Source organism: Aquila chrysaetos, chromosome 7, assembly GCF_900496995.4.
Source record: "Aquila chrysaetos chrysaetos chromosome 7, bAquChr1.4, whole genome shotgun sequence".
Taxonomy (NCBI): Eukaryota; Metazoa; Chordata; class Aves; order Accipitriformes; family Accipitridae; genus Aquila; species Aquila chrysaetos.
In genome coordinates this window covers 19,058,476-19,130,564 of record NC_044010.1, presented here as the reverse complement: position 1 = coordinate 19,130,564, position 72,089 = coordinate 19,058,476, and the positions used below count along the sequence as shown (strand labels likewise).

The window sequence follows — 72,089 nt, the reverse complement described above, 5'->3', positions numbered from 1 at the left end:
TAGATTACTTCAGACAGGTGCTTTAGAAAGATGCCTTAATCTATCTGCAGATAAAAGCTATGAAGTTACCCAGCTGAAATAGGCCAAGATTTCCTCAGAAACTTACTTTTTTTTTTTTTCACCCCCACCCACACCCTCCAAGAGCAAACTCAAAGAAATCTAAAACAATTATTGTAGTCACACCATTTAAAAGAAAGAAAAAGAGAAAATTATAAAATATTTAATGTGAACATTTTAAAATACACTGAATCAGTTGTTTCAAATATGACATTTTGTTTCAAGTTATACCTAAATATCACATTCTTAGAGTTTAAAGTTCCTAGAAAATTTGTTTTTTCAAGTATAAAACATTTTTCTCTTCCCAAAACAATTTACCTTTCACAGTAAATAGGAAGATAAAATTGTTTCCCAATTGATCCAAAGCAATTTTCCTGACTTTGTTGTTGTTCAACCAGTACAGAAACAAGCACAAAAATCGTTTTTTCCTCACAGTTTCACTTCTTAATGCTTTTTTTATTCCAATACGATGATGAAATTTTCTTTTGATACAACACATTTTGTGGCATCACTTCTTTGGTTGTGTAGTAGTTTGATTTTCTCAGTACAGAACTGGTTACAGATCTTATAGAAGCAGCTCCACATAATCTCTGCATCTGCTTTTCTCTAGGGTTTCTTGAACTGCTCATCTGCAGCCAACATGGTTTGTTTATAAGCTTTACCAATATCAGTACTCAAAACTCACCAAGACATTAGGTACACATAAAGAAGAAATGAACATTTATGTTTACTTGGTAGGAAAGGGATCTCATTTTCTTTTCAAAGCTAATGTTTTCAGAAACAAACAAAAAAGCTTCCTTCTGAATGTTTCCTTGGCTTTTGTCACCCACTTGGCAACTCTTTCATCCCTCTCATGGAGACTCTTAGCAACTGCAGCAAGCAGGAAATGCTGCCATTCTTAGATATGGACTCCTTAGAGTAAATAGAAAAGATGAAGAAAGACTGGGAGTGATCTGTCGCCCACATATTTCCAAAATCATAGAATCACAGAATGGTTTGTGTTGGAAGGGACCTTTAAAGATCGTCTAGTCCAACCTCTCTGCTGTGGGAGGGATTTGTTGTTTCTTAAATGTTCCCATAAATAAAACCAATCAAACCATATACACGGCAGACATAACATGAAGCACAGGTAAAGACATCTAAATAGGACACTGGAGTTTTCTGAGCTGAGAGAGGATCAAACCAGGCTCTCGCTCAGAGAGATCAGAAAGGCCATTAGACAAAGTAAGAAGAACAAAAAGTCAGTAACTTGCTCAGTCACCAACACTCACAAAGCTAATCAATTGGGTAAGGATCAGATACGAGTATTAAAGACCTAAGAAAACAGCTCATGAAAAACACAACCTGTAAAGGGACCTTACCTTAACTGCAGTGCACATAGATCTAAATTCTTATGTCAGGTACTTTGTGAATAACATAAGCCAGAACTTAAAAAGGAAGAGGTGTTGTGCTCCAAGGTTCAAAAGAAACAGCAGAGCCATGATGATCAGTATGTTCTTGCTGGAGCTCCAACAGTGGTAAGGTTACCTCATGAAATACTGGAAACATTTCTGAATCTTTGAACCAAGTCCATCAAGCATTGGTATTTTGAGAAGCCTTGTGCAAACACGCGGAAACTTGTCTGCAAGTTTCAGTGTTCCCTTCTTGATATATGTAATTGCTCTATATGTTGTACTGTAGGGTGGGAATGATTTAAGAGCTCCGTTTTCTTTATTCTGGCACTAGTGTTCAAAATGGTCAGCAAGACATTCCACTTACTTCAGCGAAGCACCAACGAAGTTGCAAACATTGACAGACAGTTAAGCAGACGAGCAGCTCTAGCACCTCTGATTAAGGGTTAAGTCTTTGCAAACTGAAATTATCCTGTCTTTATGGTAATGATCAGACCTTTTTATCACTGTTTCTGAATGCATTGGAAAATGTTGCTGCATAGAAGAGTTTGAACAAGAACGGTGTGTGGACAAACTCTTGCATGCTGCTGAGCAAAAGTCTCCTTGCTACCATGCTATCATGAATTAGACCTATATTCACTAACTTCACTGGCCTGTCAAATTTGGCCAAAGCATTCAGACTCCTCAGTAGCTGAGATTACCTAAGGCTCTGGTTATGTCTTTCTATCAGCTACTCTAGTCTCTTGAACAGGTGTCCCTGGCAACAAGAAGATTCTTATATTTTAGTTTCCAATGTCTTCCAGAGGCAATTCAAAAGTTAGTTGAATTTTGCTAACATCTACAGAAGAGTTGGAATGACTAAGCTGAAGGAAGAGGTGTTGTCCACCTCTTACAGATCACATCAGTCTTTGGATGTATATTAAAACTTCTTACATTCTTTTTCCTTTGTATGTCGTCAGCTGGCCATGGATGACCAACTGCATGTAAATACAGCAGGCAGTTTTAAGAAGATTTTTCTGTCTTCTCTGAGGTATGCACAGTGGCTCCTTGTTGAAGCTGATCAGACACTAAGAAAGCTTAAATACCATTGCCATATCAAACCAAGTGCAAATACCTTAGCTTCTCCATGTTGATGTTAATGACTAAGAAACTTCCAGCAGCAATATCTGTATGTTTCTGTCATGCTTCCTCATGACCTCAAGACAAGGAATAGTCAAAGATGGACAAAGAAAATACTAAATAAAAATCTGTAGGAATAACTGATTGTAACATGAAGGGTTTGTACTGTTCCAGCCCGAGTTCTTGCAGGAGCTCATGAATTTGATTCAGTGAGCAACTTATGACTCACTTGAACGTGCACAGCAAAGTCTCTCTGTCCAGACTTGGTAGTAATTCTTCCATACACCCAAATGCACCCTTTAGCTCTCAGATTTTATTTATTTATTTTAAAACAACATCACTTCAAATAAGTGCTAAAACTTATGGACTGCTGCTTCTGAAATTACAGATGGGGTAGAGGCTATTAGAAGGTCATTGAACACATCAGTCACAATGCAATGCTACTATTACATTGTACTCCAGTGTAATTGGCCTTGAATTTCCTTTTAGAAAGGGTGTAATCCATTCCTTTGCAAAGGGCTTTCCTAAGATCCATGCATCATTATACCTTAATAGCATATGGAAAGTAAAGGGCATACTCGAGCACAACCACCAAAGTTGACACTATAGCCTTGCAAAGGTAAATATATACTTGTTTTTGTTTTAGAATTTGTACTTCATTCAGCCTTCAAGTTGACACTTCTCTATCATTTTTAATTTAAAAGTTAAATTCAAAAATAATTATGTCTCTCTAAATGTTTTTATTTTCTTTTCTCATTCCAGAAAAGCAGAAATTACCATTTTGAAAACTTCAATTCCAGCCAAGTTCTCAGTTAACCCAACAGAACTTTCTTACACTTCTTGTTATGAAGAGAAATTCTGTTCTTGTTTGAGGCAAGTGGTTCATCCCAATGTACCAAATGCCCAACAGTCCCTGAGTGATGGAATCACAAGATACCAGTTCTGCAACATTTCACATCAAGACACACAGCACAAGTTAGCTCTTGAGTTGGGCTAAGGAGATATACAAGTATTTAGATATCTATTGTTCCCAGAGGAAAAGGAACTTTGATGCAGCCATCAGCTTGAGGGGAAGAGCTACTGCTGCTGGAGACATGCTATACAGCATGTTACAAGAGCAACACAAGTCTTGAAAGCCCAGGTCTTCGATGCCTTCAAGAAAACATTTATGCAATGACAAGTGCCCTTCTCTACTCCTCAGTATGTGTTATTTCTTAAATGTTCCCATAAGGTCAATTCAGTGGAGCTGATGAGGAATATTTCAAGAAAGGTTTTCTATGTTGGAAAATACACTTTCAAATATTTTTCTATGATACTTTTCAGAAGGAGGCCTGTAAGGAGGAGTCCTAGATTCAGAATACTGATGTCATAAATATTTAAGGTACTGATTTTGGAGTTAGAATACATAACCATGTTGCCCATCTGATTTGGAACAGATGCTCGAAACTAGATCTCCCACAGCAGTGCAAGTGGCTGCTCCTGCATCAGTAGGTGTTCTAGATTATATCCATCACTTTTTTTACTGTTCTTTCCTTCCACACACTCCTAATGGTTTTGGGTTTTTTGGTTTTTGTTTTGTTTTTTTTTTTTTTTTTTTCTCTCCTCTCTAAAGCAGAACAAAAAAAATTTAAAAATTGGATATTTTTTTGCCAGTACTGTTCATGTCTTGCCCCTACACTGGTGAAGGATTTTCCTTATACTATCTGTCTATGGTAGTCTAAGCAAAGGATATTGGAACTTTGAGCAGTGCTTCCCTGTTTTTTCCCAGCAAATGTAAAGAAAGCTCTCCTGACTCCACAGCGGTCAGGAAAAATAACCCGATATATAGTTTTACTCCTGTCTCCCTTTGACCGTGGCAACAAGCACTCTCAGTTTTGTTACTTCTTTCCTCAGATTAACATCTGAGACATTGTTTACAACAATATATATATCTAATTCAACACCACCAGATTTGATTTCTATATTTTTGAGAGCTAATGTTCACAAACATATTTCATGTGACAGTTTTGAGCAAAGCTCATTTAAAATCGTTACCAGAAAATCCTTGAACTGCTATAAACCAGCATTATCACCAAATATCTAGGCTAGACAAAAATAACCACAAAAATAACCACAAAAATAACCACAAAAATAACCACAAAACACAACCCAAACCCAAGACCAAGAGTAAGCAGAATTCTGTTGGGTTTCAATATCTTTGGAGCGGGACTAGGCATCGCACTTGCAACTGATAGAACTTTCTATCAGTCATCATACAGCACCAGCTGTTAAAGTGGAAAATAAAGTTTCCAAAGGAGCTATAATAAGATACAATAGCTAATGTTTTCATACATGGAAACACCAAGCCGTGCTACTATTACAGAAGCATTTCCAGAAATGCTTAATAACAAAACCATAGAACCAGGGCATCGCTGCTCTGAGTTTAGCTTTTCAAAACTCCAGCATGTAACTCCTAAGTTCACATATTAATTGTTAAGTCATTAAACAATAATGCATGTTACTTTCAATACTGGAAGTGACACAGGAACCTACAGGTTTTCTTCTTGATGTGCTCAGAAGCACTTACCACTTGAGGAGGCTGAGCAGCTCAGCAGATTTCTCACATCTAAGCCCCACTGACATGCATGAATGAGACACACCTTTGACTCTTTTTCCTGTCTGCTATATAGTCTGGATATAGCTTGTGCTCCAATCCTAGTTCTTATAAGTATTTTACACAGTGATTGGTTAACATAGAACAAACAAAAAGTACTCAGAGCACAGTTGAAAGAGGATTTTCCTCTTCAAGCGGGATGACCCAAACACTTCCCTACAGACTTGATCTCCAGTTTCTTATGTCTCTCTGGCTCACTGAATATTATGGAAAATAAACAGCTTCCAACATACCTGCAGATTACCACAGCTGAAAAGCCATCCATTGTCTGAGAGGCAGACCATCTCTCCGGGCCAAGGGAGGTAGACATTTGGAGCTCACACGGATGAAGGGAACTGAATTCAGAACTTTGATGTCCTTGATGACTCTCTCACCGCTACTGCATCAGTGGGAGTGGGCAAGGGGAGAGTCATCTTCTGTAAGCTCCTCCTCCTCCTGAAGTGAGACTTAATTAATTAATTAAGGAACACCTGTTTCCATTTGGAAGGGCCTGCTTGCAAGAGAGAATTCAGGGCAGAGAATTCCCCAAACAGGGGGAGCTACTCCCTGGTAGTGGCAAAGTGGCACCAAAGCCCCCGAGAGAGCAGGGTGTGATTTAAATCTGACTGTGTCCTCAGTGAATTGTTTTGGTTATCTCAAAAAACTCCTCATTCTGAGATGTCTAACATCTCTTGAATATCCCCAGAGGGCAGCACAACTCCCAGATTCAGCTCAGAGGCCAATGCCATTTTGGTTTCAAAACCTCATTTTGTAGGTTCAGACTAAAGGCTAAATTACTTCAAAATACAAAGTGATTCTAATGCAGACTGTGCTCCTAAATCAAAGAAGCAAAACACCCACAAAAGATATATAGAAACTTCTCTCACATCCCAGACTGCCAACATGGACCAGAGACATTTAAAAATCCTTTTCTAATTCAAAGATCTTAAGAGGTGATATATTTCTCAGAAGTACTGACTACCAGTCACTTAATACAGAAAAGCTTTGCTGCTTAGATGGATCACTTTAGAAAACTTTTTAAGGGGAAACTTGAGCCTTATGCAATTATTTTCCATGAATGCACAGAAACATGTTTTGCATTCACAGATTTTACGTATATTCAGGGTGGGATTAGGCTTCAAAAAAGCAATTTCTTGTGAAGCAGAGACAGAAAGTGGCTAATAAGAGCTCAAATAAGAGGTACTTTCTTGTGGAAAATATAGAATACCCATTCTCACATACACAAATAAATTACATCGGTGTTTGTAGAGCTTATGGAAAATAGATTCAGTAGTAATGATTATTTTCATGTAATACAAACACTTTTTTATTTAATCTCACTGCTACTCTTTTTAAATGATGTAGTTTTACGTAAGTGTTTCCTGTATATTTTCCTCTTCCTTTGAATTCACTCAATTGTATTATCTGGTCTATATCAAACGAATTCATCTAAATCAAATATAGAAGTCAGCATTTAGTTTGACAAGTGTCAGTTTTATTTTCTTATCTCTTATCCTAGTTTCAATGCATCTTTAAACATATAAGCAAATCCTTTACTCTTCACACACAATAGTTTGAATGTCTATTACTACTCTGTATTACCATCACTGTTCTTCAAAATTACCATCCTTGGAATGGTATTTTTTAAAAATGCATTTTAGTCAGCATTTAATGGATAATAAATATATACTTTGAAATTCATATTACATAATTAAACATATTCAATTTGATAATGTTTCAAGATAGCTACTTTCCCTTCACATAGAACATATTCACACTAAATAAAACATGTTTACACTATATTGTTTACACTATATACACAATGTTCTATATTGGTTACACTATACTATAGTCATATTCACACTAATAAAACATATTTACACTAAAATCAACCAGATGCAGCAAATCTGAAAATGGTGCTTTTTTACGAAGAGATATGTAACACTCTTTGCTAAATCAGAATACATATGGGGCTGCTTCCAAAGTAAATTTCTGTGAATTGTCATTGGATTGGCAGATACCTCATAAAACCAAACTTTGTACTTTTGCCCAAGTTGCGGTTCTGAACTGAAATCAACAGAGGTTTGGGCTGAGAAATGACTGCAGGATTGGTACATTTAGCCTGTTGATAGACATTTTACTTTGTAGTTAAAACTATCGTAACAAAGAAAAAATCACAGATATATCACAGTCTACCCTTGAGGTTTGTTCCAGTTTTTCTCCCTTATTTGACTGAGCATGCCCTGTCTGGCCATCTGTGCGTTCCATAGAAAGATTTCACTGTTATTTAAGAAAAAGTAAGTAAATTCAGTGGGAAGGTTTTCTTGGGGGGGGGGGGGGGGGGCATGGGTAGGAGAATGAGTGAAATCACTGCTTCTGATTTTACCCTGGAAACAGAAGTTTCTTGTTACAGTCATAATAACATGGTGAATTTGTTTGCTAATTCTTGATTTTCAAAGGTGTATTTTGGTCTTGGAAGTACTATTTACTAGTAACTGATTCTGTCAGCTTCTCTTTTTCTTGTTTCTTTCCACACGCATGATTAGTTTAAAGATACACTATGAATTTGGTCTTCTGCTTGGTGAGGACTTCTTAAGTCTTTATTGTGAGGCCATAGATCATATGATATATGGTCACACCATATATATGGTTATTTTGACCAGTATTTTGTTCACAAATCAGATATCATTGACACATTTTGGTTTGGTCTTGTATTTCAAAATAAAATACGTTAGCTTTTCTAGGTAAAGCAATCTGTCCTATGAAGTTTTCCCTCACATTAAATTGTTTAGTTCAGCGAAAGGAAAGAAAGGATTTTCTATGGGGTCATTTTTACCCCTGCCTTTTCTTCCAAAAACAAGTCTTAAATGAAAAGCAAAGACGATATTGGATTAGTTTGATGTTTGCTTAAGCAAAATCTCCAATGTTGGAAAAAAGCTGCATAAATTAGGAACTCAAATCCCATCACCTTTCAATGGGATTTAAGCTTCTAGGTGAGGAAGATGCTTTGGAGATTGTTATGACCTGCAGAGAAAAAATGACAGGACAATTTTCAGAATGAGCAAATAATTGGCCAGATTGTTCCTGGCTTTATAAAAGATTCTTCTATGGGCAAAAGCTTAATGACTTTACCTCTTCCTTTTTCTTTCTGCTGCCAAAGAGAGCAGATTTCTCTTCTTCCTGAGAGCACACATTTCTGTTCTGGGGGAAGATCATTGAATGAAAAGTCTATTACCTAACATTTTCACACCAGCTTGGAGAGCGGGACCAACACAGCACGGGAAGACAAGTACTTTCCACAAAAGGGACTGTCTGTGGGGATAACCTATAGCTATGTGGGAAAGGTATTTTCTCCCCTCTTGGTATAATATCTTCCACTGCTAGGATAGAGACAATGCAGCTCTGCATCTTCTCTCGTAGTTACTCTGGTAAAATGAAATAACAGAGCCCAGAATAAATCGATAGAGTTTTTTGTCGTCGTTGTTGTTTGGGTTTTTTTCCAAGCAAAGGGAAATTAAAGTGAAATAACTTTGCCTTTAGATACATAGGGACACAGGAAACGACATGAAGTCTAGATAGCAGAATGCCCAAGCACACTTGCTGATTTCTTCTAATCTGGATACAAAAATCCGTCATAAAAATCCCTTATCAGTGTTAGGCTGTGATGTTAGAAACAGAAGTAATTGTCTCAATGCTGACAAGTTGCTTTCCTTGTTTACCTTGCCTGTGCTTTCAGGGGGAAAGGGTGATAAGCAGATTCTATCTTGTTCTTTTCAGACTACCCCAGAAAGAGGCTGGGATTAAGACCCTTGGAGAGAAAATCTATTAGAAATTCAGTGTACAGTCTACTTTAGATAATGCAGCAGTTTGGACTGTTCCTCTCATTTCTTCCTGAATCTTTCATAACTTGGAGATAATACAATACCAACTCAATCAAAAGTTTGAAAATATACGTCGTAATGAAAAGTGTGAATCTTGGCATTAGGGCTCATCAGAAATATTTATTTATTTCAGATTCCAATTTGTTTCAGAGATTCAAATCTGAAAAGATCTTTATAAGAAATTGAGAACTATTTTCCTCTAATGTTAAGCAGATTAATTGTTTAGGAAGCAAGGTATGGCAATAATGCTTCCTCTTCAAACTTTAATTTGGATTTATTATCTGCTTGGAGACAGAATATACTCAAAAAGTAAGTAAGTTATTATTTAGGATTGGCCTGGCTGACAAAATTTGACCTGTGTAAAAGCTTTTTTACAATCATTTCCACACTAAAAGTTGCAACTTTATGTCATGGTATTCTTTCAAGTTAGATATGGCTATGAGCCAACATATTCCCATTATCACCCAAACTTCACTATGACCCCAGAGTGGTTGACTACTCTTGTGTCTAGCCTCAATCAGCAGCCAATAATGATCTACATTCATTAATCCCAGTTATAGCATTATGTTAAGTAAGGCTATTAATTTAAAGTTTATCTAAAATTCTGAGTTTGCAGCATAAAAAGGCTTCATGCATAATTTTTTCTTCCTACGTGGGTGGAAAACTGTTTCACTTCTCACCTCTGCCCATCAGATAAAGTCTGGCAAAATTTTCTTATTACCACCTAGAAGCCACAGCATATGATCTGCCAAAAATATTTGCATCTTCTGAGAGCTGAAGGGAAGTAGAAGAATCTTTTTAGGAGGTGAATCTGGACTGAAGTCCCAGGACAGCCTGAAAAATAAATTGATTATGAAAGTAAGAATGTTGCGAGGAGACTTTCTAGTGCGACCTGAGCTGTGAGGTAGGCAAGTGGATTTAGTCTCCGACTGCATGGAGGTGGTAAGTATCTCTATGAGGTATCTTGAGGCAGAACAGACAGACCTTTTGGAGCTGAGGATGCTTTCCTTTCATTCTTAAATTTTGCAGCTCTCTGTTACTCTTGAAATGGCTGTTGCCTTATACTGGCTTGAATTAAGGTTGATTTCAAGATGGCTGAATCACATCAGTACATTTCACAGTATTACTTTTTTTTAAGTACATAGGAGTCTGGGCTGTTTCTGAAGGACTGAGCATGCCAGCCCAATCCATCAGTGTTCCCAGGGGTGAAAACTGCTGTTCCAGCCCAGGGCCCTTCCAGGAGCTTCCTGGCTGCACAACAGACCAGCACAAAGTTAAATTGTGTGAGGGCAACTGGCCCCTTTGGCTTCCTGTTGCACATGACTGTCACAATCAGAGCGACACCCACAAGGCTTTCATCCTAGTCCCCATCTGCTGAGCCTCCATCCACCAGCTCTTCGGGAGCCCCAGGGCAGGTGGGCACGGCACCAGCCACTGCCAGAGCAGCCGTGGGCTGCGGCACACGGTGCAGCCTCAGAGCAGGGCTGCTTTTGGATGCCACATCAGGGCAGGGCGCTGCAGCACACCAGCTCCCTGTACGGCTGAGAGTGACCAGGCGTAGCTGCAGTCCCAGCTCCAGGGATTAAACGCAGCAGTGGGAGCATGGTCAGGAGAGCCACACTTCAAGCACTGCAGCAAATAAAACTTGTGCCTCTTCCTATCACTGCCCCTGTGGATCCCTCTCACCCCACTCACCCTGTTTGCGGAGAGCAGCCCAGTGGTGGTTCTGGTGTAGGCAGAAAATCCCTGTGCAGACATTTCTGAAAGACGTTTCCTATGTTCTGGGCTGGTTTTGGTTTCTCCCCCTCCTTTCCCTCCCATCTGGAACTGACAAGCGGTGATGGGTATGGTCTGTCCTCCCCCACCCAGAGACAAGCTGTGCTCCACAGCATGCTTCCCAGGTGGCAGCCCTGGTGCCTTGTTAGTCACAGCCAGGCCTCACGGCATGGAGGCATGAGCTGAAATGGGAGTGTCCCCTCGGCAGTGCCAGCCCTGACCTCCATGGGATTTGTTTCTGACTCTCGTCAGGTGGTACAAGATCACCGTATTCCTGGAGGTAGACACCTAGCAATGATGGTCCTGCCACTGAGAGGCCATCCCTGAGGGTTACGTGGCCCAGGTCCTCAGAGAAAAGCTGTGACAAGCTATGGAGACTGTGCACAACCTGTAGAGGTGGTGGAGGTCACCTGCTATTGGAGGCAGCACGGCGAGTGTCTCAGGGAGGGCCGATCCCACAGCAGGCTGAAAAACTATCTCAGATGCTAATGATTCAGCCAGAAATCAAAAGTTTGTCTGCCTTCTTTCATCTATCCGCTGTACAGCCTACATACAAATTCCTATTCAAATATCATTAAAGCTCAAATATTGAATTATTCAGTGTAAGCAGCTTTATGAAACACAAACTTCATGGTTGATTACATATTGCCTACTCCTGACTCATAGAAAGAATTTAACTCCGTGAGTTCTTGTACCAAACCACACATGAAACTGAGTTTCATATGCCACATGATAAAAACAGCGTTAAAATGTTTTTCCTCCACTTTCCACACACAGTAAAGTGAGAAAATAAACAAAAGTTTAGTACTATGTAACAAAGTTTTAAATAATACTGGAAAGACAAACATTTAGAAGCAGTTGTAAGACAGCACTGAAAATCATGTAGAGAATATCTGGTGGGCAAAAACAATGAATGACTATAAATGGTGCCTTTAGGGAGGGAAAATGTGTTCTTACAAGGAAAAAGCACTCAAGTTATCTGAATTTCCAAACAATATAGTCATGCACACACACACAGAAAAAAGTACTTCCCTAATAAAAATCTATGATACAGTGTAAGAAAAAAAGACAAACACCCATTTCTCAAAGCTCCTGCAGAAATGTATGTTTAAAAATACTCAAATCAACTGTAGTGACTCTTATATTAATATTATAAAGGCTTGTATACTTGTGAATGCTATCACTGTGTCCTTATCTTGATTGCAGTGGATTAAATATTTATGTGGGGTAGCCAAACTTTGTTTTATTTCTTTTACATTGAGTTCAGAGTATACCTACGTGAACCAGAGCTTAGCAGAGTTACAGTTGTAAATCAAAGATAAGCATCCACAACACCCTTCATCTAGATTATGTAGATAGTCTTCTATGAACCAGTACAACAACAGCAAATCTTTATTTTATTCTACTTGGATTTCTATTGCCATCCAAAAATTGAGAGACAATATCTGTTAGAACCCAGATACTATATCTGAAAGCAGAAAATACTCCATTTTATTATGCATTCTTATCCTAGAGTTACTTTTTATTTCTACAGTTGTTTCCTAGTAAGTTGAAATACTACAGGTGTAATTAATTCTTATAAAGCAGTACCAGTATAATTAAAGTATTTCCTGTCAGGTAAATTCAACGTTATTGAGCCATACCTTATCTCAGAGCATATTCAAATGCAGGACCTAGATTTGTTAATTTATAGACTAGATCTCCTTTCTCTTAACTGATAATAAAATATGCATACACATTTTCTCATAATATACACCAGCTTACTGTATTAGAATGTGGATCTAGTGACCAACAGTTGGCAAATGGTATCCTGTTTCATACAGACATGTATTTTCTTTAAATGGATATTTAATATCCTATCTAGTCAGTGCTACTTGTAAGTGGTGTTCTAATCAGATATTCTTTTATTGGGAAATAACTTGCCTGCTGAGTAAGAGAAAGAATTGCCAGTATTCACTATTCTGCAGTTAAGAAGTGTTAACACTACTCTAACAACATCCATTTTTCTTTTGTTAGCTAACTGGAAACAACAAAAATTACACAAGAAGAAAATAACTTGGCATGTGATTCATGCCATAACTTGGAAATGATGCAAACTCTAAAAAGGTGCAGTTCAATATGAAGAAGTTTGAGTGCTTCTGAGGACCCCCTTCACAAGTCCCCTGATACTCAGAAGATCAGTCTCAGAGCTTCACATCAAAACCTATAGGCCACCCAAAAAGCTGAGCCCCATTCTGTTAGGCATAGCCCATGCAGTATGATGCTAGCTTGGTCAGTTCACAAAACAGTTTCTGTCACAGGGTCTTAAAAAACACAGGCCAGCAGACACCTCTCAGCCAGCAATACCTATGGAATAAGCAGGACTCTACGCCAGACAAAGAGCGGACAGGCAAAGCTTTGTCAGCTTAGTTTACATCATTCAGAGAAAAGGGATACCAGCCTTTTTGATAGACTGCCGTTGACCCACACTTGTTTTTGCCCATAAGGGACCTTAGTGAACAATTCACATTTTAGCTTTAATATCTCCCAGTCATATACTGTGCAAGGCATGGCTTGCTTAATCTTTGGATCAATCTGTGATGGAATAAAGCTATATCCTTAACTCCTTCTAGCTGTTATATATATACATATATATAAATTTATTCATTCTGATTGATTAATATTCTCTCTGATCAGAGTGTTAAAACTGACATCCCACAGTAATATGATTATTGATGTAAGGCAAGGAAAACGTCTATGGCCAGAGTATGTGTGGCTTGTGGATCCCTGGGTAGGATCAGGAGGACTGAAGGTACCTCAATTGGTAGGAGCTTACAGCTGTAATAAAGCGGTCTCATTTGCGTGAAGAAGTGATCCCACTACAGAACATCTCAGGCAAGTCACTAAATAGGTTTAGCTTTTGTTTACCTATATACAAAATAAGCACAATAATAGTTACCTCTTGAGCATTTTATCTTGCCTTGCAGCGTAACTTTTTAACCTTTTAGGTTGCAGGCTCTGTGAATACATATTAAAAAGAGGGACCCTGAGCAAAACAGATAAAAAGTGACAGAGACTGGAATAACACATTATTTCCACTGCTTTTTTTTTTTTTTTTAACCTTGTGGAATATCTCATTCTCTCTCTGTACAAAGCATTTCCATGGAAGGAATGACAGTCTTGACTTAATCATGAATGGGATCAGTCCTGAGACACCTAGAACCTTGATGGTTGGTCAGAATGAGAATAGCGAAGAACTCACTACTGTTATTCAAAAACTCAATAACTTCCTGTGCCCAGGGAGAATTTCACGGAAGTCAACAGCCAAATTAAAAGTGAGAAAAATGAAACAGCAATATATAAATTAAAAATACACATTGATGCATTCCAGTAAATGTTGAAAGGTGTAGGAATGAGTTTACAATATTCTGAGAAATAACTTATTTACAAGGAAGAAATATCATTAGAACACTTTGTTAAGAATTAACAAGGAGATTGGCAGATCCACCTGCTTACTTTACCAAAGTTTTATCTTTCCAATATCCTAAGTGGTAAGGGGTGACACAGATTGTAGTTCCCTATCCTGTATAAAGACATAGAACTATTCTTAGGGTGAAAAACTTACATCAGAAATATAGATGTTTATTTTCTAGACTACTGTTTTGAACAAACACAGAAGGCTTAATTTAGTACCACTGGAGGAACTTGAGAAAGTAATACATTCTCAAGAACCAGTCCTGAAAAAGGCTGAGTACTTTAAAGTCAAGAAGGATAAAGAATTTTTACTAGTATACTGGACTCACTCAGCAGTTGGTTGCTGAGAGAATTAATTTTAGCTCTTTCAATGCCTTTGGCCATTTTAAGGATATTTTATATATTATTTTGATCGGGTTTTTATTGACTATTTCTCTGTGTAGCTGGCTGGTGCAAGAAGTTGTTACCAAGATACATTACCATTGTAAAAGAAGTTCAAAAAAGTATGTTGACAGGACTGCTAAGTAGCTCTAGAATAGCAGATGTGTATGTTAACACCCAGGGGTTTTGATCTAGGTGCTAGGTGTGATGCAGTGAAATTAAATTGACAGTAAACATTGACTGATATGTCCAGTTATCCAATAGGTCAGCTTATGCAATTTCTAGTATGTCAAGTCATCCCCTGAGTTAAAAAGAAATTGTGATGCTGCATCAGTAATTCAAAAACACAATCAAGAATGAAGAAATTTCTATATATAAGATCTTTCTTGTCGACTTTTGCTGTTTGGATAGAGTCCTTTCTGTATGCCTTATAAGGGGTTTAAAACCTGAAGTTCAAATTTCAACAACTTTCCTCATGCTAATAGCCTATCTGACTCCCCATGGGCTACTTATGTACATAAGCAATGTGGTGTCAGGCCTTGAGTACAAAATACACAGAACTCCTTTTACTCACCATATACGTGCATGTGCACTTACAGTGAAGTACATGGTGGTATTTAAGGGGCGAAGACAACAGATGTTTAGTCTTACAGAACGCCTTTACGGTTCCTCACTCAGGTAAGAACTTGATCAGAGTTTGCTCATGGTAGCAGGCTTCCATTTGATCAATTTGCTTTATTATGAACTAACCAGCTATGGACATATGCTTGCCATTGCTTTAAATAAAAGCAAATGCCCCCCTATTTAATTAGGAGAAAAGAAACGAAGGGGACCATATTTTCAAACAAGCTGCTTGAGCCAGCCCATTTGTGTGCCATGTCTGAAGAAAGTATGTATTTACTTGAAATGCTAAAACAAGGAGAAACATAAAAATAAAGGAAGTAGGTAGAAGGGGAATATGAGGAGGTAACAATGGGGTACAGAAAACGACAACCAGATGCAAAATGGTTGCTTTAATGAGGGAAAAAAAAGTTCTCATATGTGTTCCTGCCTGTTCATTTCATCAGCACTCATCTGGGAAGAAAGAAAAGGGTAGGCAATATAAAAGAAAAATAAGCCTATTTCCTATACGTCTAGCTAGAAACATGCATGAATTTCTACACTGAGAGAAATCCAAAGCATTCTGAAGCTCATCTTCTGTATTAGAAATTACAAATTATCCAAGAGCAGCTTAATTTTAATTCATATTTAAATAATTTCCTACTAATTTAAAAATTCAAGTAAACCCATACTAATTATGAGAAAATATAGATGAAGGTGTCCTACTAACACAGAAAAAGCTTTGTTTCAGAGCCAATAAATTTATGTCAAATTATACATGCATTGATAACTTTGAGTTTGAATAGCTTAGATTTTCACCTGTAATTTTTCTTTTGAATAGCAGAAAGATAATGAATAAAATAACTTAGAAATTATGAAAAATATCCCTGGCAAATTTGGGGCCTTCTACACTTTTCTGATGAATTTTAAGCAGTATGCTCTTGTCAGTCCAGGATGTTTAACTGAATAAGAAGACAAACAAGCTCAATTATCTCATCAAAATATGTTACCATTTAGACTTTAGGAGAACTATTTAGTAGCAAGCATATTTAAGCAACCAGGTTGTACATTATTAATTCAGGAGGAGGGTCAATTATCTTAATAAAGACTAGAGGTGACATAGCACTTTGTGATTTTAATCTGCAATAGGTTATTTTGAAATTGCCTAAGGGTGAACATAATCAATTCGGAGCATCTAAGCAACATTTACTTTGTACTAAAACTGACAAACAACCTCAGGAAATTCACCAGTGCAGTCAAACAGAACAGTAACACTCAGAACAATAAAGGTACTATTCTTCAGAGATGGATGAAAGAATGACACTTGGTGTAAGATATCTACAGAAGTTTTTGCATGTGTTATCATATACTATCCTATACTGCATTCAGTTCCATGAAGAGAAGAAATTGAATTTACCACCACCTAACCCAAAAATAAGTGTCCAAAGGTTTACGAAAAGAAGGAAAAATAATACTTCCAAAATTTAGAACTCAATATAAAACATCAACCTGTTCATTTAGAGCACATATGGCAATGTAGTATAAAAGTATTCAGACATATTATTTATTAAACTCCTATGCTGAGTGTCTGCAAGTCCTTATTCTTACGGATAAATTATGTATTACTCAACACCACTTAAAGAAGCTGCTGAGAGGTCATTTCTCTGAATTTCTTACGTCTGACAGAAAGAAATTCACATCATTAAAATGCAAGAAAGTATGCACAGCACAAAGCTGCCTCTTTGCTCATTTGGTGTAGATGGATAATTGACAAAAGTATCTTGGTTATATTTGCATGCTCTGACTTTTCAAACAGAGAGGAAAATATATTTTAATATATTGGGCCTACCCAGAAAGAATTAATATTGTAACTTGACCTTTATGTCTACATTGTTCAAATATATTCTAAATTGTTCTGAACATTGACTCACAGAAACCTAAGATCTCAGAGTGTGTAATTAGCTTGGTTTGTAGCCGTCAAACCATACTGGAGTTTCTCGTCATTAAAGGTGCCAGTGAAGAAAGGCATGTCATGCATCTCGTAAGAGAAAAAAAAAAGAGAGGTTTTTTTCATGTTGTTCTTTGATTTTCATCATGAAAAACAGATAGATTGGCCTTTTTTTTCTCCCCTTCAGCACAGAATCAATAAATTGAGCAAAGTTGTGAACATTGGCAGAATTACTAGTATCAATGTATCTCCTGTAATGACCCAAGCCAGTCTCATTCCCAAAGATGCATCTCTGTGGTTATTTTATAGCTATTAGTACAGCATATCTTTAATAAGAAATATTTCATAAATTCTGCCTCTGTTCACAGAGAGATGGCACATTGTTTATCCCAATAATGAAACAATTAGAACACTTAGCAGGTATAAGAAGGATATGCTCTAAGTATCTTCCAAATCTGTCACTCTCTGTTGGACTCCTGCAGACTTTCCAATCTGCAGCAAAGAATTACAAAAAACTTTTTATTTCGTTTATCTTCTCTAAATGAAAATGTTTATTTACTTGATCTCAGAGTAATCCCACTGTAAGCACTCTTTAGAGCAATGAAATAAAAAGGCAGGGAGAGGACTATCATATCACCCTGCCTATCAGCCTGCTGGAGGAAAGTAAAAAAATGGATTCTAGGGTTTGAAGAAGTCTATTTCTATAATGAATGGAAACTAATTTCAAGAAAAATCTACTTTTATCCTGACCCATACTCACCTATGGATTCAAACCAGGAGAACATCAGCATAAATGAAAGAGCACTCAGGTGGGATTGATGAGATGGGAATCTTCAGTGAAAAAAGCAGAACTAAAACATCATTGCCACTGACATAAATAAAGTGTTTGGGTTGAAATATTTGAGCAATAAATTTAATTCTTGTATGATTACAAAGATTTGTACAACACTGTGAATGAATATGATGAATGTGAGCTTGAGAATGACAGTGGTAGCAGTGTTGCTAGGATAACACAGAAGACATATCTATAGAGCACATTAAACTCTAGGCACTTCAAGCCTAAATGCAAGCATTCAACAGCAAACCTTTACCCACATTAACATGTCCTTGCTGTTTCTGCACTGACATGTATGAGTTGGGTCCTTTCTGTGTAAAAGTCTCTAGAACTCTTGTCTGTCCATCAAAGGAGGACACGTCCACCCCCCCCACAGCACTTGTGCAGAAAATTTGAGTGAACTTGTATGCAAATTCAGTGCCTTTTAAAGAACCCTTTTAACTCCTTTCCTCCCTCTTTCCTTCCCCATTTGCACAAGCAAACATAGAATCAAAACACAGGAAAAAATACATTAAAATATTGTGGGTGCAAACCACATAGGTGTGTCAAAAATCACATATTGGATTACAGAGTTAGATTACCATGTAGACAGTCCTTGAGAAGGTCTGTAAGAATGAACCATTAGAGGATAAATCAGTAGATAAGTATCATAAAGCACTAAGGAGAAACAGAAATTAAGGAAAACATTACCTGAAAAATCTAAGTGAAAAATGAACTTTTATGGCAAGGACACCAAGATGTAGAACAAATGGGAATCGTCATGTGAATGCACAATACATGAGAACAGTAGCTGTAGTCTGAGAACAAGTAAACAGAAAGACTGCATTATGCAAAGCATCCTATAAGCATTTTGAGGCAGGTAAACTCACTCAGAGTCAAACTGAGCATATTCTTAAAAAATCATCCCATCAGTGTAAAAATGGAAGTGAATTTGGGTTGCATACAAAAACCCTGAATCATAACCCCTAAATAGATCTTGTAGGATCTGTAGAGTCTAAAATCTGATGTCTCAGGTGTACCACAACAGATAAAGCAGATAAAGAAATCAACGGGAATGTGTCATGGTAGTCAAAATTAGCAGTCACAGTCATTGAGCTTTAGACTGGAAAGAAGAGAAGAAAATGAAGGTCCTGTTCTGAGCATACAGTGAAGAAAAAAATCAAGAACTACTTTTGTAAAGCAAGAACTGAGAAAAAATTTGCAAGTCGGAATTTATTGAATGTCAGAATACAATTGGATAGAGGATTTTCACATTCCTTTTCTCTGTTTTAAGTATGGGCAATTTATCTTTTGCTTTGTGACCTTTCACTATCTCCTTCCCCTTTTATTTCTGAATAGGTTTCCAGATCGTCTCCCATCCAAGAAATTTCTTCATTACTCAAAATAGGCAGGGTTCTATTTTTACCAAAATACAGTGGACTAGGTTCTTATGTTTTATGCCATTGTAACAACTAAGCTAAACACCACATCATAAATATTTAAGCAGTTAATATTCATGTCATCCAATTGTTCTTTAACAACACAATGAAAACACCCTAACAACAACAATCCAAGTATGGAGAAATTACCAGGACTAAATGAAATTAGTCAATTTACTCTTAAGTGAATTCACTTTGACAGTTTATAATTTGAAGTTAATTGTGTAATTTTCATTGGGTTAAAATTCATGCAATATTGAAGAAAGGCTGCCAATTAAAATAAATTTCTGCCTGAAAACAGTTTACTTGCAATTGCTGCAAGGAACCACTGAAACTACACTAACTATAAGAGATTTAATGATAATTCTTTTCTATTTTTTTTCCCATTTGTTTGACATTTTTGAATTTGGCAGTACACTATGTATTGACAAAGTAACTGTTTCCAATATACACTCAATTTGTTAGTCAATTCATGTATTGCTGGCATGGATCTTTCACACAGCAACAGAGAAGCAAAATTTGAAAATGCCCAGAAATATATGAATGCAAGCCCATAAAGTTTGGCAGAATTATGAAGCAGGCCTAGTGTATGAAATAGATTTGATTTTGTAGGCAAATAGATTTCAGTTTTGGTTTGTGGTATTTTTTTTTGGCTTTGCTCTTCCTTACAAACTATTTTTAGAAGATTTCCATCCAGACCTTTAAACAACATTAAATATAAACCTGTTTGGCTGTTTTCCAAGTAGAAGCAGATTTTCACTGAAAAATGTGAAATTATGAAAATTATGAAAACAGGCTCAACAAACTTGTGATAAAAGGCAAGCAAGTGGTGGTTCCAGCGGCCCACCCTTGTCATGCCAGACCAGTGGAGAATGGAGGGCTCAGACAGTCAGGTGGCTCTAAGGACTCCCAGGCTTCTGTTTCTGGAGCAACCCTGTCCCAGAGCCTGACATTTCAAGTTTTCCCTGAGCTGTATCTCAAGAACACTCTTATTCTATGGACTGTCCCAGGACTTGAGACTTCAAGGTTTCTTGTCACAAAGCCTGAAAACCTGGAGCTGAAAATCTGTGGGAGTCCCAGCTGCAGTCGGGGCTCTCTAGGGTAGTTAAGGTAACAACTTTTAGGCTTCTGCACTTCCTGATGAAGAACTGCCTCCCGTGCTTATGAGATGCTGGATAACTCTTGGATTCCTCTAAGGGTTTTGTTTCTCAGCTCCCTAGTGACTAGAGAAGTAACAGGAAACTGAAACACAGAAATTCTGAGAAACCCCAAACTCTCCAAATTTCACTTGAAATTTTTTAAAATAGACTATTTAAAGATTGAGAACATATTTGTTTATATTTTCCTTTTCCTGGTTATTATTTTTATATAAAAATGCAGCTTTAAAAAGCAAAAGGAATTTTCCAAGGAATAGATAATCTTTTTCCCATACCCAGTAAGAAACATTTGTCTCTTCATACTATAAAATATACGTTGAACAACTTATGCTAGAGAACAGATGGTAAACAACCCAAAGAGCAGAAAACAGAGTGCTACAAAAACATACACTTTTTATCTTTTTGATTGTTGCAGACTGCAGATGTAAATATTCTGACCATGGAGAGTCTTTCACAAGAGGTTAGCATTTCTGAGTCGTCCCATTGACAGCTGTGAAACTACTCATGAAACATGCACAGCTACAGGGATAGAATCATGAAATAGTAAGTCTGTAAAGTACCTTAAGAAGTCTAGTCTGGCACCTTGCCTCACACAAGTTCAATTTTATCTTTGTCATTCCTGGCTGATGTTTATCAAAACTATTAATAAAGGTGTCCCATGATGGCAGGTACAGTTTTCCCCAGCAATTCTGTTGCTTTCAATACCTTTATCATCAAAATGTGCTTCATAATATCTAATCCAAGTTCTTTCATGCTGGAATCTAATCTAATTAACTTCTCATTCTATTCATCATGGACATGTGAGCAAGTTATTTTCTTCCTTTTTGCAAAAGCTTTTTCCATACCAGAAGGTTTGCGAATATGTGTTAAAGACTGGGGACAATGTTTCTTCAATTTATTTAGCAGTAATAAGCCAGAGTTGATAAAAAACTAGGTTTGGACATAAAATTTAAAACTTAGCAAAATAGTAGCTATAAGAAAACTATAGGAAACAATGTTGACATATGCCAAAAGCTCATCAACTAAGAGTTTAGTGTCTCTGCATGTTGCTAAACAAAGAGAATGGGAGGAGGTGGGAAGTTGTCTTTTGGGGATTTTGTTTGTTTGTCTGTTTTTAAAAGCCAATCTTTTGATTGAAAGACAGCAAAACAGCAATCTTGGGCCCTAGAATATTTAGTCAAAAATGGTTTTCTGTTGGAAATTACTTTCAATAGAACATTTTTGACCAGCCATATTACAAAGATTCATAAAAGAATGTCCCTGTCCATCTTCATCAATTCCTGAAATTTTTTTACATCTTCCTCCAGCAACATAACAATAAACTTGAATTTTAGATGAGAACTTCACCATGTATTTTAACTACCTGCATGAAACACTAAAACTTTAGTGATTAGAGCTATTTTTTTGAAACAGTCTTGGAAATTTCAGATTGTGCCTCTGCTTACAGCTGTCTACTTAGCTAGTTTTTCATGAAGGGAGATGATAGCACACCTATTAGATGGTCTGCAGTGATTTATATTTCATTCAGGGACACACTGAAAGCACACGTGTTTGAACAGAAAAAAATCTTAACTTACTTCAGAACATGCAACCCAGAAAAGTAGGTAAAAATTCATATAAAATAAAATGGGGGGGGGGGGGCAACCAAACCAAAAAAAACAAACCAAAAAACCCGTGAAGAAAACTCTCAGGTAAACATTTTGTCCTTGCCTCCATCTATACAGCTCCCTTGTTGCAGCTTTCTAAATTTGATCACTTAGAAACAACTATCATAAATCTCAAAAAAAACCCCAAACTATCATAAATCTCAAAATTGATAAGAATTAAAAAATCATAGCATAGTTTCGCTAAATTCTACACATAAAGCTTGTCCTAAAAATATATGTATGAATCATGATGTTTATAAGTTTTAAAATAACAGTGAAGTTAAAATATGAAATTTATGTGCATTGTAAACTAAAAATTAAGGCACCGTAACAACTATATGTATTTTAGGCACTTGTCTTCTACAGCTAAACAAAGTGTCAGACTGCCTCACCTGCAGTGCTAGCAGAATTTTATCCAGAGAGCACTCAGAACATCTCTATTGGGTTTGTGTGGTGTAGTTTTGGTAGCAGGGGAAGAGCTGCAGGGGTGGCTCCTGTGAGAAGCTGCTAGAAGCTTTCCCGGCTTCAAGTCAGACCCACTGTCCTAGTTTCAGCTGGGATAGAGTTAATTGTCTTCCTAGTAGCTGGTACAGTGCTATGTTTTGAGTTCAGTATGTGAAGAATGTTGATAACACTGATGTTTTCAGTTGTTGCTAAGTAGTGTTTAGTCTAAAGTCAAGGATTTTTCAGCTTCTGATGCCCAGCCAGCGAGAAAGCTGGAGGGGCACAAGAAGTTGGCACAGGACACAGCCAGTGCACCTGACCCAAACTGGCCAACGGCGTATTCCATACCATTTGACAACCCATCTAGTATAGGAACTGGAGGGAGTGGGAGCAGGGAATCACCTCTCGGGGACTAGCTGGGTGTTGGTCGGCAGGCGAGCAATTGCACTGCGCGTCGTTTGTACATTCCAATCCTTTCATTATTGCTGTTGTCATTTTATTAGTGTCATCATTATCATTATTCGTTTCTTCTTTTCTGTTCTATTAAACTGTTCTTATCTCAACCCGTGGGTTTTGCTTCTTTTTCCTGATTTTCTCCCCCATCCCACTGGGGGGGGGGGGAGTGAGTGAGCGGCTGCGTGGTGCTTAGTTGCTGGCTGGGGTTAAACCACGACACCCACCTCTGGCCAAGGCCAACCCAATCAGCAATGGTGGTAGCACCTCTGGGAGAACGTATTTAAGAAGGTGAAACCTGCAGCGGGGGAGGAGATTGGAACGCGAGAGAAACCCCTCTGCAGATACCAAGGTCAGTGAGGAAGGAGGGGAGGAGGTGCGCCGGAGGAGGGGATGCCCCTGCAGCCCGTGGTGGGACGGCAGGCTGTCCCCCCCCAGCCCATGGAGGGGAGCAGGGGAGCAGATGCCCACCTGCAGCCCGGGCAGGAGCCCACGCCGGAGCAGGGGAATGCCCCCGAAGATGGCCGTGACCCCATGGGAAAGCCCCCGCTGGAGCAGCCTGTGACTGAAGGACTGCAGCCCGTGAAAAGGACCCACACTGGAGCAGTTCATGAAGAACTGCAGCCTGTGGGAAGGACCCACGTTGGAGAAGTTCATGGAGGACTGTCTCTTGTGGGAGGGACCCCATGCTGGAGCAGGGAACGAGTGAGGAGTCCTCCCCCTGAGGAGGAAGGAGCGGCACAGACAACATGTGATGAACTGACCCCAACCCCCATTCTCCATCCCCCTGTGCTGCTGGGCAGGGAGGAGGTAGAGAAAATGGGGAGCGGACTTGAACCGGGGAGATGGCGGGGGGAAGGTGTTTTGAGATTTGATTTTACTTCTTATTATCCTGTTTTGATTTGATTGGCAACAAATTAAACTGATTTTGTTTTTTTTCCCCAAGTCAAGTCTGGTTTTTGCCTGTGACCATAAGTGGTGAATGATTCCTCCCTGTCCCTGTCTCAACATGAGCTTTTTTTTATATTTTCTCCTCCCCATCCCACCGGCGGGGGAGGAGTGATCGAGCAGCCTCGTGGTGCTTTGTTGCCGGCCGGGCTTAAACCACAACAACATCTACGTTAGTATAGTATGAATATACTCTATAGCCTTTGTTTCCCCTGCTCTGATAAGCTAGTGAACGTTGCCTCTTAGTACCTTGCTGAGCTCTGGACATTCTTAGTACCTTCTAAAGATATTATCGCAACACACACAGAAAATGTGCCCAACATCAGTGTGTAGAAGAGCTCACTCATGCCCTATTTATAATCTTTTCTTACTTACAGGATGAATCTCAAACTAGAGAAACCCAAGGACTGCTTTATTGCAAATTAACTTTCATTAGCTATAAAGGCCTGAAAACACTAACAGTGCTCTTACTAGATACTGTCCTTTTTGTTACAGAAAGAAGCAGAGGAGCCACTTTGTCTTTACCTCACTAAAAAACCCAGCAAACCAAAATCCCCACATTCTAACACTAGCATAATCAAGTTAAACACCTTTGGGACACCTTAAACAGGGGTTATGTCACAAGTGACTTCACTGGACAGAGGGATTTGGAGAATGAATGCCAGGAGAAACTGAGACAGCCATTAGCTTTATTGTCAGTATTAACCTTTCAACATTTTAAGCCACAAATGTTCTCCTGAATCATCATATAGAAGATCTGTATTTTTAATGACTTCCACTCTTGATAGGCCAGTCTTATAAGCACTGAACAAGCGTCTTACAAGTCTGTGTTCTTCTTACCACTCTTTATAGACATTATAGAAAAGTTTTAAATGTCATATTTGATTTGTATTTTATTTGAAATGGAAATAAGCAGCTCACACAAGTTTAATAATTTATTTCATATTTGGTTTGAAACATTAGGGCACATGGCTTGGATGTCAAAATACCCTCTTTGGAACAGAACTGTTTAGTAAGTCTTAAATGCAGCTATTCCAATAGTCATTCTAAAGCAAATTGTTTTTTCACCTAGCCTTTGATTGCTATGGGACAATTCCAAATTTGATCTTGTTGCTGGACTCCCTTGATTATTTTTGTTGCACTCTTTGCATAAATCTAAAATAAAGAATGTGAAAAAGTGATTATTTCCCTTCCAGCCACTGCATTATTTCCTAATGAAAGATTGCAGCATTCTTTTGGTGCTGAGTGTTGCTTTAAACAGTTAGACAAATATACCAGGTCTCCAACTTACCTTCCCAAAGCAAGTACATAGTTTGCTAGATAGATAACCACAGCTGAATTTAGTCCCGATCAGATTCCACTGTCAAACTGCAGAACCTGTAGAAAGAAGTAGAATTACTCTAATTGTGCCGAGTAATTAGAAAAGAACACAAGTAGCTGGGAGAAAATTGCTAAGGAGGGAAACAATTTAACATAGAAAAGAAAGTGTGTTAGCAGACTCAGAAATGAGCAAAACCAAACCAGCACGAAAACAGCAGGGCATGCTGTCTTCCCAGACGCTGCAGTCACAAGGTTGAGTCGGGAGCACTTCTCCCACATGAGAGCATGATGGAAGCTTTCCAGATACCGTAAAGGTGACTTTGTTGTCTGTGGGAGATATATCACGGCATACTTGGTTGTAGCATTCGCAGCAGAACCTGCTGTAAGCTTCGCCATAGTTCAGCAGAAGGGTCAGTCTGAAGGAGCCTTTTGCCCTGCTATTCTATCCTGAGAACAAAGGTTTAGTGCTAAACACTACAAGCAGCAGAAACAGATCCTGATGCCAGGGGAATTTAAATGATCCTGGGTAAAGCTGCAAACAGTGCTCTATAAATCACAGTGTAAAGGTTATAAAAAATAATTCAGATCATTCTTTCCCCAATCCCAAACCCAGTCATCAAGTAATAAAGTACAGCAGCTATTTCCTAGAAACAGTTTTTGCCATTTGGGGTTTTTTTTGACACAATCACCTACTTAGTGGCTAAAGGGAATGCAATATACATATGTGGAGTCTAGTAAAGTGCTCGATGTGATACCTTGCAGAATTGTACTGAAAATTATTTCCCAATGACTTGCAGAAGAGCATTGTCACGTGGATTGAGATTTGACTGTAAAATAAAGGCTCAAAGTATTAAATTTGGAGTGTAGGGGGGGAATATTTAATAGCATTCTGTAGAGTTTCATTCAGTTTAACGTCTTTATTAATAATGTGGATGTGGGAGTAAAAATACGTTAATGAAATATGCAAGTGAGAATAAATTAGAACTTGAGGTGAACACCAGAGAGCACAAAGGCATAATACAAATGGGACCAAGTGAGATTAAGGAATCAGGTAGAAAATTACAAAATGAGATTCAAATAGGAAAAATACAAACTAATATCTTTGAGGAAAATAATGTAAAATACAGATATTCAAATAGTCTGAAAATCTGGGTTGAAGTGTAATGCTGAAAGAAGACCTTATCGTAGTAGTTTACTGAAAATTGAGTAAAAGCTTACGGTGTAGCATGGATCAGATCATTTTAGTTCTCTTCAAGGCTTCCTTCTTCAGACGGTGAAGAAACTGTAGCAGCTCTGACTTTGGTACTGCAGCCAACACTCATCGGACTCAGGAACACTGGACCTATTTAAAAGTAAAAAAAAAATAATTATCAGTATTCAGTTCCCATAACTGAAAAGATGGTGACAAATGAGTGTATTTAATTCTATCTTGGCAGTGACATAACTATAACCAAAACCAACAACGAAGTACCACACATCAAGATGATCTAAGGACCCAGACCTGAGAAATGGAAGGGAAGAGATCCACCGCAAGCAAGCCATGGTTTGATTCATTTGTGTAACCAGACTGCTTTTCTTCTCTGGTCCTTTGGGTGAAGAAGTGATTGTGTGATTTTAGGTTAGATGCTGATTATATCACAGTGATTATATCACTATGGCTATATCATGTGATTTTAGATTATACTGAATACTAGAGAGTATATTTGATTCAGATCTCATCTGAGCCTGTTCCCTGACATGGCAGAAATCTGGAACTCTACACATAGCTTTTTCAAGACCAGAAGGAAAAAATGCTTTGGGGAAATTATCAGAAGGTGTTGGAATGTGTCAGACCAAGTGTGCACGGGACAATAGAAAAGCCACTTTTCTTCCTTGAAAAATACATAGAAAACAAAGTATCTCATACCTTGTAGAACTAGCAAACATTTGGGTCAGTAATTTATTTTAACAATAGTTGCTTTATTCAGCAAGTTTCCCTTCCTTTTTTTTTTTTATTCCCCACATTAAATTGGTATCAATTCTTATCCTCTGTCCTGCATCTAAATTAATAATTCTGAATCAGAATGAGATATTTTCTCACGTATAATCATTAGCACTTGTTAAAGGCCTTCAGATGCTCTAAGCTCTGTCTCGTTGAGATTATTAAATGAATCTTTCACTTACCTTCTGGTTATTTTTCAATTTGTTTGAAGATAGCTGCAATTAAATCTCTTTCATAAAAGACGAATTTCCCTAACAAGGAACAGTTTGCAGCTCAGAGCTCCAAATATGCTCTCCATGATCCCGAAGCAGCTTGTGTCACACAAGCTGTAGCAAGGAAAGAGTTTCTATTCTGCTTTTTTCCCCACAGTGCTCACAAGCCTTCAATGCTTTTGCCTTCATGAACTCTTCAGTTTAATTTCAAATTCCTACAGATCTTTCTGTCGCTGTCTGAGAGTTGTTCACACCTAAACATATTTATTTTGGTTGCTCACTGTAAACAAGACTATGCGATAAGGGGGACAAAAGTTCTTTAAGTATGGCCTATCCATTCTTTTGTCCTCTGCACTCAGACAAAGGGTACCATGAAAACTGCTTGGAAGCCAACTAGTTCAGACTTAGGGTACACTGCTTAGCAAGTTGACAGCGGAAATCGTGGCATGCTGGTTGAGAAAGTATTAAACTGATGGGGATGCAAAATAGAACAGTGACAAGGAAAAACAGCCGAGATAAGAAAATTAGTGCATGTGTTTGGGGTTTTTTTTAGGGGGAGGGGGAGAGGAGGTATTGGTGTTTTGTTGTTTGTTTTTAAGCTTACAAGTGTATTACTTTCTTACCAGTTTTTCTTCTCTTTGACAGAAATAAATTTTCAATCATGAAGGTAAAAATATATTGTATTTTTGGATAACAATGGAAATGTTGACATCTCTTGAGATAATGGGGTTTTGAGAAGCAAATTTCCATGGTTTTTGACTTTCAGTGCATAACATGAAGGAGTTTAGATGCAGGTGACATACTTGGGTCTCTTTAGAAACTTGAAAACAGATTGTTACTTTGCATAATCAAGTTATTGATATCCAGTGAGGAGTAACTATGTGAATCACAAGCAAATATTTCTAAAATAAAACTGTAAATATGCTGAATTGTTATTGCACCTTTTTTTGGCACAAATTACTTTGGGTTCCTCTTAAACACTACTCTTCGTCTCCCAAATGTAACAAATAAGTCATTTAATCAGTAATGTAGTAGTCCCAGGCAGACATCTTGATACCATCTCAGTAAGGTAGGATGGTAGTCAAGGCTGTAAGTAGACACCTACAATACACTGGTGCTGTGGCTATCAGTAAGGTGATTTGAAACTGTAAAACACTATTTAAGTGCTAACTGCTTATTCTGTCTTGAGCCAAGATATGTACTACATTTTTTGAGTACTAGTATTTGTCTTGTTGCTCAGATACTGTCTGTCTTTATTAATAAAATTCTGAGAGAGCACACACGATGTAGGTAGTATTTAAAATTTGCATAGATCCATCCATTCTGGAAATAGCATTGAACTTTGTTCATTGCCTTTCCCGAGATTATTAGCTCTTATTACCATAGTGAATATTTTGAGTGTTCCAAAGTAACTGTATGCTACCATACATTTTCCAGAACAGAAAATTGAAAAAAAACCCTTAAGAATGAGGTACCAGTATTCACAAAGAACAAAAACATCAACCCCCCCCCCCAAATTCTGCCTTAAAACTTCCAAGTGTGAAAGTAAAACTAGTTTTTCTGTATCACATACATTAGACACAATTAAGGCATGTAAGGAAAAAAAAAAATCTCTTATCCAGTTTACAAGTTTCATAAGTGTTTATGACAGTTATCCATTCTTAAAATATACACTTAGGACCAGAAGTGAGTCATGTGATCTTAAAAGTATGGCTTGGGGCAGGAGATTACTTTTTCTACTACTCAGCTGCACTGTTCCAAGGATATTAAAAATATATCTTCTCCCAAATACATCTTGAAAATTTTTCACAAACTGGTCTTAGAAGCTGTTTGGGTAAGATCGTGCTAACTTGTGGTCCTGTTGCTAGATTATCTAAATAGCTCTCAAGTAACAATGGCAATATTTTTACTTACAAAATTAAAGTTGATTCACATAAAGTTTGTGAACACAAATACATCTTTTTTTTTCCTTGGATAACTGTACCTTTTTGGCACTCCAAAACTGGCCATTCTTTCTTGACTGGTGTAATACACACTTATTTCTATGGAATCAAGGTTATTATTTTCCAATTAGTATTTCAGAAACTAATACTTTTCCAGTATCATCACTATGGTAACATATTTCAGATTCTTCAATTCACAAATAATAGATATTGTTTAAAACACTCATTGATTGATCAAAACTCCCCAAATGCTTCTCCAGCTGCTTTCATTTTTGTTCATTTTAAAAAACACATGAGTGTTTTTTAGATAGGCCTTACTACTCACATTTTGTATTTTTTATAAAGTGACCTGCCACCTAGACATTTGCGCTCCTTATGTTGTTCATTTCTTTTGAGATTGGCACTGCTACCATACAATATAATGATGATGAGACAGTCTGAGGACAAAACATGTTTGGAAGGCACTTGGCATATATTATTAAATGAATGGGAAATGATCAGTTAAAGCAGCAGATGATTAGGAAAGCAGGCATATTTTACTTGCAAATAGGGCACAAGTTGGCAAGTAAACTTGAGCAGGTTTTAATACTATTGAAATGTTATGTTAGTACTTTATCAACATTTGCAGGATGAGTCCATGCACCAAAACACTCCTGCTATAAAGAGTCCTGGGAAAATATTTCTGTAAGGAAAAAACAGAAATACTGCTCTAACAAAGGAGATACTATGAACTTGTCAGAACTACTGTTAAATTAGTGGACATATTCTTTCTACATATATTGTGGTAAATAAATTTAAATTTATTTAAATGTCAGAGCAGTGTGTAGTGAAGACTTAGCAGAAATTCGTATTAAAATCAAAGTTCAAGTCCCTTTTTTAAATATTTGATTATGTATGCCCCACATTCTCAGCTTTTACTTTTGAAGCAATAAAGTATCCATAGAAGTATATAGTAATCATCTTTTCTCCTTATGTTATTGTTCCTGACCACTTTTCAGATCATTTGAAAATATTACATTCTTAATTTTGAGATCTGAAGATTAATTTATGGTTTATGGGTTTGTCCCCTGAAGCAAAAAATCTTTGTGTCTGAGGACGTGAAGGTAACTTGGAGCTGGGGAAAGCAGCTGACAGGGCTAATGCTGTTGCAGTTCTATCCCTGTAAGACATGGAAGAAACTTCAGGTTTTAAAAGTGGGGAGAAATGGATTCAAGACAGAGGTAGCAGGAAGAATCCCAAATTGTTACCAATACTCTTCAGCATGTCTCTTCAGGTAAAAAGCCAAGACTTGGGGAAAAGGACAATGTAGGGGAAAGATGAAGAATGATGAGGAAAGTTAAAAAGAGGGATCTAAGAAATGCAGTCAAATATCAGAGATTTTTGCCATAAACAAGGAGGTAAATGGAAATCCATGCTATATATTGTCTGATGACTTAAAATCAATGCAATAAAGATAAGAGAAAGTATAGCAGCAATAAACAGGAAAATTAACATATTTAATAGCCCATGCTACATAGATTATAGCTTTTTTTTTTTTTAAGTTGGCAGATATGTTCAGCATTGATGGAAGCTGTAAAAAGAAAAAAGCTTCTAATTATTAAAAAATATGTTTATAGCATTTGGTATTACAAAGGAAAAAAAATTTCAATCCAAAAGACATGCTTAAACTGGTGAGATTCTGTTTTTCCAAATTCTTCAGACAGGACAGAACAGTAAATCAGGCTGTGAATTCCCCCATTACTCTAATGAGATTATAGACCCAGACTTGAAGATAACAGTAACCTTTTGTGCTTCTCTCACAACCTCAGAATTACAGGAGAATTTGATTGAATGACAAGAGGAATCACTGTAAGACTGACATTCCCTCCTGCACAGGCACAGTACCAAACTATAAGTATTATGTTATTCATCAACACAAGAGGATTTTCTTTCCCTCAGTCCTGTGTTAGCATGTCTAGCACACACCCTGATAGTGATCTAACATTTTCCCATTTACAGTTTAGATGATACAGTTTATTTCAGTTAGGTACAGAGTATACCAAAATCTAAAATACAGACTACCTTTGACTACACTAAGGAGAACAATTTTTCATTTGTGAACACTGTTAGTCATAACACTTTTCATTTATGCTGTGATACTTTCCATGGTATCTTTTCACCAAATTAATTTGTCGTAACATTTATTTTGTGATGAATATCAAGACACATAATGGGTTGTGCAACATATTTTTTACAGGATAAGTCACCCTCTGGAAGATAACAAAGAGAACATTCCATGTGAGAGGGACTGCTAAATATTTCTGCCTGAACTGAGTTATTCTTCCTATCTATAAAATATGATACCAGTATCACACAAATGCTATGTTATTGTCCCAGCCTACTTCTCATAAAACCTCTCCTTTTCCACTGCTCCACACATTATTCAACTGTCACATAAAAGCATTAATATTGTAGGCATTTTTATTTATATTCTTCCATCAAAGGCAACAGTTTTGTAAGATAGAAGCAGTACCGCTTTTCAATCAGTTGCCCTACTTTTCCATTATTGGTATATCCAATTTTCTGTTACATACAAATTTAACCAAGGTGATCATGTGAGATGAAAATGTAACATATGCAAACAAGGGCTAATTGTTTTTTTTTAAGTTGAGAGGTGTTTTTTTGGAGAGCAGGGAGAGACTTGACCTGTGTTAAGAAGTTTGGTAATCATTTCTTTGAAACAGTCTGGTGTTCTCACACTTTTGACTAGACAAGCTAACTTGCATTGGCCAAATACAGAAGAAAGATAATTGTATGGGCCGATAGGGGTGAACAGGAAGAGGGGAAAGAGGAAAGCAAATGGGGTTTGCCCAATTTAAATCCTAGAAGGTGATAGTTTTATTTCCTTGTACCAAAATGAGTTCAATTCAGCCTTCCTACTAACAAATAAGCTCCAACTCCTAAATCAATGAAAATGTCTGTTGCTTATACTTTATGCTCAAAATCAGAAGTATAACTAAGGTTGATGCAATCTAATGTATATATTAAATTCCCAGTGTATTTGTTTCTCCTCCTTCAGTTGTTTGTCATGTACCATGGTAAAAGGTTTTTTGAGTGGTGAAATAATTAATACATGAAAGAAATTAATAAAAGGAGAAAAATACAGAACGAGGATTTGGTGTTGCTAGTAAGTCAGTAAACTTGGATGATATTTACTACGTGGATTATCATCATATAGTAACGATATTTTTACTGCATATTTTAGGGATTTTTATTGTTCCACAGAGGGTTTGAAGAAACAATGCAAATATTACCTGTAATTCTTGAATTTCAAATAGTGAACCTCAGGTGACACTGAATTATTATTGATCAGAGCACTTTCTCAACACAAAGACCAGAGGGATAATATTCACTTTTTTGAAATGAAACCCATCTCGATATAGAAGATTAAGTACAATGTAATCTCATGTCTCCAGTAAACTAACGTCTCCTAAGAATTCTTTTTGGAGATGCATGGTTGTTTCTTAATCAACATTATTTTGTTCATGGTTGCTAAAGAAATTGGCACAGCTTTTCAGAAGGCAGAATGTTCACCTAGTTTCTAAGCTTGGGACCAATGTTTATTTTTGCTATCTCAATTTGATTTGATCATACTGGGAAGCTGTCACCATCTGCTTCTATCTTATGAGATTTGTCTCACCATGTGAAAAATAATGTATGTGACTAGAATGTGCAGGTTGGTGAAAAAAATTCATCTGTATATGCTACTTTAATTTTAATGAAAAAGGAACAGTTAATATAAAGAGTATTGATGAACCCTCACAAACATTTTCCCCATTAAAAACTGAGGTTAATAAAAGTATTTGTCAAAGAAGAAAGATATTTCTGACCAAAAAAAAGAGAAAGTTGTTTCTGCATTTTCCTACCTTTTTGCTCATAAGCTGATGCAGTAAATGTACGTAGCAAAGACTGGAGCAGGTTATCTACATGGGACAGCACAGTGAAACTACCTACTTGGGACCTCAAAAAATAACGTCTGCTTTCTCCAGTTTATTCGGCACCTTTGGGGATGGGGCAATTAAAATTCCTGGGTTCTTTCTCAATTTAAGAAGTTTGTCTCCTTTTAATGTTTTCTTTTTAAAGGTCTTTTGTTAGTATATAAAGAAAAAAGAGGGATCTCAAATCTTGCCATTTAAGTCTGGACCATGTAAAAACAGGTAGCCTGTCCAGATTTTTCCTAGAGTTCAAGTTTAAGGTGTTTGAACAAGCCTGACGAATGTAGAAAAAAATTCAAAACTTTAAAAAATAATTGCATAGGTCCACTTGACTCTCTTTTGCAGTGTTCCTTAAATACTCAATGATTTTATTTAATGGAGATTAATTTGATTGTGGACATCAGTAGCACAAAGACTCAATTATTTGGGGGTTTGGATTTTTTTTTTTCTGTGACTGCATGAAACTTTTTCACAGCACTGAAAAGTTATAAAACTGCATTGTATTTGGATGAAAGAAAAAAGCTTAAATATCACCTATAAAAGTATTAGCCCCTGCAAAGATACTGAATTCTTAATTTAATGTATCAGAAATTTACATTAAATAACTATGAGAAAGAAAAAAACAAGATAAATATATACATGGGTATAAAACCAGAAATATATGTCTATACAGAAAAATAGGATTTTACTATGAGTAGCTGGATCATATCCAGGGTTGTTGAAATGGCTCAAAGCTCTAACTTTTACTCTCTCTCTAGAATGTACCATTTGTAAATGGAAAGCAAAAGCAGATTGCAATTTTTTCTGCTAGCACCAGCACCTGAAACAGTAGCCAAGACAAGGATGTAGCAGTAAGCATCTCTATCCTCTTCACATTTCCTCCTGTTGTCTTCCTTTCTTCCCAGTAAGTTAGTCACAGAGGAGAAAAGAATGTAAGAAAAATCACTTTTACATTGTGGTAAGTCTGTCCAAGCCACTTAAATTGGCTTTGAATAGCACTGCTCCGGGACTGAGGGAGAAAGCAGCAATAACAAATTCAGGGAAGAATCAGTTGTTCACTTGCCACCACCTTTTCTTATCTCCCTGCTCAAAGATTTGCCATGTCTTAGATATACCGGAAGATAGATTGGATAAAAGGCACCTAGTTTAATTTGGCTGAGATTCATTACTTATATCCTCTGAGATCTACTCAGGAAAACCTGTATTTTCTTCTCACATCTTTTCTACCTGTTGGAAGGTAACTAGCAGTACCTAGTCCAATTTTTTCTTTAGTTGCTATTCCTTTCCTAGGTAAGGAAATTAAATACTTTTAGAAAAGGAAATGTCTCTGCTCATTGCACAAATAATTAGGAGCTTAATTCTCACGCCAAACTTAGGTGTGTTTTCTTCTGAGCTACTTTCACATTCTGGTTCATCAGGCTGGGAGGAGTGGAAATGTACAGCCTACAGTACTTGCTATATCTTTCCTGCAGGTAAAAGAAAAGGAAGTCTCCTTGATACTGTTTGGTGTGTCGGGGGTGGGGGGGGAACAAAACCTGCCTACTTTAGTCCTTTCCTTCAGATAAAAGATGTTTATGAATTCAAAAACCTACATGTCAATCTTCCAGTATCCACTTGTCCAGACTACCCCTTCAAGCTCTTCATCTGCAACCAATTCTTGCTCTGTCAAAGCCAATAGCATGTTTTGGTTTGTTTTGTTTAAATATATAATTTTAAACAGGGGACCTTGTTATTGTAATAATATTGTAATAATAATCATCAGTCTATTGTTTTTCCCTTCTCGTCCATAAATTTTTCCTTCTTGTTTGGAATAGAATGTTTTCCTGGCAGATCTCTACTTATAATTTGTTGCCATCTTTTCTTTACTTACATTAATACTCTGTTTACAACAATTACCATAACTCACTCTAGCTAAAGGTTGAGGCCTGAAAAAGTTGTTGTTCATCTCCAATTTCTAGAAGTACAAATCACAGTGAGTAATGTAACTTCAGCTCCAATGTGGAAGTATTATTTCAAAGTGAATGACAATAATGATCTTTAAATTACATGACCCAATTCTCTTCTGACTTTTATGTTTTCCTGTAAATCAGAAGTACATTTTTGAAGGCTGTAAAGTTGCACTGACCTTTAATTAAAAAGGTAACTGCAGAATCAGTTTGTGGTTTTAATACCTTCAGACAGAAATAAGACACAGATCCTGATGATTATAGACTCTATTTAGTTCACCTTGATAGCTGGGGGAGGAACTGGACATAGTGCTTGTGGCATTTCAGTGAGCTGAGAACAATACCCACTTCCTCAGCCCCTTAGGCAGCAAACAACTAGCATCTCTTCACCACACAAAAGCAACATCCCAGACTCCTTTCCTACCCTGTGGAGGTGGCCACCTCCAGCAGAAGGCTGGGACTTCTCAGTGGTCCTGAGAAAGCATGGGGGGCTCTGACAGTGCCTTCCTCTCTTCTTTGGGGAAGCTTTCAGGTTAGAAGGGAGCATGCTGTGGCTTAGATTTTGTGTAGGAAGACTGTTTTATTACAAATATAACATTCATTGCATTTAAAAACTCCCCCAATCCTTTTCCCCAACAACTAAACAAACATAATGGTTATAAAGGCAAGTACTGAAGTTGGGAAACATTCCTGTAGCCTTCAACGACTTCATGCCTTCAGTTTTGAGCCTCTGACATTTTTTTGCCTACTATTTACTGTCTCTTTGCCTGGTAGTTTTTTCCTCATGTAAATTTTAATTTCTTAGGTGTTATCCATGTCATTCCAGCAGTAATGAGAGTTGGTTGCTCACTGTGCGTGGGATCTTCTGAGATTTTAGTAATGAACACCTCCACTGATTAAATTCGAATTGTTTTCTTTTAAAAGGCTTTGGCCAACCTTGGAACTTTGGGTATGATTTTGTGCATGGAAAGGAAATGGACAAAAGAGTGTACAGAATGTAAGGGCATGGTAACTTCCCATTCTGGAGGACAGGCTTTTGCTAAAACCATGTTTATTCACAAGACTTCGTAGATGAACACACTAAATGTATTTGATGAAACTGGAATTTAGCTGCTTGCAGAGCCAGGTGCAATTGAAATTTCTAGTTCAGAGGAAATTTCATTCATTCCTTCCCTCAAAAAAAAAAAAAAAAAGAAGAGAACACTGTAATAAGAATGCAATAATATCAATTTTCCTCTTAAATCTGAACTCCTTTCACACAAATAACCCAAACAATACAAGGGTATTTGAGCATTGTTTTTCCTTGCTAGCTGTTTTGGGATTGGGTTTTGTTTGTTTGTTTGTTTTTTTATCAATGCTATATCTTAAACACCAAAAACTCCTTTTGTCATCAACACATATTGTCCCATGACTGGACAATGCCCAGATAAAAGGAAAGATGACCAAAAACTCCTAGCATAATCTTTTGTTAACATCAATATATTGACATCAATAAAGTCTAAAAGATTATGACAGTTGTGCTTTCTGTGCCTGAGAAACTACAAGGCAGAAGACAACCTGCAATAAGCATTTGGGTCAGGGGCTGTGTCAATGGAAGCACGACAAACTTTCAAAAAGAAAGAGCAGGCAGTTCAGGTTAGGCTCAAAAGAGATAAGGAACAAAAAGAGGACTAGCTTTCTTGGCCTTTTGGCACAGGGACAAAAAAACTCCAGTGAAGTGTTAGGAAATTCCTATGGGGATATATCCTAACTTAAAAGAAGGACATTTCAAATGCAATGGTTTTTAAAAGAATTTAAAAGGCATTTACAACTACAAACTTGAAGCCAGACTTCTTTCTGAAATTGCATGTCAACAGATATTTACAGTATGTTGTGGTCAAGATCATAGCTGGTAGTAAAAATTAAGACTGGTAGTATGAAAGTATCATTTTAACTATATACTCAGACTTTTTTTTCCTAAAACATTTTGTAATGTTAAAATTGTATTTAATCAGAGAGGATATTTCCTGTGAAATTGAAGGCAATGGTAAGTTAAAAGAACCTCAGCTTGAGTTGGCAGAAAGCAATTTAGTTATTTTTGTAGTGCTGATGTATTGCCAAGGTCACAAACAGGACTGATTTATACAGGAAATATGAGTTAGAAAGGCTATTTAAGGGAGCCATAAATACTTTGCTTAGATGTGCCTAGATGGATTTATTTCTTCCATCAGCTGCACTGAAAAATTATGATTTACCAGTAATCTTATTGCACAATTCAGTGATAGAGTATTTGATAACTTTTCTTGAAAAGGAATTATTCCCCCCATATTCTGCAGATTAAACTGATATTCAAAGTAGATCATTCAGAATTTAAAAAGATGTCCTGGAACTCTGCTCATCCAAGGGATATATCTGCTAAGGAGTGCCTAGCATAACAGAAACATTATCTGAAAGGGTCAGGTGCCTGTTAATGGGAATGTCCCCTAGGCATTGGATAAACAAGGGTGAACCACGCAGCTTAGAAGAAAAATAAATTACCACACCCAATATGCTTCTTTACCAACAGTACACTTCCAAGCATCTTTTCTCATTATTACCTCTTCACTGTTGAGAAATGTTTCACTACTGAACCTAGGCAAATACTACCTGTAATATGGCCCATCAGTTTTTACTCATTTTCCAAGGATTCAGTCAAAATGTTTTAACTGATACATTTGAGGCAGAAAATGATAAGCATTTGTCTTGAAAGCCTTGGTATGAAAAGATCTTGAGTGGAATCACCTCTTTCATCTCCTTCGTAATTCGCTTAAAGATGAAACTCAAACACAGGACCTGAGTTAAAATCAATGGCAGCTGGGTTGCACTGCTGGTCTCGGCAGACAAAGGAAACAAGGCACTCATTCATAACAGCAAACAGCTTAAATTGCTGCCTCTGCTTCAAGTACAATATCTCATTTTTCAAAGGTTCTCCAAGCCTGGGGCAGGAGACGAATAAGTGTGAAGGACAGGAGATTGTGAAGTGTCCTGCTAAATGGGCCTCCCTCAGAAAAACCTGGAAAACAACCACCTCGTCCCCTCCACAGGCTTTCCAAAATGGCCTAGAGGTAGGAAGACCAACCTCAACAGAAATTACTGAGCAGGTGACAAGAAAGAGAAAGGCACAACTGTTTAAGAGTTTAAAAGATATTCACTTCTATGGACTTCAGAAATAAGGAAAGCAATGACAAGTTACAGACACATTCAGGGAAGGTAGGAAAGAAATCAGACAAATGAACATGGCAGGAATTGTGATCTGTCCACAGCAAGTAACTTTTAAATGAAAAATTAACAAATAAGCATTCTGAGGTGGAGTAAGGTTAGTAAAAAACTTCATTTTTATAAGTTTACTGAAAAATAAAATTATGTCAAGTGAAAAAAAGTACTCTCAAGCAGACTAGCTAATCTGCACGTGATTCACAGGTTCAGTTTCAGGAGGTTAATGTTTGGACTTGGGCTTTCTACTTTTAAAGCAAAAACTTTGTTTTAGCCTTTTTCTTAACAAAATTGCTGTATACTTAGCTTTAACCCCAGTAATTCAATACCTGCTTTGCATAACTGCAGTGGTATCTGGAGCTTTACTTAAAGTTACACCACCAGCATCAGAGGAAACACAGTAGGAGTCTATAGCTTCTCTAAAATGCAACCAAGGTAAGTGGTAGAAAGCAAACAAAAGTCTACAGGCTAATAAAGTTTACTGGTTTGTCATTACTTACACTCATTATTGATACAAGAAACTCACTATAAGATTATTCTAAGGCACCTATTAACCAGTAGGCAAGACAGGAGGTTTAAATTCATACTCCTAGCTTGTGGGTAGCGAGAAACCATCATTCTATACAAACCACTAAGATGGTTGATCAATGACTAATTGCCATCCATAATCACTATTCTGCCCAGTTATGTTGTGTTATGTCTTACATCTTGTGACACTTGGACAATTAAAACTCTCCTTGAGCTCCATCAACTCAAGGTAGAAAACTGATTTTAAAAAAAAAAAAGAGAAAGTTTTGTCATTGGCTCTAAAAAGACTGAATTTTCCAAGGCTGTTCCTTCTCCTTTGTTTGTTCAGGAACACAGATCAAGCACAGCTAAGCTTGTGAAGTGCAAAGAATTTTAAAGTATACAGATTGTAATGAAAACTCACTCTTCATGTTGTTTGGATGAGTTTTCCTCTCTAGCTAAGAGCTTCTCATACACTGACTAACATGGCTTTCAGCTAAATTCAAGGCACTAGCCAAGAGAACACAAAGGGCTGAAAAACCTGTATGAGAAGAAGAACAAATCAGTTAGTAGTATTTTGCATCAAATGTTGTGTTATCCTAAAAATTTTACTGAAAAAAGAAACTTTCTGCCAACATGTCTGTGACATATTCCTGTATTAGATAGTATTCATTCTTAGAAGAAAATTTTAGGGGAAAACGAGGAAAAAAGCAAGAACAATGACAATAAAGAACTGGAATTAATTTTCCACTTTTTTCCTTTCCCATAGCTCCTCTCTGAATGACATTTCCATTTCTTCAGTACCTATGTTCCCACTCTTATGTTTTCTTTTACTGTCACTGTTCTTTTTTTCCTCACATACCTTACTCTCCATTCAATAAACACTGTTTTCCTCCCTGAAAACTGCTTACACAAACCACAAAAATTCCTTCAATGCCTTTGAATCCTTGGGGTGGACAACACTGGATAATCAGTGGGTAGCACTGGTCTCAGAGGTGACCATGCCCCAACAGGAAATGAGAAAAGGACATCCAACAATTTTCTACCACAAGAGGAAAAATTGAGGTCACTACTCTCCTTGAGAATTGCGATCTTTTGGCAAAAAAATCCCACACAAGAATATAATTCATCTAGTATAAATATGAAGGCAATTTCCTCTCTCTAAAATTGCTTTTCTGTTTCCTCAGAATTCACAGAATTATTCCAAGGCCGATGTTCTGGGGAGGTGGCAGGTCACAGGTAATTTTAATCCCAATGTAAGTAAATATAAAAAGGGAAAAGCAAATAAAGCTTTTGTTTTCTTGAAGAAAGTAAAATTACCACGACACCAGTTGAACTGGAAAAATGAAAACTAGAATCAGTCATCTGAGAGCCAATATCTAAGGTTTAAAATGCAAAAGTCTTATACTGCAGTAGCTGATCCATTACTGATACTGAGACAATAGGTCTGCTTGCCGTTATTTTTGATTAACGACAATGAGTTTTCTGCTCTTAGTTATGGCCCTTTCTGGGACTGTCCTCTTTAATTTTATAAGTTGTGAATGTTACTCAGGGCTCTGCCTGTGCAATCCTGAAGGAGCATAGTAAAAGGCACCAGAGGAAAATTCCTTACGCAGGATCATTAAAAAATTCTCCCTCAAGCAGATAAAAAAAAAAGAGTGTATATTTACTGGAACTCCAGGGATCTTGTTTAGTGTCACAATCACATCATTGAGAAGCTTTTCTTTGTGTAGACTTGAACAAATTGGAAAGCAAGATGCAGTAGTAACACACTTCTGATATAACAAATTGCTCTTTATTTAAAGTTACTTTTAAAATACGAATAAGATTTTAAAGCCTGTCAAAGATGGCATGCAAAGATAAAAATAAAGAAGTGTCAGGAACAAAAATGTTCTTTTTCTCTTCCTCTGAATTAATTTGCATGTCAGTCAAAAAATCTGTCAATGCATATGCAATATAAGCAGCATGACTTACACTACTAAAAGCGTAGGAAAAAAGAACAAGAAGAACTGAAGAAGAGGAAAACGACAGCTGTGATGAGCAAGGATTCTTCCCAATCTATGGTATGTATTCAACTATAACAATGCACCCAAAGATGGTGAAGAAATGATGACAGAACTGTCAATTACAGCTGAGCAGAGTGTAAACAGAAATACAAAATCTGCTGAGCAGAACTGACACCAGGTGGTAGGGCTTCTCTGTCGACCTACCCCACCAGGAAGAGTGCAAACCCCATTGAGCAGCAGGGATCCCACTCCCTTGTGGCAGCCCTCCCAGGCTAACAACGGGGTGGTTGGAGCAGCTCTCAGCAGAGAAAAGGCTAGAATAAATAGGGTCCTAATGGGAAACAATAAGACACAAAAGGCGTTAGCTATGTAAATTGGATTATTGAGTTCTACATTACAAATTCATCTGAACCCCAGGAAAGGAATGAATTGGTACCCTAATTCAAGGTCTTGTTTGCCCAAGGGAAGACGAGGTAGAGATTCAGCTTGTTTAGAGATTTTTGAGCCTGTTTGGAGGTGTCTTTCAAATAAGTCTTTAATCTGAAACTTTCCTTCATTAAAAAAATCATTCTGTTTTTCAGCATTCAGTGTGAAGAGCACTGGGAGGTAAATGAGTGCTGTTTACAAATACCACTAATAAAGCTAAATCTACCTTTGAATCAAATCTCACAAACTCCTCTAGTTGCAATCTGAAACCAGACTAACTTCAGGCTTCTCATGTACGAAGGACCCTATGGAACAGTATCAGTTCCCCTTCAGTTCCCATTAGGTTCACCATGAATGCGACCAGCAACTCTGCACAATACATAAGGTGGGACAGAATTCAGCTTCAGCATTGTCCTAGGAGAAAGGAGCAGCAAGGAAGAGGGGAAAAAACCAAAAACCCACAAACCAACACAAAAATGTCACTTTTGTCTCAAAAACAAGCAGCTGCAACCGATTGCATGCAGAAAGATCTGTTGAATATTGAGTTCCTATTTTTTCCACATATTCACATACTGAAAAGAATTTTACTCCAAATACAAATTTGAAGGTACCAACACAGGCAGCCAGCATTGCCGGCACACTGGGCTGGCATTTTAAATTATAGGTAATACTGTGAGAAGTGAAACATGTGAAACATTGTTTCTCTCAGCCATTAAGATCTCATCATTCTGAACTTGTTGCTCAGAGAAAGATAGCCAAGCCTTTCTTCCACAAACCAGCAAGGGATTGTCTTATCAGTCAAATTCTGTCTAAAGAAATAATGTTTGCTGTGATGATGTTAATTCACTTCTTCACAACACTCTGCCTTTGTATGGGAGATGTGGTTTTATTCCTCTGACTTGAGCAAGCAGTCTGAAACTCCCATTACCAACATGAGAATGAAGTGCCTTACTCTGTCTACCATTCCAGACTTCATAGAAAAGACACAGATTCTTTGCGGATGTTTTTGCAGAATGGATAGACTGTATCTTTGGGGCAGAAAAGCTATGGGTAAGGATATCAAGGAGTTCACCAGGAAATTGAAGGTACCTGATTTTCATTCTCTGCTCCAGTACCTTTTGATGATTTTATACTAAGTAATCTATGAATAAAATGCAAACACTATTGCTGGATCCCATGGGAACTAGAGAACTCCACCATATCTGATCAGTTCATGCATATTTGCTTTTTCCTTCTTTCTCTTCATATGCTGATTTTGTCAACAACAGCAAAAAATTAAACTTACAACATGGTTGATAAGGCAGACTACTGAACAGCAAGACATTGAAGTTCGTTCCCTTAACATTAAAGTTACTGCTTTAAAAGCTCAGTTATGATATAAAAAAGGTGAAGGAAATGCAACTACTGGTTTTTTTCAACTCTGAATGCTTTTTTGCGGTTTTGCTCCATGATCAAAGAGATGCCTAAAATGCCTATTCTTATAGGATTTAGGCATTAGTAGCTCAGCATGAAGCTATTCAGTCCCGAGTGGGCTCAGACCTCTGTGCCAGGCCAAAGACCTTGCAGTGTCTAATAGAGAGGCATCTGGGTGTTTTTCATGCTCCAGGGTCAGAAGGAAGGGGTTGCTGAGGACTCAAATTCTGGCCTTCAACATTTTGAAAGCAAGTAAGATTGTGGTCTTGTAGCAGCAGAATAGCAAAGCTCTATATGCATCTCTGGTAGCAAAAGTGATTTTATTTTAAAAGAAAATTGTTTTCACTCACAGGCTTTCACACCAGTAGACATATGTCCAAGTAGTCCTGACAGCTAGGCTTCCTTGGGATGATGCAGAAGAGGAGGGATGGTGGCTATCTGGGGTTTATTATGTCTTCTGGAATGTTTTAAGGTTGGTGATAGCATGCTGGTTTTTGTGCCTTTTTTAGTCTTTCAGAGCTGATGGTGACTAGGAAGTTTTACCTCTCTAGCATATCTCACCTCCATGAGTCACTATCATCTGCTTACTGTTTCATCTCTTATCTGGGTGTCATAAAGCTTCAGTCATGCCTCACCTTCTTACCACTGCTTCCTGATGGCTTGAGTCTTTTGAGCAAGCTATCCTCTTCCTAATCCCAGAGGTGCTGAGAAGCTGCATGGAAATGCACCCAGATCTCGATGACTTACTAATGTAGATGTTGTAGAGCTGTGCCATTCCTACATCCCTTCTTCTGGTATTCCTGCCTGGTGTTTCCACAGTGATTCTTCGGTGCAAGGTCAGAAATGTTGATTTAAATAATCAGGTCCCTTTTGTGGATCTCGATTTTACTGTGAAATGAAGAACAGATATGGTTTTTAGGGAATCAGAAAGGATGATGAATTAGAAAGAAAATGGCATTGCTTTTATGCCTTCTTCATTAGACCATTCTCAATTTTAGAGAATGTAGAAATTTAGAGAATAATTCAGTCATCGCTAATAAATTCAAAAGAGGGTGGAGTTAAAAGATGTAGGCAGGGGGAGTTTCCTGCAGGTAAGATTTGTAAAAAAATTCAAATCAGGGGGAGTTCTGTTATTGTCATGTTAGTGTTTCATGACACAGGCGAGTTCTAATCTCTCCAATATCCCCATTGTGGTGACAGACACTAGGTCTGGCAAAGGAGCACAAGTACATATTAAAATGCTGCTACAATTGACAGTGCAAACATAGCCTAAGAGACTCGACCACTGGTCTGGAAAGCAATAGGTACAGTACCCCAAACAGTATTATGGAGAATGAAAAAAAAAGAAAGAATAAATAAATAAATAAATGCTCCTATGATGTGTAAAACCCCAAATACTCTGATGTGATTTAAGGCAGATAAATACTGGGAATGCATAAAACACTGAAATTATTTTTTGAATATTTCTCTTTCTGTCTCAGAATACTCAGCAGGCTGCTACATCTGTTTTTTTCAGGCTCTCTCACATCCCACATAAAAACTCACTACAAATTTATTTTCAATCCTTTCAGCTCTCACTTTCCTTTTTTTCTGGAACATATTTTTCCCCTACGAAGTGTTGTTTTGCTGAATTGAAATGTTCAGATAAATGCACTGATTTAAAAAAAAAAAGTATTTTCACAATGCTGAAATCAGGAGGATGTCATTTTTAGAAATGTTGGTTTATTACTAAAAACTTTTAAGAATACATGTAAAACAACAAAAAAAGTAATTTAAAGCTGCAAAGAACTTAACATTAAGTTGGATTTGGATTCTTTTTTTTTTTAAAAAAAAATTTAAGATACTATCACAATTTCATTTGCAGGAAATTTCAAAAAAAATGGAAAATCTTATCTCCTTGTCAGCTCTACTTATTCTCTGTTATTTTACAAACTTTGATCCAAACTAATAGGTAGGTATATCAGGTTGGGCTTTGTGAACTTACATGTTAACTTAAGGCATCTAAATAGGTCTTCTGAGGTCTTGCTAAGGAGCTTATATACAAAATTTGGATTCCTCCAGGACCAATAAAGCAACAGCTACACAGTTAAGTAACTGTGTTAGTCAATTTTTTTTCAGAAAGAGAAAGGAATTACTTGTGTTAATAAGTTCAGGTATGTCGATACCACACCATCACCTTTGTTATGAATTTGAATGCACACAATTAAAAAAGATAAGAATTATGATTACTTTTATAACTCTAAGTCAAATTCACATATAAATGCATTTTAATTTTAGAGCCATGTGAACTCTGCAAGATTTTGCTCAGGCCCATAATCTCAGCATGAAAAATAAATTCACCAAAGTTTTTGTGTCTCTTCCTTGCCTGCTTTATGGGCCAAATCTTTAAAACTACAGAAATTTCCACCAATTTCAAGCAGATCAGAATTTGCTCACTATAAACACATGCATATGTAATTTTTACCAGCACAGCCCCATTTGCATGCCACAGAACAAGAGTATTTCTTGTCCTCCCCTGGTATTCCTTCAAAAAGCAAATCTTCTGCACAAAATAAGAATGATTGCTAGGGATTCATTCCACTCTGAGACATATTTTATTGAATGATATACAGTTATTTTATGCAAAGGTTGAGCTGCCACACTTGAAGAACCTGAGCTTTGAGAGCCATCACCTATCCATATAGAAATCACTCACGCAAATATGTTGAATTTATCAATGTTAATTACATTAATGCATACCTTGGCAAGGAAACAAAATATATACATGAATATTGGTGAAAAATTCATAAAGCGTGCTCTTTTGTAAAGTAGGTCAGATAGTTATTGAGTTAAATCTAGTCCCAAGTACACAGAAATATACGTGGCTTTAAGCAAGACTTACACTGAAGTTAGTAGAATTACTCGGCATTCAGTCAGGTATTTAAGTATGAGGACCTTGCCCGTTTGGGATTAGAGCTGCAACTCAGAGAGGAAAAAAAATATGAACTGCCTTTTTTTTTATTCCAAGGATTAAAAAAAAAAAAAAAAGTCAATTTGAAACCTATGGTATTTTGATCCAGAATAAAACAGCACAGATCAAACAAGTTTTGTTTACATGCTTGTACTATGCTGCCTGAAGATGATATGGTTACATCAGCTTGCAGTGAACACATGCCGTAACAAGATAATCTGTGATTTCAGCGTTGACCTTAAAAGGAAATATTCGTGAGTTTGTGACAAAAGTCTAAGTCCGTCAACCCAGGTTTCTAAGTTTACACTTTCTGCCTGAACAGATGTTTGCCACCTATGTAGAGCACCTGGTAATCTACCACTTTACTTACCCTAGCCATTTTAATAAAGTTCTTAAGGACACTGCATTTGAACAACTGAGAGGTTGTTACAATGGTACTTCAGTTTGTTGGCAGATTTAAAAAATCCCTCAAAAAGCATAACTCTCTTAAGAATTAATATATCACTTCTGAGATATCCAGGTAAGCAGGCAATGACAACCATCACTGCCACACTGTACTGTAAATAGAGCATTGTATACAATAAAAATGGAAGTCCACACACACTCTCTCTCTACATCTCAAATCATCACATATCACCGCAGATTATTTTAGTACAACAAAGCAGAAATACATCCACAATTTAGGGGAAAGGGAACAGACAGCTGGCACTCTGAACAAATCAGGGGTTAAGAGAAAACAAGAATGAAGGGCAGGATCATACAAAATGAATATGAGCATTAGCATTCATATAGAGAGGGAAAAAGGCTCGACTCAGAAGGTCTTGGAAATATCCACATTTATCCATTTTGTCTGCTTTGAACTACAGAGGGCTTGCTCATTTCTGGGAAGCCACCTTGCATTCCAGAAGAACTGAAGTACATCTCCAAAATCCTGTTTTAAATTAGAAAAAAAAGTGCTAATCCTATCTTTGATCAACTGACTTTTTTTTCTTACACATAGGTAAAAGATAAAAATGGAAAAATCAAATATAGAACAAATCTCTGCTCTCCTGCTGCCATCCCTAGAATTTAGCATATTGCTATTTTGGATAAAGAAATAAAGTTGTAAAGCCAAATACGAATCACAATATAGACCCTAAGTTGTATTAATCCCCATACTTAATATGCAACAGGTTTACCCTGCGATGGTTCTTTCAACCAAGTAGCCATTTAAATTATCTTTTTAGAGGATGGACCTTTTCCTAAAATAATCCATGGAATGCAATGCAAAAAGCTTTCCGAGATGAATTTCAAAGGTGGTGTTTTTAAAATTCTTTTCCTAGCATTTTCAGGAAATATATCTACTTTGTCTTCACATAAGATAGAAGTCAAGATGTGTTTTCCTTCCGGCATCATAACCAGCATCTCTTGGTTCCATAAGAAACTAGAGCCCTTATTATAATGTGAATGCTCAAAATGGCTTGGCAGTGGGAACATACCCTGTGAAGAAGATGCTCCCCATCCAAGGTCAGTGTCGCAAAGAAGGAAGTGATGGGATTGTGTATGCATTTCCTCAGGTTATGTAAAAGAAAAAAGCAATTCATGTTGTATACTACATGATTCATTGTGTCTTGAGGATACCTTTGAAAGGAAGGAGATGAGGGAAAACTTTGTTTTGATCATTGGGGAATCTTAACATTAATAATGCATCATGGAGTACAGTCAGATGTGTACTTAGCAGTTTGAAAACCTCAGCTGCAGCCCAGCTTTGGATGTAAGCACATGAGTCCTAACAACATCGTGAACAAGGTGAGCAAATCTCTTGTTAGATATAGTCCGTAATAATACATACAGTTAGCTAAAGAAGTAAAATCCAGAAATATTAAAATAACCTCTGATTTCAAGAAGAATTTCACCTGTGGAAAACCATATGACAATATGGTCATAAGGCAGACTAGCAGAGCAGTTCCAACTCAACATTTTTTCACAGACAGAGAGTCAAAACAAGTCATCCAGCTGTCCTGCGTGATCCTTTGCTTCACCTACTAGCTGTAGCAGCATAGAGAAGTGACAAGTTTTACAAAGGAATTTGAATCTAAAGGGAGTCTGATTTCCACATAAACTGCAAGTGTAGCAGTTGATTTGGAAGCTGGAATATTCTATTCTGCTATGATTTTTATTGAAGTTTTGTTACAGGTCTTCCCACTGCTATTCCTACCTTTCTAAATCCTGAGTGTTTTCCTGGCTCCCAAATTCACAGACAATGCTTCAAAGACAATGCTTTAAAGCACAGTGAGGCCTTTTTTAAAGGTTCATAAGAAGAAATTAATTTCTCTGTACTTCCTACTGTTCTGTATTGAAGGGCATCATTATCTTGTAGTTTTATGTGCAGTGAGGTTTAAAAAATAATCATGATGATATGCAAGAGCAGTCTGGCATCTCCTGAAGATACTGTTTAAATAATGTCAGTAGAGGAGGAACCATAAGCAGCTGAAGAGCTTGTTCCAGCACAGACATTGAAATGCAATTCATGAAGGATGGAGTTCAGTTATTGAAGAGGAACCATTGGAGCAAGTAAATGATGACGTGGCATCAGAGCTGAAGCAGCTGCAGATGGGATAATCCAAGAGGACAATACATATGCTGAGGCAGGAGCAATTGTCAATAGGGACAGCTTGTCTGGTTATTTGGATGCCAATTCTATTGCATGTGTTTGCTTATGTGCTGTGTCAATGGAGACAGTCACTTGACAGTCAGGCAGCTTGTTTGGGAAGTTCAGTGTTACCTGTCTTAATCATTTGTTAGGAGAAAGATATAAGATGCTGCAGGCAATGTGAACTGAAAGAAAAAAAACTCAAACAACCAAGAAATAATGTCAAACTAATAATATTTTCAGATTTCTTTTGAAATTTGGGTTGCCAAATACCAGCCTTGTTAAAATAAATCAACTGCTATCTATGACCCCACCTTCTCCTCACAAAGGTATATTCATTAATACCTACACTTTTCAGATTCCCATTGAAGGAAAAAAATTGCCAAATAACATCCGTAAAAAAGCTGATAAATGGCAGACCTCCTTCTGAAAAAAAAGCCAAATATGATGGCAAAAGGAGGAACAAAGGGAACCCTATTGGTGCTTAACAGGGAGTGGATTACTTTTCTAAATAAAAGGCAGGCTAAAAATCTAAATGGAAAAGAATCCAGCTTAGCACTGGCATCACTTTTACCTCCCTCTATGGTCTTTCTCTTTCATACCTCACCCCCGATTTAGTTTCATAGTAGCTCATTTGCATATGGGTTTTTTTGATCCTTTTTATTTCTTTATCTTTCTTTGGACCCTTATCTCTTTTGTCTGCCTAATCTAAGTTACCTCACATAAGCTTAATGAATTGCCTCTGTGCCGTTCAAAAGTAATTTTATTGCCATATGCTTGTGAAGTGCAAAAGTTTGTCTTAATCCAGCTCCATTGTGAATGGTTTTGTTGACCCTGTTTTCTTGCAGAGCAGGAGCCAAAGATTGGCTTTCCAGAACAATCTTAAGAGCAAGGACACATATGTGATGAGCATCTGTATTTCTTGCTCTGCATGTGTTGCAGTATTCATACTCTGTAGGAGCAGTGGAGCAGGAATATTATTCACCTCATCTAAGAAATCTTATCTTTGTGGACTTGAAGGCTAGAATTGTTGACAAAAAATATTAATAAGTTCCAAAAATTAAACCTCTACAATTAAAACATACATAGCAGGAAGACAACGGAGATGATGCTATTCCTCATTTTTACAGATGTACAAAATTGGTAAGAAATCCAATCAAGGCGTGAATAGCAAAAGGTGGGGAACAATCAACAGGGACACAACAGGAGACTTTCTTCTTGCAAAGAAAGCAATAAAGAGGAAAAAAAATGAGAAAAAACCAATTGGCTATAAGCTTCCTTCTGACCACTCAGAAAGACTAACTATACTGCAAATCTGGAAATTTCTTTCTTGGAATCACCAAGGGTACTGATTAGGATGAAGGAAAATGTTTTATAAAGTTGATTTGGGGATTTAGATTAAAAAAAAAAAAAAAATCCTCCAGTTGCTCAAAAAACATATCAGAGGACTTCATTTCACTTTTCCTGAAAAGATAAGGCAGGCATTATTAATTGAGATGGAGTATGAAATATACAATATTAGATCAAGACAAACTTTTTAAAAGAACTTCTCCACAGATGCCAATTAGGAGTCATTATGGAAGCTGAATGACAACCTTTACTACAGCATTCAGAAACAGGAACAAAATTATGTAAACTGTTGCACCTTTAGCTTGGCAATACTGCAGTAATTCAGAGTTACATATTTTGTTTGTCTAGTACAAGCTGTTTCTCTGTAACTAGTCAAAGAGCAAACAAATAACTGCACACTGTATGTCACTCATTTAATTTGTTATGATTGTAGAATACCTTATCAGGAAAGTGAATACATAAGCAATGAAAACATTAGCTATCATTGAGGGATTTAAAATACACAGCTTGTAAAAGTGCTCCATCTGATTGTTTAGAGGCAAATGTGAACAAGTAAGGTAAAGACGCTGCAGAGACTGTGAAAAAAAGTAAACTAGTGAGAGGGAAAGGAGCAAAAAAGGAAAGATTGACAAGACATATAAATGGCTAATGAAAAAAAAAAAAGACATTTATGATATTATTTGTACAGGTGTTTACAGTTATACCAAGGCATTCTTCTTCGGTAGAATGAAGAACTGGGATTGGTAGGATCACGTACTGGCAGTAAGCAGCAGTAATTCAAAGAATAAAGTAATTTTGTCATTCTGTAGGCACAACGTTAAATGTTACTCTGTGCACTCTGTTTTACACAACCTCTAAAAACCACGCAAGGAGGAGCTATGAGAGCTGAGAGAAAAAACAAAACAAAAAAAACCCACAAAAAACCCACCCCCAAAACAACAAAACCAAATAAAAAACCAAAACAAACCAAACAAAATTCCAGTTGGCATACTAGACTAGGAATGTAACAGCTCTTTTAGGGAAAGGACCATTTAATATTGTAGTCAAACAAATCACTCCCCTGTATAATTAAGGCAGCGTTCATGATTACTTTACACAACTATGAGCAAGAATTAAAAATAAACAAATGAAGTTTCTGATTTAAAATTGTATTTTGTCCCCAGCTGGGAAGAATTTAGGAAGGAGAACAATAGACAAGTTGCAGAACACTTAAAATGTCCAAAACATATAGACAGTTCAAAAGAGGGTTAGGCTATTACAGGAGAATATTTTTTCCCTACAGGACAATAGATATGAAGAGCACTTCACAGAATGATGAAGTCCTCACTATACAGTACTCACGGTTCAGATCCTGCAGTCCTTTTTCATAGGAATAATCCCATTGGATTCAATCATTAGTGATCATTCATGCAAAACCCTAGGGTTGGTGGTCGCCCTTTTCTTGGCTTTGGAAGAAGGTTTTCCCACAGCTCAGCCTCAGAATTGCACATCGAATTGAGAATTACACTATTTGCACAAGAAAAGGTACGAAGTTCAACCTCCAAATGATCCCTTAGCACTTTCAATGGGTCTGAAAAAGAACACAACACAAGAGTAAGCTATCTGTACCCCTTAGAGATACCTCTCACAAGGCGAAGTACTTGTTTTAAGTCTACAGATAGTTGACTTGCATAAATAGAGCAAAATATATAACATCTAAGTAGCATATTCAACAATGACAAAAACATTAAGATCCCATTTCACAGCAGAAACAACTGCAACCTTTGATGTTACTGCTTTGCTAATATCTTAGCTCCAGGAAAGTAACTAGTTAATCAAGGGGGAGTCATCCCCTCTTAATTTACGGGTGAAATTTATTTAATGATAAAATATTTCAGGGTCTGGTTCATCTGCTGCATTAACAAACACTTTTTGTTTCTTTTAACCTACAGTTTAAGTACTAAACTGGAATCTACTGCTTAGTCCAATAAAACTCCAACTTGCTCAGATTACGTAATTTATTCAGTTGCCTTTCCTACTCCAGCTAGAACATCTCTGTCAATTAGGATATACCTACCAATCTTCTAACTTCTGGGAATTATAGCAAATGGACTTTTCGGGAAAAAATGAAATACAATTATTTCTTGGACCAATACCCATTTCTCAAGCAAGGTCCCAAGCACAAGGTAACAGCATTGTCTTCATTCTTATTCATTCACCCACTTGTACTCTTGCTCTAAGTCACTGGTTCACTGAAAGGTTAAGTAGTCCACGAAAAGTGAAATAGCTACAGCAGGAAGAAACAAGAGCATCCCTGACCCAGGTCAGCTTATTGTTACTTTGGGAGATGTAAATTGAACTCTCTTCAGGCAGGGAAAGGAATTGAGCCCTGTTTCCCAAATCCTGTGTTGGCCCTTCAAAGCACAGGTAAAACAAGCAGCACAGGTCAAGTCCAGATTTTGGGAAGTGGGAAAGGAGAAGGAGGGATGCTTTGCTATGTTCCCAACAGATCCCATCTGTGCAGTATGGCATGCTTACACAACCCTTCCTCTTGGATCACGGCTACTGAGCCTTTTCTCTGAAATAAAAAGACATGACCTCTTGCTTCATTTTTGAATGAGTTACCTTAGAGCCTGGGTTTTGGTTCAAAGTTTAGCCAGAAGAGTATTTCCTCTCTCACCACTGCATAAGAGGTCTGTGATAATCTTGAAAATCATAAGCTGGTTTCTTAAAAAAAAAACCAAACACATTTTAGGGGATTTTTTAGGCATTTTAGGGGGCTGTTAATCCCAGAGCTCTAAATTTTGCTAGAGGATAAGCAGCTTTAAAGTCAGGGTCTGTGTCTAAATTATATTTTAGGTTCGAGTTTAACTTTAGATCACCTGACATCTACAACTGATAGGCTGCACAGAGGTCAGCAGGTAGAGGCTTTGGCTGAGTTTGGGACCGCAGCAGGAAATGAAGCCGAGCTCTTGTCAGCTCCCAGTGCACATGTCAAAGAGCATGTCTTCTTGTAGTGTGGACACTTTGAGCACATGCGCTGTCAGCCCAAGTCTGCTGCTGTATATCAGTCCGTGCTTTATAGCGACACGTGGTTGATGCCAGCAGACAAGTTGTTACAGGCTTTTTCTTCAAGTGATTTGAAGTGCCAGCATGGTCAATAGGAAAAGCAGGAGGCTTGAATTCAAGCTGTTCTGAAAATCCTCTGGGTTTACTGCATTCAAGCACTGGCTACTAAGAAGGCTATGCAATGCCGTTGCATGATCACAGAGCACATATGCTTTAGCAAATGCTCAGGTGGTTAGATGCCAGGCTATCTAAATTCCCTTGTGGTCTTGTGCCCAACAGAGAAACTCTCAGTGAACAAGCAAGATGAGTAAAAGCCCACTTGATGAAAGAAGTAATTCATGTTCATGTGAGACATGGTTAACTATTTCTTAGTAATGGAAAACAGAGAGGCCATAATTCTTACTATTAGCCTAACCTGTTGACCAGTTTGGGCACGATGCTATGGGAAATGTTACTGTATCAACTTTGCCCCTAAGTATCATGTTCCAGAAGTTGGAAGATACAGCAATTTCTAATTTTTTTTCCATGACATGATGCAAGTTTTCTTCCTTGATGGTGCAAATTAGACATGTAGAGAAGGAAATCACATAATTTTAAGTAAAAAGAAAAGCATTTCTGAAGGCCGTTCCTGTGGCTTAGCATATAGAATTGAACAAGGTATGGCATTTGTATTTCAAATGTTCTGTAACACCTTAGGAAATAGCTGTTTGCTAGCTTAAAACATAGCTATGATGACCCAAAAGCTGCTGTGCTTACCCAGTCAGAACTAGATGATCCAGCCTCAGCAGACTACCTAGAAAAACTTCGCTGTAACTTTGATATTGGGATAGAGATCAATTACCCTATTTAACAAAGAACACACAAAATTCTTTGGCATTACATCACAATGATAAAATATTTTATTTTTCTCCCATCTTTTGTTACTGCCTTTTAAATAATTTCTTTCTTTGCTTTAGTAGGTCTCTTCCTTTTGAATTATTACACTATTTTCTTAAAGTATCCCAGACACTTGTGACTGGGCCTGTAGAACAGAACAGTAAGTCCTTGACTGGAATTTAAAATCATACTGGTATTTAGATGGAGTTCTCTTTAATGTTCTACTTGAGCTTTCAATTTAATCTCATTCTAGCTCCTAAATTTAATTTTAAATTACAATGATCTTTCATAATGATAAGCTGGGGGAATCCATCCTTCTCTACATGTAGTAGCTTTTATCATCAGTTAGAGCTAAGCAGTAAAAAGTTTTCCTTAGATGAAGCTGAACACAGTTTTGAAGCATAAAACCTGAACCAAAAATAACAATATGCCAATGAATTTGATGATAACATATAGTCCTAACAGGCAAAAAAAAAAAAAAAAAAAAAAAAGAAAAAAAAGCCAACACATTTCAACTAACAGAAAAAGAAAGATAGAAAGATAGTAAACTAACTCCAAGTACAAAACCTCTATTTACTTTGAGAAACTCTTTTTAAACAAAGAATATATTTGCCTAATTCAAAACATATGCAAATTTACAGTTATTTACCAAATGGTAGAATCTTTTCTTTTTAGAAACATCTCTTGTTTATGTCATGATATCAGGAATAGTTTGCAAAAATTTGTATGACGGTTCATCACAGCTGCTCAGTTCAAAATAGAAATCTAACACATGTCCACCTGAAACATTTCTTCCCCTGTCCTTCTCCTGCCATAATTCACAGAGCATGGTACTTGTACATAGCAATCATTAAAAACTTATATGGAAAGAATATAATTTTTATCTCCCAAATACCATTATTTAGCAACCCTTTTATTTTGTTTCATCCCATTTCATAACACAGCATTTGAATTCCATTTTACACTTTTACAGTGTTTGGTTTTCCCTTTGCATTAGAGCAATCTGAAGTTCAACTTCAAGGGAACAGATCATGACAAATGTCTATTTTTTACATGACTGTAACATTGAAGGACAACAATATTTCACAGCAAACATAAAACAATGCACAATTTCCTTTCCTTTTTTTCCTCTTAAAATGATAATATTTCTTAGGTTATTTATTTTTAAAGGAAGAGCTTTGATGCAATTATTATTTTGTTAGATGGTGATAGGGAGCAACAAATTTGAACCACCCAAACAACTTTAAACTGATAGTGCTGCACTAAAGAGAACTCAGAAAAAAAAAAAAATATAGTCCACAAGAAAATCTGCCTAAGATAGATGAGATTTCAGAGCCCAACATTAATCAGCCAGAAGGAAGCATCTCTGTGTATGGGCTTTATTCTGGTGTGCTGAACTCACTGGGAGTGCCTAGGTGAGAAATTTACTTGCTTGCAGAAGTACTTGTTTCAAGTTGTATGAACACAGTATCCCCTGCAATCCTACCTCTCAGTCTAATATCTAGTAAACTCTTACCTTATGAGGTTGCACCTTTTGTTTTCATTCACTATCTTCAAGCTCATAACATGACACTGCTGGAGGGAAGTGTCACGGATGTCAGGTGGCAGACCAGGAGTTACATAGTAGTTTGGATACAAGAAGGTCACTAGAATTAATTGATATATGAAATTGGATTTGTGCATTTGATGTTTACCTTTGCAGTATATGAGCTCCCAGATTAATCATCTTCTTGAATGATTACTGCTGAAGGAATACTTAAAATTTTTACAAATATTTGTTATTTACTTCATTTGGAAATATTCACTCCAGTAACCCTGTTTTCTGGGATGCTTAGAGGGGAAAATGACATTTGGGGTGCAAAAATAACCAAAGTGACTTCAGTTAAAACTTTGGTGAGTGATTGTAGAACACTTTTATTAGCATTCGTTCAACTAGAAAGGGAATTCTAATTTCCATGCAAAAGTCTTTCAGATGAAATAACAAATGAAAGTCAATACTAAAAAAGATGATGCATACTTTTTTAATTAAAAGAGCATTGTGTAATCACAGCTGAATTCCTTCTTTTGGTCAAAGGAAGGTTTCAATTGTTTAATATCAGCATAATTCTACATTTGTGTGATTACTATTTCAAAATTATTATCGTCTATGTGAGAAAAATAGCTGGCTATTATTATCATTAACAGCTTTGTATGTAAATGTTGTTTTAGAAAAATGAAAGTGTCAAATCAAATTTATCACACGTTTTCACTTATATATATCTATTAAAAAAAAAGAAATTAAGATTTCCCCTTATAAAGTATTACTGTACTACAAAATATTTGTCAGAAAATTAGACTATCTGCAACTACAGTTTCATTTACCACACAAAAGGACCACACAATTTCATGAACCCATCAATTCCCAATTTTTTTTCAACAAAACAAACACCTTTCTGGATATCTTACATCGATCAAAAAGAATTTACACAGCAAACAGAAAGGCTTTTTTTTTTTTTTTTTTTTTTTTTTTTTTTTTTTTTTTAACTGACCAACAGGTTGAATTTTACCTTTCATTTACTCCTGGGTGACATATGCTAAATACCCAGCACTGAATACTCACAACTAAATGTTGAGCAATATGTAGTGTAAAAACCAATATGACAAAATGTTGAAATGTTGACAGAGCTGTAAGTAAAACAAAACCACTTTCAAAATACCAAACGAAGTTTATTAGTGATATCTTAGATGTTATGTTGTATAAAGGTACATTGCATATGCGTTTTTGACTTAGAGCACAACATGTTTACCAATACAATATTTATTTAAAAGAACATCATTTAGCCCTTAGAGATCTCTATTTTATTCCAGAAAAATCCACCTTTCTAAAAATATACTTTTATTTCTTATGTCTCTCTGTGTGCAATGTCTGCTTACCCCCTTTCTGTTACACAACTATGGAAAAGCAAAGCTGTAAGCTTTTCTTTATGAGGGCGAAGGGACTGAAAGAAGAAAACAAAGTGTATCATGAAAGCTTGAATGCAAGTAGTTCACTAGAAACAACTGGTAAATAGATCTTTATATTTGGCTTAGGAGTCACAGGATATGTTTATTCTCTGGTTGTTGCAGGGAAGAGATCCACACAAAAAGCTATTGCAAAAAACTGAAATGAGATGGTTAGCAACACTAGAAATAAGAGCATTATTCAATATCTAGACTGAAGTGCAGCTGCACAGCTAGTGTCATATTATAACTGCTTTAGGACCCTTGCACATTTAGTGTCTATACTTTAGCTTGCCAAGCCATGTCACTGTCTAGAGGCTGTCAATTCAATTATAAATCTATGTTAAACTTTCATCTATGGATTTTGACCAAAGTGCTTCCTCATGTCTCTTCAGCCCTTCCTGCAGGATAGTGGGGATTTACTTACAGGCTTTGAGCACAGAAGTCCACTGGCTATAATCCCAGATTCCCATTTTTTTTATCCAAACCTTCAGTACCTTCTCTTACATCTTGTACCCTTTACTGTTTATAAATAGAGACAAGACTGGAAAAGCAAACATTGTATCAAAAGCCCAGTTCTGAGAAAGGTCCTGCTTTGTAAACGAGAACCTCCCTCCCCAGTGACGTGAATGTTAATGCGTGATGAGGAAGTCCTAAGCTCGTGGCTCAGGGTTAACTTAAGGCCGGCCTCAGTTTGACCCTAATATCAGTATAGAATTCCTCTATGAATATGATGTAGGAAAACTAAGAAGAGCAGCTGCTTAGGAAATATTTGAATGGCCTGATTCCATTCTTCTCACCAATACTGACATCAATTTCTTGATCCATAAAGCTAGTCAAATTATTTCCAAATACACATCACTAACTGAACACCCTATTAAGAATATAAATATAATAAAGAATTATTTATATTTTTTCCCTGAACAATCCTTGACAAGTCACCTTTCTTTCTCACCTGCTAAAAAGCTTCCGGCAGCTCAGTGTCTTAAAGACTACTGTTTTCCCAAGTTATTTCTCTTGTACTTGTAAGGGTTGTCAGAGGAAGATTTTGAGCCTTGCTATCCCATTAAACATAATTAGTCAATTCCAAGTAGCAGCAGCTATAGGTTATCCATTTTTCAACCCCTTGCATGCCTGGCATTGTATGAGATTCACCCATAACATTCAGAATGACATTTTCTATGTCATTATGTTTTACTCACACTTATACTACCTTAGAAGTGTTATGGAATACAAGTCTATGAAAATGTGATTAAAAAAGCAATGGTTTGGAAAGGTTTGGGAAAAAAAGAAAAAAAGCTACCCTAAAACCCAAAGCTTCCTCCTCAAAGAGTTTGAAGCCTATGTTCAAGTTTGCATTCTGCTACAGCAGATATTTATTTTATCCTATTGCAATTTCATGTGAAATGCACAAGTAGTCCTTAGAACCAGAACCCTAAGAGCTACCTCCTACCTCAGGTGATTGTGAAACTAGACTGTTGTCCCCCACGAACTGTTTCATGGGCAAACTAATGCTGAAGTACATGGTAGGAAGTGGGATGACACGAAGGCTATTACTGGAGGACATCTTCCTTCCAGGGTAGGCATTAACTTGATTTGGAAACTCTCCCGACATGAGAGAGTTTAAGTTTGAATTCCCTCAAGAAGAGGGAAAGCTTGTCCTCTGACATCCAGCTCTGATTTCTAGGCAGGTATATAAACAGAGTAAAGGAAAACAGCAAGTCTGCTAATTCTGACCCCATGTTAGGTGCATAGACTGATTTTTCAGAGGCTGTTTGACAGCATCTTTTGAGCTTTAAGCTTATTCATGAATTTTGAGCAATATGCAAGTCTGGCATGGAGCTGTTTTAACCGTATCAGGTCACTTAGAAAAGCAGCTCAGGAACTTGGAGTTTTCACTGTGTGACAGCTAAGAAAGAACTTGCAGGATTACATATGGATATACACATACAGAACATATATTTATATAAAATAAAAAACCCCAAAGGCTTTATTTAATATGAGCTTCAGTCCTTCTATGTCCAGTTACAGGTCTGTGAAAAGGATACAGCAGCTTGTTTATTCAAGTTGCAAGTACACATACATTGAGGTATGGTATACTACATGTAACTATTCTTCCAGGAGCTGATTGCAAGCAACATGGGTTAGTTTCAAATTCTAGGTGTCACTAACAAAGACTGAAAAAAAAAATTATAGATGCTCAATGAGTTAAAATTCCTCCTTAAATAGTGAATCCAAATGGCTTACAAAACAGCACAGCATCAAAGGGAGAAAAAGAAGGGGGAAAAGGAGAATGAGGAACAAAATATGCAGTGGTGCTTATACTTCAGAAAAGATTTTCTTTTTTGAGCTGTGCATGATGAAGTCCTAGCTGGCAACTGCTTAATCGGCCAGCTGCTTCCCACTTCCTTGAGCCCTAGTGATGAAGGCAGCTTCGTCCCCACTTCTATTGCCACATCACTGAGTGAGGTGCCCACCACCTACCTTTCATAGCTCTTCTGCCTAGCTGTTCCCAATTCATCCACTGTCCAGCTGACCGTAATACTTTGGTAACAGCTTCTCTTCCTCAGTTATTTCTGATTTTATAAGAAACACACATGACATTAAAAAAAAGTTTTTACCGCTCAAAAAAAATTTCTTTAACCAGACTGTTTTATTTCAGCCTGTGACGTGTGTACTCCCAACATGCAATTCATTGGTGACTAGCAAACCCAGAAATTATTAGCAAACCTAGAAAAGTTAGCTGACACAAAGTAATGTAATTTTGATATGCCTCCTGTATTTTGTGGCACAGAAATTTTTATAATTATAAAAAGAAACATCCCAAAGCATGATAAAAATATGCAAGCATACGTATTTCAAGATTGCTTGCTGGTCTCCTCTGTCCATCATCCCTCCTTTTCCATCAAATATCAGCAGAATTCATCTCCCTTTTAGGCATTCTACCACTCCCTAGGAGATGTTACTTAACTCCAAAGTATCAGTCACTGGACTCGTATCTGATAAATAAAGACTCCATGGGCTTCACAGAGCTCTCCAAAAAGAAACAGGCCCTTCCATGTAGAAAAGATATAGGATTAGTACTCTGTAAACTATTTTAAAGATGTTGTTGGCAACTGATGAAGTCTTCCTAATTTCATGTTAGAAATTTTACCAAGATTAAACCTGAAACAAATTTTTATGTTAGTAGACAACTGTTCTTGATCAAATTATAAAGAAATAGAAATTCCAATAACAAGATTACATGCTTTTTGCCTTCTACCAGTTTTTTTTTTGTTGCATTTCAACAGATATGTAGCTCTGCATTTTTCAGCCTGATCTGAAAAATCCAGAATGAGATATTTTCCACAACTGAATGAAAAGCAAATGAGATTCCAGATTGAATGTTTTGCCCAAATCAGTGAAAACCACACCAACCATTTCATCTTCCAGGTTCACTTAGTTTGTGTCTTTAGCAATCCTTAAAATAATGGATATTGGGTAGCACATTGGATGTGATCCTTATAATGGAAGAACAGGGATAGAAAATAGCTCTCTATTTAACAATGCATTAAATTGCTTGCAGTCAAGTTCCTTGATCTTTTAGGCACAGGACTACAATTTTAAAAAATTAAATTAGTTAATTAATACATTGGTAGTTTAAATTATGCCCTTCCACAAAGCAGTTGAGACCTCATGGAAGGCAGGTGAGTATTCTTTGTACTCATGGTTTTGAAGATAAACATCTTAATTTCTGGAACAAAGAGGGTAAAAGCTTATATCTAAGCACTGAGATCAACACTTTGAGAAAAACTGAGAACTGACTCATGTGGGCCAAGCCTGCTGCAGGAAGAAGTGGCAGGGAACATATCAGTAGTATTGACATGTTTTATTTGGAGTGGCAATGAAAGAACAACATTATTATTTTAGCTCTTAGGCAGTGGAAATCAAGTACTGTGCTGAGATGAAACTATCAAAACTTGCATCACCTCTTGGTAGCTGATCTGAGTTCTACTCTCATAAAAAACAATAGGTGGGGGAGATGGTAGTGTCAGGGTGCACAAGCTGCTGCACGCAAGTGCTACGACTTCCCCACTGCAGGTAGCAGGAGGACCTGGACAGAAGGGTGGCATTTTAATATCAAACACAACAGCTGTGGCTTTCCAGGTCACCAGGACACAGTATAGTCCCTGTTGACTACCAGGTGACGTGAGGGCTGCTTTTACTTCCCCACTTGCATTTTCTCTGCTGCATCAACTGACAAGATGGAAGAGGTAGGCTCTCAGTTTTTTTGGACCTCTTTGCATAGCCCTCCCTCACGAGTTGTACATGACAACAATAGAAACACTGTTTGCTCTGTGTGAGATGTGGCATGTCTGGTCTTTACAGTGCATGCAACAAGAAACACATAGTCCAACAAAAGTAACAGATGTAAGATCTTTGTCTTCTTATTTGCTGTCCTAAAGAAAGCTTGGTTTTCATTTGCTAAGTTGACTCCAAATTAAAGCTATTTTATTAAAGTTTCTCACCCCTCAAGTGAAATTTCCTTTCTGCTTCACAGAGAACACGGAATGAGAAGGGATCTCCTGCATCATTGTACCAGGCTTCTAAAAACCCCAAAGTCAGAATATAGAGTACCTTAATATAGATGGAGAAGACAGACCTAAAGGAAAGATGCAAATACACAGAAATATCCAGTAACTAAAAAGTATTGGAGGGAGATCTGACATAGTATTCAGCCACAAAACGCTTGAATATTTAGGCAGAGAGATTCTAGGATACCAAAGAAGCCATCTCTGTTTTAGCAGATAGGAATAAAGGTTACACCAGCAAAATAAAGGAATACAGGTGCTGTTCAACCTTAGGACCCAGAAGGACATTGGAAAGATGAATATGGCACAAAAGAAAAGGGTAACTGTTAGTTTTCCTGTATAGCAATTTTAAATTATTATTGGTATTATCGAGGCTTTTCTGTATTAATTCAGGCTATTATATATAATAATGTATCACTGTAACTAATGATTTGGACTATTAAACTGTTAAAATATTAATTGGACAAAAAATAAATTATTGGCTTCACATATATGGTGTGTTCTTTTTTCCCTAACAGTATTTTCAATGCCACACATTAACTGGCAACATATAGCAACATCTGTCTCAGTGCAAGGAAACTCCCTCATATACTTTTCTGCTTTCTTGGATGACATTTGAAAAAAACTCCTTTCTGCTCTGATTCAACAGTCACCAGTACTCAAGGTAGTTAGTATAATGTTACCTTAACTGCTGCTACTATTGCAACTGCATGACACTGGTCAGGATGACAAAGGAAATGGATACATTTTTTGCTGACTCTAAGTCTTTACTTTATATGTCAAGGTTTATTTTGGGGGAGGAGGAGTGTTTGTTTTTATTTTTAGAAATTTTAAAAAGAAGAGAGGTACAAAGAGGGAAAATAGTTACCTGAATTTTGCTGAAACAAACTTGGATTTCTCAGTCAAAGTTGGTGTTTCATTCACCTTCTATCTGAAACCAATGCATTCACTCAGCTTGCTGCTCCTCAGTACCATTATACAGCATGTACAAGAACCACAGCATAGGATTTGATTGTTTTCTTTTACTTGTGGACTGACTGCATACCAAAACTACACATACACAAAACCCCTTACAACAGAATTGCTTTAAATTTTAATAAGACACAGTGAATAGACTGAATAAATTATTGAATGCATATAGCCACCCAGGAGGCAGTGCACATTGTTAGGAAGGCAAGAGAGGAAGGTAGAGAAAAGAGAGAAGTGTTTACTATTAATAAAAGTATGGTAGCAATGCCAGTTATGACAGGCAGAGCCATGGCCACATTTTCATCTCTGACCTAAGAAATAGAATGATATAACAAAGACAAACTATTAAGTGCACTCTAGAAGCTCTTCAGTCTGCAGAAAAAAACAACTTTCCCAGTGGAAAAACTGATGGAGACATTGCCTGTATATTGTCTATATATAGACACACATACAATTTTATGTTTCACTATACAGGAAATATTTGTTCTCATTTTCCAAAGTGCCAAGTTACATGGCACTTTTAGAATTAATACAAAAATGTCTTTCTGCCTATGCAGTACAGGGCCAACGATGTGAAGAACACCACCAAAGAATTAGTCACTGACCTTGTAATGTCTTTATTTGGACAGGGTAGTTAGCAATATTGCTTCTAGCAAACAGTTCATCAAGCTTTACTTGCAAATGGAAGAAGGGGTGATGACATGTTTTTATATAAATGCCTATAAAAAGTACTCATTAGAAACAGTTTACTTAAATGCCTTACAACAGAGGCTGTGGAGCACTACAGGAGGTATTACAGAAAAAGCACTGCATCCGTACTTGGCAATTCAGAGTACTGACAAAGTGGCAACAGCAGGAATACCTAATTTATGTCATTTTCCTTAACCAAATTGTTTCCCTCAACACTACTCTATGTCAAGTACTTCACAGCTCTTTAAAGAAAGGGTTGATAAAAGAAAATTACAAGTAAGTTTGTTCTTCAAGGCAATGTTCCAAAAAAGCGTACACAAAAAAAGATACAAATATGCAAGATCCCTTCAAGACCCTGTTTTTTTATGATCTTTAACTGAAGAGCACTGGGAGGTTAGAACTTCATATTTCATGAAAAACTAATTGAAATGAAAATAAAAATATGAAGATTTCAAGGAAGTTCAGGATCCTAAGGGGAATGGATACTCCAAGTCTTTGATTAGTGCATTGTCAACAATCACTGTGCTGTAACTCTATTCCCTTAAGATTCGTCATTTTTCTTTAACACGAGCAAGATACCTACCAGTTCCAATATATCCAGGTAGCTACTCTTGTATGTAGTGTAGTACTGGCACTTCAGTTGGGAAGCTGGGAGCACCTGGAATACCTGGAGTAGTTCCCTAGAAAAATTTAAATTCAAGATTCTTAATGCTGTAGGAGACCAATAGATGGCTTAGTCTGACTCAGTGAAACATTAATTTACTCTCTACAGGAGCCCCCAAAACAAGCTAGCGAAAACACTTCAAGGTAAGTAAATACTGGAGAATGTGTGCTGGAAGTGAATTTTGAGCTCACAACATTCGAGGGTTCACTTGAGAAGCAACATTCTGTTTTGAAGAGAAGTTGATCACAAGTGGAAATTTTGTTTGCAATGAAAACTAGTATTCAGATTTTTTTTTTTTAAATAGATATATTTAATACTCTTGGGAAACTACCTGTATTGTTAGTAAGCCACCTGGAAGCCAAGAACTTGCCAGTAAAATTCCTTATAAAATGATTTTGCAAAATGTTTAAAATTGAGACAGTTTTCTGCTGTTCATAGATAACTCGTTAAGAGTAAAAGAAAATAAACTGGTTAAATGAATTATTCATCCCAACTGTTTACACAGTTCTAGACTAACAGTGAAGCTGCTTTAGTATTTTTACATTTATAAGCAGTTCAAAAAATAATCTGTGCTCTCATAAGATAGTAATTTTTAAACTATTCAATTTCTCATTGACAAAATGTCTATGACCATTGAAATATGTGTGTGCATAGACATAGCATTTGCAGGACATGCTAGTAACAAATTAACATGATTTAAAACAATGTCCACATTTCACTTCCAAACTTACTGTTTCTTTAAATAGATGCATTCTGTTTATGAGTAAGCTATTTTACTTGTCTTCATAGCACTTTCAAAGCCCTATGGTTACAGGTGTATGTTCCTACACATGCCCTCCAAACATACATGCTAGTAGATGTGCAAAGTCAACAGCTGCATTAATACCCAAGTCCTCCCTCATCCTCACCAAAAACCTCTCTCCTAGTAACTGTATTAATCCTTTGACTCTAAAAAATGCTTATTTGCATTCCAGCATTTCAGAAATTTCTATTAAAAAACCAGCTCTTCTTAGAAAATTAAGTATCTCACTCCTTGCTGACTGAATAAACTTTCTTATATCTAGCCTTTCAAATAACAGGGAAATGGATATTAATGTTGCAAACTTTACCATGACCAGAAAAGTTTGTCTTGGATCCAGGATTAAACAATAGAACAGATAGTGATCTTCTCCCCCCTCAAATACCAAAATAACAATCTAATTTTCAAACAGCTCAAAATATGGATGACTAGCTCTATTTGTTTAGTGCTCAATTCAGTACCAATTTTGTTTGATCTGTTTTTAAAAATAATGAACTAAAGTTTTAAAAGAAAAAGGTGTTTGCAACCAAATATTCTCCCCTTAAAAAGTCAGTTAAACATATCAACATTTCTTATATTTCTTTCAAAAAAAAAAGGGTTAAAATCCAGAGATTTGTTGAAACCAACTTTTCCACAGACAATTTCAGTTCAGAATAATTGAAGCTGTCATTTTCCTAGCACAATTCATCAGCACATTCATTGTCTTCACCCAGTGAGGTCCATTCAAGGCCTGAGGCATTAGGGTTTTATGGAGAAACAACTGGGTAGAATTGAACATGACATTTCTCTTTCAGGCTGATTTTAAAACATTAACTGCATATGAAATTGTTCAGAGGTTTTTTTAAAGTTAAGTCCCAAAGAACAAGAGTTACCTACTGGCAGGTAAAAACAGATGAAAGGCAGAGATTCACAATAAACTTACTTATCACACAATTTAAAACTTATGTACAATATTTGCAAAACATTTTTTGCACCACTATATTTGTCTTTTAATATATATAACCTCTCATACACTCCATAACAAACAAGGCCCAAGTCCACAGAATTTTAGAGAGGAAGTTAAAGTTCACATATACATTTACTCAGGTATTTGCTCACTAATAGATTGACTGTAAGCAATGGAGGGGCTATTATTGACTTGCTTGTAAGTTATAGCTAAGGAAATGCAAAATTATGAGTGTTTCTCTTGAATAGAACCATGGTAAGAAGAGGCTCATGCTACAAACACCTTGTTGAGAGCATCACTAAGTGGGAGCAAGTATACCACCGTCCTACTACAAATACCTTGGCAGCCTGCCATGTAAGCAGCCAGTTTTGATGGCTGCAAGGAATGAAGTTGAGAAACAAGCGAACAAAAGAGTCTGGATGGGAGCCAGACAAGGCATAAGGGGTACGTAGCAGAAAGCCACTTCACAGCTGGAAACAGCAAAGGAAAAGTGCTTGTAGTGGTGGGAAGGGCAGAGTCCAGGCACAGAAATAAATATCTTCCTTTGGTAGTTTACTATGCCTCAAAAGGCGAGCAGATCCGATTTTTAGATGTGGCCAAGCTGACAACGCAACTATGACATGTGACTAGCACACATACTCTTATCTTGCTGCAAATAAGAATAACCTGAGCGATGTCCAAGGGCTGTCCAAGGGCTATTCTGCCAGCTGAAGGTTTGGGGGCTGGGGGTTGGTTTTGCTTGTTTTTAGACACAAAACTGCTTCTGAAGTTTGCATGTTTTCCTTCCAGTTGGTGTACACTGTGCTAGTGTTTTGAGGTAGGAGAGTATGATAGTGGATGCTGAAATGCAAAATCACATGACCTCAGAACTCCTAGGAACATCTTCAAGAAGTCATTGTCATTCTTTTGAGTGATTTTTCTGTCTGTCTGGTGGAGAATACTTGAGCAGTATTTCTGTGGGTGAGTGAGTCTTTAACTGAGAATAAAGTTGCTTCAACTTACAAAAATACACTCAGAAGCTCTGACTATTAGGACTTAAACTGTTACCAATGCAAAAAAATTGGTTTATATGACAATAGTGTCAGAATGTTTATGTCGCGTCAAAGGCCAGGAAGTGAAAAAAAAACCCAAGAGATTCAGCATCAGCCCTAACTCCTCTAAGCTGCTTATCAGATATTTTCCACTACTATGTTTTACAATTCTGAATACAATAAACAACAAGCTTTGTAGAGAAAACAGAAGAGAAAATATTTATGATTTTGCAAAAATGACTGCTGAAACTCCTACCTCACTACTGTGGGTTCATGATTTTCCTTGTGTAGCAGTAACAATCTATTAACATAGTATTTCCTATTTCACTTCCTTTTTCCCGGGGGGGGGGGGGGGGGGGGGGAAGAAAAAGAAATTGCCTATTATTAACAATATTAGCATTTAAGTAATGCCAATTAGACTTCAAGTTCTTGCACATAAAAAGGCGTAATTAGGCAAGGCCTCTTTCTCCTTTAGCAGCTACTGTTTGGAGACATTTTTTGAAGGCAGGGTGAATAGGGTAGCAGCAACTTCTTGCACAGAAATAGTTGTATCTCTAGAATGGGGCAGGAAGGACTAAAAATCCCCCATTTCTCAATTCTTTTTCCTCTATATAGGATACATCTGCCTTCAAAGAAGTCACACTAATGTAGAATTAGCATAAATGAGAGCAAAAAAGTAAATCTGAAAATTTGCAGATTATTACATTAGACAGGAAATTCCAGAGACCTCATAATAATGGGATCTACCACAAATTACCCAGTAATTTCTTTTTTTCCTGATAGTGAGGCAATTGGAGGGAGAGCTGTTCCTGTTTTAGTTAAACTCAACAAGGCTGCAAATCCCTACACAGATGCTGAAGTAGTCATGAGGGAACACTGATTTCATTCCTCCAATGGGCAAGTCAGTGTAAGCAAGCCATATACCAAAATAAACTACTAGGTCTGGGGAAGCATTGATGTGCATTGATGCCTCTTTTCCCATTAAAAAAAAGGGGGGGGGGGGGGAGGACTGAGCTGTAATTGAAATTTGAGATGAAAATTTTGTCTGCATATTTGCTTAGGCAGACAACCCAAGGTGCACCTGACCCCTTCTGATCTAGGCTGCTGTCATGCAAACATTTCCTGACTTGTTCTTTGAACAGAATAAAGCAAAGCACAAACACAAAGAACTTAAATGATCATCACATATTCAGAGCATGATTTAAGTGTAACAGGCATATTATATAGAAAAATTGTTACTTTTAGAAAGTTGAATTTCATTCACTACATACTGACTTTCTCCATGAGTAGTCCTATAGATTTGGGGGTTTTATTTCACTGATACTGCCTCAGAATACCTGAAGTAATTATTGAGCTATGCATAATGTACAACACCTTCCTACAAATGCTTCTGGTTTTTGTTTCTTGCTTTTAATCTCATTATTCTTCACATCCACAGGTAAATAGCTACTACATGGAATTGTGAAATCTTCAATAAAGTGCTCTTTAAAAAATAAACAAAATGAATTTACTTTTGTACTGACACTGCACCTTGCCACCATACTTATTGCTAATTCACCCCAGCACCTACCCCTAGACCCTCTGTTTTATCTTCATTTATGAGCTATAATAGTAGGGATACCATAGTAGGGTTCTGAGCAGGTTTTTGGACTCTTCAAATGTCCATGCCTTTAGATCGTGAAAGGAATCATGCTGTACTTCTGAAAAATGTGTTTTTCTTCTTTGTGCTGTACAGAAATGACATGAGTGATGTAAGCTCTTCCAGTTTACAAAACACCACAAAAAAATGTCTCTTGATGAAGAGCAAGGAAGGAAAGTGACAGCTAAAAGCTGGTATTCATATAAGGCAGGTGAGCCTGTATGTCAGTTAAAGCCTTTCATTTCTTCTACCTTGGTTCTTGCTGGGATGACATAGTTGGATGGGACAGGCATTTGCTTGATTCTATTACAGTCCTGAGCCACCATTCTCATCAGCTCTGATAAATGGTATGGAAACCAAAGAAAGAAATGGTTACAGCAATACAGATTATTGTTTTAGGTTTAAGTTGTAAATTTTGTACTTCCCTGTATGACCTTAAAAACTAATATAATACATTCCAGGCAAAAAGTTAAGGATAAGAGACGAATGGCTGAAACACACACTAGGTTCAAGCACTCTCCTTTCAACAGATTTGGGAACACATATTATGTACCAGTCACACTTCTTTCGCAGCTCAAGTAAACGGTACAAAATTAAGTAGGTAGAGACTTCCCTCAATACATGACAGTCCTTGTTTTATCCTGCAAAGTCTATCAGAGCTTGGAGCAGAAAGCATCTAGTTTGTCTTCTGAAAGGTATCACATACAACAGGTGGCAAGAGAGGCCCAACAAGCAGTGTTAATTAACTGGAGGCTCAAATAATACAAAATACATGCCTAAATATACAAGAATTTCTCTGGATTGTGAACTCCAGCTCACATTTTGAGACCAAATGCCTGACACTTCTTATTCCAAATTGTTAACCGCCCCAGTGGAATGCAATTAGCCACAATTCTACAGTTCACATGAAGGGTTTTATGCACAATGGGCTACCATAATTTGATCCTGAGGTTTCTAAAGGAAAGGAGGAATTAAACCCTTCCTTAAAAACTAGTTTACTTTTTAAAAGGGGGTCTTTCTGAAGTTTTGTAAGGGCCATAGAACTTCCGTTTAAATATATTGTTTAAAACAGAATTACTGTTCTTAGCAAGGAAATTTACCTTCCCCACATCACAGATTCTGCAAAGTAGAATTCAGAAGGTCAGACTTTCATCCTGCAATAGATCTTTCCTTTCATAAGTTCATCAAAGAATGTTTTCTTTTTTTTCTCCCTGAAACCAGATTTAAGGTTTCTATACAATGTATTGTAGTGTTCCTATTCTTTAGACATTTTTAAAGAACTCGATAGGTTTTGGCCAAAGCTTCATTTGTCACAGGCAGCAGGCTCTATTACTTGCTGGATATAAGACATTTAATTAGTGTCTTAAAAGAATTATGAGCAACTGAACCCAAGCTGAATAGACCACTTCCATTTCTATATATAATAGGCCTTAAACTGGTGAAGAGTATGGATTAATCCCTCTCATCATATCAAGAATTGTATTCTTTTTCTTTGTGTTTTCATACAGTCTTAATAACTTGAACATCATGCGCACACTCACAAAATACTTAATAGATGTCTAATGGCTAATTCCTTTCCTAACCAAAATATTAAAGGTATGATGAATATACAGATTTGAACTTGTTCCCTTCTCTAATTTGCTCATATGAAAGAGCTTGAATCATATTCAAACTGCAGTACTAAGAAATCTTTATTATTTATTTCAAAGGCATAGTTTACTTCGGAGTTGGCAACTTTTACAAGGACCATGTGAGATGAAGTTCTCCTGACTCTATGACAGTCATGATCGGATTCTCAGAAAAATTTCTAAACCAGAACCAGATTATTTCAGGGATTCAGAAATAAAGCAACTCAGGGTGCCTGAAGGGCTGCCCAAAGGCACAAGGAGTATATTGCAAAATTCATCCATCCACAGCTACTGACATCCTCCATTAACCACTTAGAACAAATGAACACCCCATCCATTTGTTCTGATGACCTAGCTGGTCTTTCAGACTCCAAGACTTGCAGCAAGCCCTTGCTATTTCTGTTTCCACTCTGCATTCTTCAAGCTATAAAAATGAATATTAAATTTGAGCCTTTTCAGCCCCTTTTCTTGGGCCAGCATTTTGGTTCTTGCTAAGTGCTTGGTCTTAGCAACTATCTTGATCACCATTAGTGTTTGCCAGACCCTAGTAATGCTAGCCTCCTGTCTGTAGTTTTGTGGTTTGCCACCACTCTACCAATCATGTCCTAGGTTTTAAAGGGTCGGTGACATTTTCAGCTTCTGATATCTTCTCACAGAAGCCAACCCTTGTTAAAAAACCACACACACACAGAAAAGCATCACCTTAAAATGGACTACCCAAAACTATGAGACGTTATATTTAACGTGGTTTAGGTCATCTATCAAGGTCATGATTTGAAAAGTTTATCTGAAAATATTCAAGGTCCAACAAAAGACTTAGTGAGGATTACAGAACGGTGCTGCTGACAGAATAACAGATTAAACTTTAGGAATGAGAAAAGACCAATCAGACTTTGCATATCTGCCATAGCTGGACTAATCCTGTGTTCTTTGTTATTCAACTGTTCCACTTAAATACTCATCATTAACAACATTTTAATGTTTTGGTACTTGGCAGTTTCTATGTATTGCTTCCTGTCAGACAGTTTAGCTAAATTCCTTTTTATAGAGCTATATAAATTTTAAGACATAACTTCTCATGAAAAAACTTGGAGGAGGGTGTATTTATTTAAATATTTACATCACAGCCTTGATAAATCTGTGATAATTAAAGTATTCTGAAGGAGTAAAAGCCAAAAGAGGAACTCCTACTTAATAAAAATGGAAAATGCAACCTGATAGTTATCAACACCTGAATGACTATAGAGTCAAACTGTTTCTCCTCACCATCTCTGAGGACTATAATAAGAGCATTGACATTAGACTTGCATAAGCCATGCATCAAGAATGCAAGATAGCAAATGGAGAAGATGTTTTACCTATAATTCTTTTGTAAACAGGGGCCCTCCAAAATGCCTGGACTTCATTTTATATGCCACTTTCTTTCTGCTAAGAAGGCTTAGATGTTGTGGAGGTCACTTGCATTAATACTCCAAACATGGACAAACGGTAATCTCTGTTCCTTCATAATTTGTTCACTTGGAATAAACTATACCGATTTAAGAAAATGAACAAAGAAAAGACGATGGTGTCCCATGCTGTTGGGTTGTATGTTGCTAATTTATTAAGCCTTTACAAAGAACCCAGAAAATGAGAAAAAAAAATTTCCAATGTATGGATCACTTTTTTCTTATTCTAACACACTGCCATAGGTATTAGCTATAAACAAAGCTCAGGCTCACACTGCCTTTTTAAAATCAATGACAGGTTTTGCAGCTGACACACGAACAAAAAAAAAAACCCAGACCAAAGAAAGAAAGAAGAACTTTCCCCATGGAGTTTCATTTGATTTGGGATATATTTCTTCTCTTTCAACTAATATAATCCAAACATGTTGATCTTTAAAAGCAGACTATAAAAGGCTGTCTATTATGGTCACAGGGCAACATCTATCACAGCACTTATGATCCTGCTCACTCTAGAAAAATGTATCAACATTTCCCACTGTTGTGTTTATGCTATATATTTTGCTTCACTAGTATTGGCAAGGACTTTAGAGTAAACAACATATCTGAAACATAATTCTGTGCAAAATTCATTATATCCATGACATACATACTTGGTCTAACTATATACCCATATTTTTCTCCTTACATAAGAAAACAAAAAACCTGATATATTTACTTCCAACAATACTCTCTTAAAAGCCGTAGGGTTTTGTTGTTGCTGTTCCCCAAGAA

General features: G+C 37.0%; 1 long non-coding RNA gene across 1 annotated transcript; it reads right to left on the bottom strand.

The window, feature by feature from the left end:
• Nucleotides 1-43,918: 43,918 nt before the first annotated feature.
• Nucleotides 43,919-62,473, bottom strand: LOC121233445. The gene is made up of 3 exons (XR_005932882.1): nt 62,373-62,473; nt 45,980-46,053; nt 43,919-43,986 (listed from the first exon to the last, which is right to left on the bottom strand). It is a non-coding gene; the product is annotated as an uncharacterized LOC121233445 (long non-coding RNA).
• Nucleotides 62,474-72,089: the final 9,616 nt, after the last annotated feature.